General features: G+C 34.8%; 1 protein-coding gene and 1 pseudogene across 1 annotated transcript; both read left to right on the top strand.

Annotated features, from left to right (window-relative positions):
• Positions 1–19,561: 19,561 nt before the first annotated feature.
• On the top strand, positions 19,562–29,337 carry LOC120280406 (annotated as a pseudogene).
• A 19,649-nt stretch (positions 29,338–48,986) lies between these two features.
• LOC120280575 (protein NO VEIN-like) lies at positions 48,987–64,977 on the top strand. The gene is made up of 13 exons (XM_039287447.1): positions 48,987–49,442; positions 49,512–49,849; positions 49,936–50,404; positions 51,649–51,753; positions 53,288–53,456; positions 53,844–55,588; positions 56,464–56,676; positions 58,009–60,273; positions 60,449–60,558; positions 62,282–62,684; positions 62,775–63,092; positions 63,211–63,468; positions 63,787–64,977. The coding sequence occupies exons 1-13, from the start codon at positions 49,074–49,076 to the stop codon at positions 64,750–64,752; spliced, it is 7,728 nt and encodes a 2,575-aa protein (XP_039143381.1). The 5' UTR covers positions 48,987–49,073; the 3' UTR covers positions 64,753–64,977.
• The last annotated feature ends 7,112 nt before the right edge of the window (positions 64,978–72,089 follow it).

The raw sequence follows: 72,089 nt of genomic DNA, 5'->3' as shown, positions 1-72,089 counted from the left end.
GAACATTTTGTGATCCCGATATTTTTAGTGGTTATTTACTGGGCTCCCAAACTCATAATCTTCTTGTTAATTTTTTTCTAATATTTGTCACGCCCCGAACCCAGCTCTATGTACCTAGGACGCCGATAAACGGCCGTACACCTACAAGGCCGAAACCAAGTAGGGATACAAGGCCTCAAAACCTGAAAAAAAATTAACAAGAAGATTATGAGCTTGGGAGCCCGATGAAATAACCACTAAAAATATCGGGATCACAAAATGTTCAATAATCTTTAAAACATACAAAATGTAATATAATGAAATAAATATCAAAATGAACCCATAAATCAGAAATGGTTCAAAACAGATTTAATTTACCAAAATAACGAGCATATAAGTCCCCCAAACAACTAATGCCAAAACAAAATATCATAACTCATTTATTTAAACTCGGTGACCCGAGTCGGATTTCAGAACTCATAGGTTTACCCTCGATGACCCGAGCCAGAATATCAGAAGCCGTTATTCTTCACCGACGGAACGGTGCAAAACTATAGTTTCTATGTCATAAGTACGTGTCGACACAGTCAGTGTTTAACCCCCAGTGACAGGGTTATTGTATTGTTAATTGGGGACTACGAATTTCTATACAAAAATATATATCTGTACATCAAAAATTATTGTCAACGCAGAAACAGTGAAATTATGTGATCCCATTTTCTATCAAAAAAGTATTCCAATTATATCAAATAATCTATTATTAACTAACAGAATAATCCACACAAATAATAAAAAAATAATTAAATATGAAAAATAACCCACTAAAACAAAAAAATATCATTTCCCGATGAATTCAAATAAATTCAATTAATCATGAATTAAACAAATAAACTAATTAAACAAATATACTAATTCAAAATATATATATATACACACACCATGAATCCGTATTTTCCTAAAGTAAAAAAAATAATAATAAAAAATAACTAAAATAATATAGAAATGTTTATTTTCTAAACAATAAAATCCAAATTAACAAAATGATTATATAAACCATTATCGAAAATCAGAATTTGCATATACATATATTTATAGATTTATATGTGGTTTACTTACCCGTCGATCGCTCAAAAAAACCCCCAAAATCCCTACGATATTTCTTCGAGACAAAAACTCTTGACGGAGAGACCTATCTCCGTCCTCACCACGCACACACACACCAAATCAAAAAAAAAAAAATAGGAGAAGAGGGGGAAAAAACTAATCTCTCCCTCTTCTTAATCCAAACAAAGATTCATAACGAGAGAAACAAAGAGACGACGACTAGGGTTTTGAAACCTAATTAAAAGATAAGTAAATAAAATTCCGTAACTGCCATCCATGCACAATAAATAAAATAATTATAAAAAAATGTGGGGCCCACAAATACAATTGGCATCCCATCAATAGGTTCAATATTTTAAAATAGGGATGGAACCCATAGTATTAGGTTTTCAAATTACCAAAATTAGGCAACAACAAGATTCAGAAGATGAATAGATATAAAGAAGGAACAAAAATATTCGGAGTAGATATAGATTTGGATTATTATACTATTTTAAGGTTAGAAAATACTTTAATAAATCAAGGAAAATTACTAGAATAAAATAAATTAGAATATGTCTTTAATAAAGATTTGATAGTTGTATATGAATCAACTAATGGCACAAAGAATAATCTAGTTTTCAAAAGAATTACCATACCTAAATTTAATCGATACAAGTAATGGTAGTAATACAACCCCAAGTAACAATAACCCAACTCCTATATAAAAACATCAAACAATAGTGTAGGACAACCTAGTAGACCTTCTTATAATGAATATTGAGATGAAAAAGATTATGAAAGACTGAAGAGAAAAAGGTTACCATTAGAAACAATAGATAAAAAATTACTTGTAGATGATGGTAGAATATTGAATTTAGCAGCACATGACCCACAAAAATGGCCCATGATAATCAAAGTATGGTCACAAATAGTTTGTGGAAAATTTGAAGAATTAGGAGTAGAAAAGACAGCTATAGAAATGTATGCATATTTAAATAAATTCTTAGAAGAAACAGCTCGAGCTCCTTGGGAAACTTATAAGAAAAAATTTCCTATAGTTTTCCAGACAGACATAAGATTAGGACCTAATCCTTATAATTATACAAATAGAATACAAGCTTTAATATTAGGACAATAGCCTAATGCTTGGGTAGGGGCACAATAAGTAGAAGCCATTAGAAAATTAGAACAATTGCAAATTAAGAAATTGATATATATTAAGCCATTCTTATTAGATTTTATATACTATAGTACAATAATTGGATGTTTCTATGATGACAATATAGGGGATACACTATTTATGAAACTTACCAGAACCACAATTCATAAAAAATTTAGAAAAACATTCATACCAAATATAGTATGTCAATTAATAAATATGGCAACAAGGTTAAAATTTGTAGTAGATCAATTAGTAGAAAAATGTACTGAATTACATATAGGGAAACAACTTAAAGCAGAATCTAGCTATCGTAGGAATATGTATGTTGCACAAAGGTATGATAATAGAATAAAAAATAAACCTAAGAAAGAAAAGAAATAAGAGGAAGAAGATATTTTCTCAAAAGAAGTAGTTCTAGAAAACCATATCTTAATAAGGATTAACATGGTAGAAAATTTGATAGAAATAGAGTATAAAAATAAATTAAGTTGATTTGCATGTGGAAGTTCTGATCATTTAGTTAGAAATTGTACCAGAAGACAAAATTATCATAGTAAGGAATCAATTTTAGTGGATTGTGTTAATGAAGATTTATTACATATAGACAAATATGTTAGTGACTGACAACGACCCTTGCGTGTGACCTGCAAATGCACGGGTTTGTTGAAGTAATAAATCCCAGGTGAGTGGGTATCGTGTCCACAGGGAATAGTGAGTAGAAACACAACAATTGCTATCTAACTATGATGAAAATGAATCAATGGTAGTGTGAATAAAATCGTTATGAAAAGAACTAAAAGAAATAAGAAAGAGAGGCACGATAAAGTGAAAGGAAAGGTAATCGATAGAAAGTGGGGCACTCGGACATTGCTCCCCCTAGGGTTAATGCTTCAAGTGCAAGACCAACTATTATGTCTCCTAACTAATTCTTAATGAGTCTTGAAAATCCTAAAATACATGGTCACAAACCTAAGGTCAACCGTGAATAACTCTACACTATGCCCCGGCAGAGAAATCGCTCAGTCTCAACACCTCACACTATGTATAATTGCAAGAAGCTCTTTGGGATTCCAAGTGATAAACCCTATTCCTATACGTAGATCTAACCCTTTGGTCCAGGCGAAAGACCCCTAGTCACAATTAAGCCCCAAATACTAAGGATTATTTCAACGCTTCACTCTGTTGCTTGTGCAACTAAGCCCCAGCGGACTTCCTCTCTTAGCACTTCACTTTATTGTGACCGCAAAGAACTCTAGGAACATGGAGGTAGGATAAATCACACCGGAGGAGAAAGGGAATGCTCCGCTACCTCTCGACTCACCCTCTCAACCCTCTCCAATCTAGCATTGTCTAACCCTCATGGTGTGTCACTCATCCACAAGGGCTACCAAGATGGACTCTCAACCCTAGTGTCACTCTAAGGGAGAAATCATTCAACAAGCATTCAAGATTGGAACTCAATTAAAGGCATCAATTAAGGAAAGCATAATAAAAAGTCAATTAAACAATAACATCCTAGGATTTACAAGTCCAAGCACCCACTAGGGGTTTATCTCTCCATGGAGCGAGATACAATCAATAATGAAATTGAAAGTAAAAACATGTAATCCATAAGAAAACCCCCTTGGTATTAGTGTCGATGGTCATGTGGAATAGCCTCGTCCTCTACAAAGGTCCCCTTGTCAAGCCTAGGGCACACCTCGCCGGATCGGTGCCGATGAAAGCTCCCCCAATAACTATCTTCCAAGAGAAATGCAGTGTCGAAGCCGTAGACCCACTCCAAAAGCCTTGCCAAAGCCTCTCTAAACCCTAGCCGCTGGCCTCCCAAAAGATGGAGAAAAGATAGAAGAAAGGATGAAAGATGGATCCCCAAATCGGTACAAGTCACGGCTTTATAAAGGGCTGGAATCGGGCATCCACACTGGCGTGTAGAATTTCCACACACCCGTATGAATTTTTGGAAATCTGATTTTCTGCAGGCTGTGAACAGTAACTTATACAATGATTTGCTACAGTAACCTACTATGGTACTCAGCCAAGATACTCCCGAATCCACACTTTTCATCGAGGCAACATAAACGGGCACACGTCTATGCTGCAGATCGCATCGCTTCTTCAATAAAATGCCATATTGGTGAAAATCTTGCTAACATTGCACAAGTCGGAATACGCAAATGTGACTGCCTTTGTACCCCTCCAAACCATGTAATTGCTTGAGCGCATGGAGGTTGGCACACATTCACGTATCTATGATCACAACTTGTGTCTTCACATTTGTTCACTCCAAGACTTCATCAACAAAGTACAATCGCAATCTACTTTAGCTTCTTTCTTTCATATTTGGCTTCACAACCCTTCATGTACGAAAGTTCACAAATACACATGTATTAGCACTAAAATCTGATAAAACTAATGCTCATCGTAAGAAAAGAATACTTGGTATTACTAATACACAAGCACTTATCAGTGACACTGAGAGTATATATAGTATAATTAGTGTAAATGAAATTTCTGAAGAGGCAAATTCAGATATAGAAGATAGTGATTTCTCGAGTAACCTTATAGAATAAAATAGTAGGCTAAGAGAGGGACATCTAGCAACTATAGAAAAATTAGAACAATTCCAACAAATACTAGAAGAATTGTAATGAGGAAATATATACCTAAATATAAGAGAGGAACATATATAAGAAAAAAGGCCAAATCCCAGGTATTAAAAAAAGGGACTATTTTAGTAAATATTTTTGAGAAATTTAGGAATATAATCAAACAAAATGATAAGATCAACCAACTAAAATTTGTAATAACGGAAAGACTAACTAATGACATAGACTATATTAGAAAATATATAAACAGATAGCAAAATGCTAGTCCAATTCATATAAGTAGTGATACTGAACTAGAAACCAATTAGTAGATACATAATTAGATAATTTATAAATAGAAGAGTTTAATGAAATTGAACACCTTTTCTAATAATAATGGTGTGTGAACATAAGTGGAAGAATAATAGTGGAAACCTTGCTAAGCCATGTATATTTTGTAGTAGGTATCCTTGCTTAAAGGTTAGATATTAGTGTTCTAAATGACTAATAGAAAATTGTAAGTTTTGCCTAGAAAAACTAATAGATACTCCCATTAATCTTGAACCCGAAACAACTAGACCAAAAAATAGGAATGAAATAATAGAATTAAGGATATTGTCTTTAGAAAATAAAATAAATCAGTTAGAAAAATTTATAGAACAAATTTCCTCCACAATAACCCGATTAGACAATTTGATTAGAGAAAAACTAAAATAAAAATGGAAGCCATCTATAGAAATCTAGTTAAAATAGATGACATATTAGATAGGTTACTAGTAGAAATTAGACTTCAAAAATAAAAAATAAAAATTGCAACAAAAATTATACAAAAAAGATTTAGAGAATATCAAACCAGAAAAAAAAAACCAAATAGCAATGGTAAACACATATGAGTCAGTAGGATTTGGTTTATTACAAGTAGATAATATTATATTGAATCAATTCCCTACTAAAAAACCCACCAATACCTTTGTATGGAACATATATAAAATGTAAAATCACAATCCAACAATGGCACTTTGAAGTAGTAGGATTAGTTGATATACCATTTTAGATTCAAAATTAGTTTCTTCCCAATACTATAAACCAATTCCATTAGAATTTCAATTCCTTGCAAAATAAATGGTGGGAAATTGTTAAAGGTATGATACAAAACTTAGTAAGTATAAATTTCAATTTTACACTACAGATAATTCTTTAACAAATTCCATATGACCCTCTGTTAGAATTTGTCTTAGAGATTTAAAAATAAAACTATAGTATTTATTATAGGGCTTAATTTTATTTTTGGCACATTTCATGGTTGCCACTTCCTTCCTACTATATTATAGTTCGTTGTCTCCCCTTTTTTACCTTATATATCAGAGTTTATTAAGAAGCGTGGTGGGGTTTCTTCCTTACCTTCTCCTGCAGAATAATCACACTCCAGTAATTGTGATGATCTAGACAAATGTAACTACTTGGCTTTAAAAAATGATAACATAGACATAGATCTATAGACGAAGTTTTTTTTTCCTATTTATTAATAGATCAAGATTTAATTTTATCAAATACTCTGACTATAGACCCATGTAAAGGTTATAATTTATTAAGTAGTGGCAATTTAGAAATTGATGATATAATCAGCAAACTAGAAAAAGAAGATATCATAGGAGAAAATCCTCAACTACATTGGTCAAAAAATAAGATAGAATGTAAACTAGAATTAAAAGACCCTAACTATATGATAGTATCTAAGAAGATAGAGGCCACCAATGAAAATTATAAAGAATTTGAAATGCATATCAATAATTTAATAATTTTAATTAGTGTCATTCAATTGTGTATATATATATATATATATATATATGTAAACATACCTTTGTATGTTTATATATATATATATGTGTGTGTGTGTGTGTGTGTGTGTATTAGTATATGTATGTGTGTATATATGGAGTAATTTTTTCAAAGGTCACTCAACTTTGCATTTGTTTCATTTCGGTAACCCAACTTCAATTTGCATCAAAAAGGTTACTCATCTTTAATTTTGTTTCTCCGGCAGGTCACCCGCGAGTAACCTGATTCATCTATCTGACGTGGCTGCTGGAAAAACACAGTCAGCCAATATTGAACACCTCATCATCTTATGTTTAGAGTCCAACTCAGCCGATTTTGCCACATAGATTAAGTGATGCCATGTCAGCATAGTTGGATTCTTATACGTCTTCTTCTTCCTCACCGTTAGCCGAATGCGGAGAAGCTCTTGAGGCCAATAATGCTATGGGAGCATGCCAATATATATGGATCAGTGTCTTCTTCCTCCTCAGCATTACCCTAATGTGGAGAAAGTCTCGAGGCTGGAGAAGCTATGGGAGCACATCAGCTAGTGTTGCCCTAATTTTATTTTATTTTTGTTTTTTATTAGCGTTTGATATGAATTATCTCACTTATAACTTATAAGTTTAACAAATTGTGAATTTTCTGATGAAATTTTTCTGACTTGTATTTGCCTTTGATTTTCAAGTGATTATCCATAAATCAATGATTTTCTTATTCGAAATATTGATCTTTGATCCATTCATATCTTTAATGCTATTATTTAATCCATTCAGAATTCCCACTATTAAATTATGTAATACAAAATTAGGTAAAAAATATATTTACATGAAAAAATTAATTTGGTAAAAACAAAGGTTAATATAGAGAATTGCTCATTGACTCTGAATGTTCTATCTTTCTTTTATTGCATTTATCGACATTGAGCACCGATCTCAAGGGATTTGACTGGATCCTTGCCTTGCTCACTGTAAAAACTAAGACAGAAAGACCATTACTTTCAAATAGGAAGAAAAAGTTGAAGAAGACGAGGATGAGGGAAGAAATAAAAGAGTTCTGGATCGACCACCGAATGGAAACCCTAAATCTCAGTGAAGAAAAAGAGTTCCGGATTCTGTTTGAGGACGATCCAGATCTAAACCGTCTGATCGTTGCCTTACCAAGAGCCAAAGGGACGGGAGAAGCTTTCAAATGGGAAGAAAAAGTTGGAGAAGAAAAGGATGAGTGAAGAAAGATCGTTGCCTTACCAAGCGCCGACGGGAAAAGAGAAGAAGAGAAAAGGAATTTGAGGAATTAGGGTTCTGAAATGCGGGTTAGTAAAAGGGGAAAGGAGGAAAACCTAATTATAATAATACACTGATGTGGCATCACTTAATCTATGTGGCAAAATCGGCTGAGTTGGACTCTAAACATAAGATGATGAGGTGTCCAATATTGGCTGACTGTGTTTTTCCAGCAGCCACGTCAGATAGATGAATCAGGTTACTCGCGGGTGACCTGCCGGAGAAACAAAATTAAAGATGAGTAACCTTTTTGATGCAAATGAAACAAATTCAAAGTTGAGTGACCTTTGAAAAAATTAACCCGTGTATATATATATGCATATGTGTATGTGTATATATATACCTTTGTATATGTGTATTAATGTATATGGATATACATTAATATATACAAATACATACATATATATATATATATATTTGTATATGTATTTGTATATATAAATGTATATCCATATACATTAATATGTATATGCATATGTATATATACACATATATATATGTACATCACCAAAGGATTTTCAATTCCCGGGATTCAACATACACCCAATTTGGACGTAAGTCCAAATACATCCATGGCAGTAATTAGTTTTACCTTGGTGTTTTAATATCTCTCAAACTAAACAAAGGATTTTTGAATGTGTTATTTGAAGTTACATTGTAACTTCAAATACTGTTTGTCTTGAGTAATAAGTTTTGTGCTCATGTTAATTCCTACTCCTTGATTTTGCTATTTTCTTTTTTCTAGAAGAGAGTGCATGTGCTTCTTATCTTACTATATGCCTATTTGTCAGTTGTCATCTATTGTACACTGAGGCTATTATGTCTTGAGTTATGAAAATTTTACTTTTGAGTATGTGGCATTGGATTTGGTTTGATTTCGTCATGGATTTAAGCTTTTTTTTTTTAATGGAAAATTGATGAGCATATTTAGAGGTGAAAGAAAATAATTATGAGTTGATTTTAGGAGTTCTAGTTTAATTTTTGGTTAGAGGAAACAAATGTTCCCAACAAGGACAAAAAAACCTTGTGAGGACTTTTGTGAAAATAAATTTAAATTGGAGGGGAATATAAGAAAACTCACTCCTTGATCAGCTCCTCTCTTTTTCCACTCGCTTGCGAACCACTCCTTGAGATGATGGTGGTCTGGATTGGAGCTTCGCTACCGTGGCACCCGGCCTTGTACTATGCTTGGTTATCTTCGGCTGCCAGAGGGGGCATGAAGACAGCCAGGAATCATTGTCTCTCTAAGATCTCAAAACCTTCATTGAGGATTATGACCTGCGTAGCCTTCAGTCTATTCTCATCGGTTTCTCAAGCCTCTTCCATTTTTTGGTTTGTTGGAACTTAAATTTCGCTATTCTATACAAAAATATTAGTTTTTTTCATTATTATTATTTTTTAGATTGATATTGTGAATACTGACTATATATTGTTTCACTGGATTATTTTTTTGATGAATTTTGCTCTCGACTATGCGTAGATTGTAGAATTATAGTGTTTGTTAAGAGCATGTTTTCAATGTTTAATTTATTTTTTAGCGGCACCAAGTGAAGTTTGGATTTTTTTTGTTTTTTTTTGTTTTTGAAAGACTGGATGCATTGTGTGATTGGTGTATCCTTAATAATTGGGAATGCTTTGCTTCCTTCTTGTCTCCTGTTGTTAGCTCAACATTTGAATGAGTTTCATCTTCTACTATTGTTCTCTTATTGATTTGATGTTTCTTTTAGCATCCTTAGTGGTAACTTAGGTGGAGTTTAGTTGGATATAAGTTTAAATGCAGTGGATTTCCAGTTATAATATAACTTAAAGTACTTGGTTTTTAAAATACAATGTAGCCAAATTTAGTGTTTGATTATATACACTTAGAGATGTTGTATTATAAAATTTTATATTTTGTTGAAGAGTTCGCTATATATATATATTTTTATATATGTATATTTATATATGTATGTATGTATGTATACATATACATGTGTATAAGTGTATGTATATGTGTGTATATATGCATAGATGAATATATATACATATACATATATGTATACGAGCATAAATATATATATATAAGTATGTGTATATGTGTGTAGATATGCATATATACATATATATACATACAATTATATGAGTATATGTATATATAAAAATATTATGTATAGGTATATGTATATGTGTGTAAATATGTATATATGTAAAGGTGTATGTATATATATCCATATATATTGTTATGTATATGCATATGTCTATATACATATATATATATACATCACCTAAGGATTTTCTACTCCTGAGATTTTCACATACACCCAATTTGGATGTAAGTCCAAATACATCAGTGGGAATAATTGGTTTTACCTTGGTGTTTTAAAATCTCTCAAACTAAACAAAGGATTTTTTTAATGTGGTATTTGAAGTTACATTATAACTTCAATTACAACAAAATAAACACTACCTTAGTGTTTGTCTTGAGTAATAATTTTGTGCTCATGTTAATTCCTACTCCTTTATTTTGCTATTTTCTTTTTTTTTTAGAAGATAGTGCCAGTGCTTCTTAGCTTCCTATCTGCCTATTTTTTAGTTGTCATCTATTGTACACTACGCCCATTATGTCTTAAGTTATGAAAATTTTTCTTTTGAGTTGATAGCATTGGTTTTGGTTTGTTTTGTCTTGGATTTTGATTTTAATGAAAAAATGATGGGTATATTTATAGATGAAAGAAAATAATTATGAGTTAATTTTTGCAAACTAAAGATAATAATTATGATTATTATATTGGGGGGGGAGTTAGCTGCTTATTTTGTAGGCTTTTGAATTTGATGGTAAATTGAAGTTAATGTGGTTGAAAATCTAGCTTCATTTTAACTTTTTTTTTAATTTCTTTCTGCTTCACCTGAGGGGGACACTGCTACTTAGATGGTTTCACTATTTCTTTAATCATATGTGGAGATATGATTGTTGATATTTTGGTGCATGGATTTATTTAGCTCAAGATATACTCTTCATAAATGAACACTTATTCTGTGATCTCAGGCTTTCAGTTGTATGCATGGATAGATCACAAGATTTGATTAAACTAAGTCATTTTTCATATCTTGTAGGTACAATTTAAATGGCTTAGTTTCTACAAGAAAAGAGAATTTCATCTTGCAAAACATTGGATGAGACTGTCAACTCCTCTAGAAGAATTTTGGCCAACCAAGCCCCAACTCTACTATAAGATGTGAACCATTTTAGTGTTGATTAATGTCCTTTAGGCGAACTTGCTTTGAGGGTATCAAAATTGGCTATTGATGAGAAATTAAAATTAAGTGCCTTTGCCTTATTCACCACTAGAAAAGTTGCTTCCCCTATCATTCCCAGGAAATGGAACAAAGTAAAGCTGTCAACCTCTCCTCTCTTCCTCTTTTGCAGAAGATCATCATTTTGCTCCCACCATCTCCAAGAAGAACACAGTTACCCTTACTCCTATGCTAAAGTTTCATTCCTTTCGTCCCTTCTCTTTTGTGACCAGAGTTTTACAAAGAACCACTTGGATTTTCTCCATAAAGAATTGTGCCATACCTCAAAATCCCATAGTCAGTGTTGGAGCTGTGGAAAGACTTCAGCTTTATGGCCCTTCCTAGTATGCAATACTTACCGAAGTGTTTAACCCATGGACCCTTTTGTGGACTACTTCCAAATATTTGGTCTGTAACTATACTAATAAGTGCTTGAGTAGACATATTTTTCTATATGTTTTACATGCTTTGAGCATCATTTTTACCATGGTTTATGTCTCATATTGTGTATTTGGTGTTCTTTTGTGTAATTAGGTTGTGAATGCCTTGAAGAGTCAAAAGGATGCAAAGATAGGCTATAAAGACACGTTGTTGGGAGTTTTTGTTCAATTCAAGAACCAAGATATGAGAGGAGTTCATGAACATGGAGATGTGTGCCAACTTCCAAGGAGATCCAAGATAGTTTGCTAGTTGGAAGGGCACAAAGGCAGTCATATCTTCATGCTCCTTCTCTTTGTGAAGAATGCAAGACCTTTCAATTGTTGATCAACGAAGAAAAGTCTTATATCCTACCACATGGCCTGTACCTGACCATGTTGCCTTAAGAGAAGAGTGTTTGGACTTCGTTTGTGAAGAGAGACTGTAGCTAAGTGCTGTAGCAAAAATATTGTAGCAATACTGTAGTAGAATTATTGTCCACGCGACCGCGTGAAAATTCTTACAACCCACTCGGGCGCGTGGAAAATCCACACGGGCTCATGAAGGCAGGTGACAGCCGTAATTTGTGACTATAAATAGGTTGTTTGCCCTATTCTTTGGAGACTTTTTGTGAGCACTCTAAGGGCAAAGAGGCTAGGGTTCTAAAGGAGGTCTTTGGCGATATCGGGGGCCATTCTGCACTAACTTTTATCGATCTTTTCTCCATTATAGCATCGAAGGGGTCTTCGACAACCTAGCTTCGGAGGAGGATTCTTCAAGACGTTGAGTGACCCATCAAGGCCATCATCACGAATTCAAGGGGGTTTTTCTCTATGGTTTACATTGCTATTCATTGTATTAATCTTGGTTTTGTAACTTGCCCCATGGAAGGCTAAACCTTAGTAGGTATTTGGGCATGTGAACCCTAGGATCTTGTTTTTTGTATTGATTTGCTTTATGTTTTCTATTAAATCCAAGTTGATTTGAGTTTTAATCTTGTGCTCCCATTGCTTGCATGTTTTTATTGATCCTTGTGGTTGATTATCTATACATGATTTGTTACTTTGATGAGAGAGGTCTCCATTAGAGTTAGAATATCCAAGGTTAAAAAGGGTTGAGAGGGTGAGTCATGAGATAGTAGAGTGTCCCATTTCCCTTCCGATGAGTGTTTTCTATCTCCGTATTCCTTAGACTCTATGCAACCTTATTTGTTGTGAGGCGTGAGATTGAGAGATTTCTCCGCCGGAACTTTATAGGGGGTTAGAGATCTTTCGCCTAGAAATAGGGTTGGATCTATCTTTAGGAATCGGTTTCACTCTTAGGTATCCCTGGAGCTTATTGCACTCATATGGGTTGTGAGGTGTTGAGATTGAGCGATTTCTCTACCGAGACCTTGTAGGTGACCAGTGCCAGTTGCTTCGAGGTAAGGACCGGTTGTTCTTAGATTACCTCGACTTATTAGACTCAGTTTAGATACATTGAGCAAGTCTTGAGCTTCATGTTAGATCCTAGGGAGAGCATTGACCAGGTACCTCACCTTTATTGATTGAGATTTCCTTTACTTTCTATCTTGCCTTTTTGCTTGCTTATTAATACTCTTGCAATTAGTCCATTTCATTATAATCATTGATTCTGACTAGATAACTAAGAATTGGTTACTACTAATACTTCTGTTTCCTGTGGATTCAACTACCCACTCACTGGGGTATTTTATTACTTCAACACCCGTGCACTTGAGGTTCGCACACGCAATTCGAACGTGTCATATACCCCTGGAAATAGTTATAATATTTTCCTTTCATTTCCTTGTACTCATTTAATGTCCTTTGATTCCTAGTTCATTACATGGTATAATGTGAGAATAGTTCATTATTGAAAGTTTTGGAAGCCTTTTAGTTCGTATAATCACATCACATGCCTTCATGCATATATATGAAATGCTTTTTTATGTTAGACGCATCTCTATTGAATTCCAATGGTCAATTATGGAAGCCTAATCTTTGTGGAACAAATGCAAATGTGTGGGTTTCCTTAGGGCCATACATCTATTTTTAAATGTAAGTTACATTGCCTTTTACTCTAGTTAATTTTATTAGAGTAACATATTGGTTGTTTGCATGGTATTTTTAATAGAATTCAAAGTTTCTATCATTCTAATCTACAAACCTCTTTTTAAAAATAGGTTAAATTGTAGAATCTCAAAATTCCTAGTGCTCCCCTTTTCATGATTTTATTATGCCCTTCTGAATTCATGGTTATCGTTGTCACCTACTTATGTTAGATAATACCATGTATTGAAAAGGGCAAGGTTCAATATAAGGAGATGAATCCTCAAAATGAAGTATACTTTATTCCAAAATAAAGCCACATTTCATCAAAAAGAAGAAGTTTGTGTAGAACAAGAAAATTTATTATGGTTTCTAATTTTTTTCCTTTTCTAATTTGCTTCTTTCTTTCTTGCCTTTTCTGTTTATCGTGCCATATGCATGGTTGCAAGTTGATAGTTAAAGTTTCTAGTAGAGACATGCGTGAGAGATGGTGACATTTTGGACTAAAAGCAGTGGAAACATTTTGGGTGGTCTGCATTTATAAAACTCACGAAGCAAAGTTGAAAATAATCTTGGTTTGATGTGAAGAGGACTTTTTACCTATTATTGCATTGGGTGCTCTAATACCATAGGACTTGCTATACCTGATTATTCTCCATTTTTCCATGATTAACAATACTAGTTACTCGAGGGCTCATTGTATTTTTGCTTTTACAGGGAGAGGACATATGAGATAAAGGACAATATTCTAGAAGGAAAATACAATGATTGGAGGAAGAAACTACATCCTGATTTAGTTAATTCAAAATATGAGGTTTTGGCGCAAAATTACTTTGCTTAGATGTAGACTTAGAATGTACTTTAATGTTCATTACTTTTTCATATACTTGTTATTTTATTCTTATGTTTAAAGCAAAAAGAATGGGATTTTGTTACAGAACAATCTGGTCATGTTGTTGATGCATATCGTACACTTAGTAAACCGCTATCAAGGGCATTGTATCTAGTAATCACTCAAATCTTTGGTTTTCATTATAAATATCCTTTTTTCCCTTTGTGGAGTGTTGGTCAACCATTTTTTGTTGTGGTATTGTATCATTAGATTTTTTTTTATTCAATTTTGACAATTTTACAACCATTCAAACATAAAAGATATAGCTTTTGTAGGATAATCAACCCTTAATAATGGTATTTCTAGTCCATAAAAAGATAATTCTACGGATTTTCCAATGTCACTAAAGTGTGAAGGACTTTTGGAGATGCTAAAGAGTGCAAGAACTAGACCTTCTTGAAGCTCATGAGTTCTTTCTTTCAGGAAAGTTTCATCAAAATCTAATATAAAGTAGCCCATAGTATAGCCTCCAATAGATTCAGTTTTGTTATTTTACATTAGCAGGCATAACATATGATGTAGCATTGTGCAAAATTATGCATCTGTTGATGGTTATGACAACATTTCAAACCGTTATAGAATGTAGCTCTAGTTATGCATCAATTAATTTCTTTTTTAGTAACCCTGCACTTTCCCTAGTTACAACTTGAGGGTTTTCATGTTGATGAAGAGAAAACATTGACTAATCCAGATCTACTTTCTAAGCTTGTGACTATTTCTGGTCCACACCCAACCGAACTAGCCCATAAATTTAGATTTAATATGATATGTGTATCATCTGGCCCAGAAATTTTGTGCTCAACTATGCTTACTAATTGGGAATGCTTTACTTCCTTCTTGTCTGCTATTGTCATCTCAATGCTTGAATGAGTTTCATCTTCTACTATTGTTCTCTTGCTGATTTGATGTTTCTTTTAGCATCCTTAGTGGTAACTTAGGTGATGTTTAGTTGGCCGTAAGTTTAAATGCAGTGGATTTTCAGTTATAATGTAACTCAAAATACTTGATTTTTAAAATACAATACAACCAAATTTAGTGTTTGGTTGGATGCACTTAGAGATGCTATATTATAAAATTTTATGTTTGGTTGGAGAGATTTGTTATACATATGTATGAATATATGTGTGTGTGTGTGTGTGTGTGTATACATATATACTTATATATGTATACTTGCATATTTGTATGTATACATAAAACATACCTATGTATGTTTATATAAATGTGTATATATATATAGTAATATGTTAATGCATATGTATATATACACATAAATACATCACCTAAGGATTTTCAACTGCCAGGATTTCGATTAACGACCAATTTGGATGTAAGTCCAAATATATCCGTGGGAGTAATTGGTTTTATCTTGGTGTTTTAAAATCCCTCAAACCAAATAAAGAATTTTTAAATGTGGTTTTTGAAGTTATCAAATACCACAGATGTAAGTTTAAATGCAGTGGATTTCCAGTTACAATGTAACTTAAAGTACTTGGTTTTTAAAATACAATGTAGCCAAATTTAATGTTTGGTTGCATGCACTTAAAGATGATGTATTATAAAATTTTATGTGTGGTTGTAGAGATTTGTTATATATATATGTATATATATATATATTTGTGTGTGTATATATGTATATACTTATATTTGTATACTTACACTTTTGATATGTCTATTTATACAAATATATGTATGTATGTTTATATATATACACTTATACACACACTTATACATGTGTGTGTGTGTGTGTGTGTGTGTTTATATGCATATATATACATACATGTGTATGAATATATATATGTCACCTAAGGATTTTCAACTTTTAGGATTTCGACTTACGCCCAAGTTGAACGTAAGTCCAAATACATCCATGGGAGTAATTGGTTTTACCTTGGTGTTTTAAAATCTCTCAAAGCAACCAAAGGATTTTTGAATGCGGTATTTAAAATTACATTGTAAATTCAAATACCACAAAACAAACACTATCTTAGTGTTTGCCTTGAGTAATAATTTTTGTGTTCATGTTAATTTTAACTCCTTTATTTTGCTATTTTCTTTTTTTAAAAAGAGAGTGCCGGTGCTTCTTATCTTTCAATCTACATATTTGTCAGTTGTTATTTGTTGTACGTTGGGGCCATTATGTGTTGATTTATGAAAATTTTTCTTTGGAGTTGGTCGCGTTGATTTTGGTTTGATTTTTTCATGAATTTATGCTTTTTTTTAATTGAAAAATTATGACCATATTTATAGGTCAAAGAAAATAATTATGAGTTGATTTTAGGAGTTCTAGTTTAATTTTTGGTGATAGGAAACAAATGTTCCCAAAAACGGCAAAAAAAAAATCTTGTGAATACTTTTGTGAAAATAAATTTAAATCGGAGGGGAATATGAGAAAACTCACTCCTCGATCAAGCTCCTCTCTTTATCCATTCGCTCGTGAACCACCCCTTATGACGGTGGTGGTTTGGATTGGAGCTCCGCCGCCATGGCACCGCACCGTCATTCTACGCCCGGTTATCTTCGGCTACTGGAGGGGACATTGGGACCTTGAGGAATCGTTGTCTCTCTAAGATCTCAAAACCTTCATCGAGGATTATGGCCTGCATAGCCTCCATTCTATTCTCATCGGTCTTCCGCAAGCCTCTCCCGTTTTTTGGTTTGTTGGAACTTGGATTTCTCTTTTCTATGTGAAAATATTAGTTTGTTTTCAATATTATTATTCTGAGTTGTTTTTGGATTGATATTGTGAATGCTGACTATATGAAGTTTTACTGAAATTTTGGATTTCTTTTTTGGGAGACTGGATGCATTGTGTGATTGGTGTATGCTTACTAATTGGGAATGCTTTACTTCTTTCTTATCTCCTATTATCAGCTCAACATTTAAATGAGTTTCATCTTCTACTACTGTTATCTTTTTGATTTGATGTTTCTTTTAGCATCCTTAATGATTGTCATTAATATTAGCTTCAAAAAATGGAATAACTTAAATCTTAAGTTGGGCTTGCCTATGAAGGATCAATATGAGATATAGAAATTATCAAATTAGTGAAAGATTTAGCCATGATCAATGTTCAGTGCTAAGGAATCAAAACATTTGAACCCATTAAATGCATTTGTAGATTTTTTTTTTTTTTGGCATAATCTTGATACAAAGGCTCAACATAACAACATCCAAATCAAGGGACCCTATAGATATAATCCAACAAATTAAATTTCCACTTCTAGCTACCTTCCATATAATTTCCCTCCCAAACTCAATAAAACCAAAATGGATGAACACCACCGCATCATCCAAACCAGGAAATCCACAAATTCAAAAAAAATTAAAAAATTAAAAAATTACACAAAATTGCTAAGAAAAAGAGGAAGCAATAGCCACCAACAAGGTGAAGAAGAAGAAGCAATACCTACCAACTGCATTTGTTGGATGCCTGGGGCTGAATAGAAAAACAAGTAGAGCCAATCAATGGTTGGAGGAGTGATCTTCTCACCTTAGCTGTATCCCCCACTTACATCTTGAATCCCATGAATCCCTCATGTGTTTATCATGTGAGGGGTTTCAACTAATGGATTTTGTTTTAGGGTTGATTTAGTCGTAAAACAAAATCCCATGTCTATCGAATTTGGAAAAATAAAGTACAATCCTTTGAAATGAACAAAAGATTTTAACAACCCCTGGTATTTGTAAATACAATGAACTCTAAATCCTGCCAAACAAACACATCCTTAATTTTCATATAGTTATCATCTAAGTTGGAGTTAATAGTCACAGCAATAGCTTTGTGCAACTCATTCAAAGTGTTATTAGCATGAACCCCAATTACTATTTTACAACCCCCAAATATGAAATTTTTTCATTTATCTCTTGTAAATATCCACCACTAATAAACAATTGTTGTTACATCAGAAGTACTCAACTTGGAAACAAGTTGATAGATGGGTTGGGGAAAAAATTAAATTAGAATGAGACAATTATTATAAACTATATATGATATGTATATCTTGTTGGGAAAATGGAAAGTTGTGTTGTGGATACCACTACCCTGAAAGCAAATTCTAGCATGACCGAGGTGCAATCGAGATCACCATTCACCCACCAAGGTTAATACAGCTACCCCTAAACACATGCACTTGTGGCAAGGAGTTGGAAAAGTCACCAATTACCCAGAAGCTGAGCCCAAAAGGAAAGCAAAAACCAAGGGAAAAAGAAGTTATATGTACTTTTTAAAAAGCCAAATCTTATCTTTTATTTTTAAAATATGCATATTCAGCCAATTCAAACACACATAATCCTAACTGAGAAAAATGTAGTTGTTATAAAAAAACATGCAACCAAAATTTGAAAACCAAAACAAATAAGCACTATCAATTTTTTGAACAATTCAAACCACAATGAGACACATTTTCTGATAAATTAAACACATCTTAAGCCAACCAACAAATTTTAAAAAAAACCTTTCTAGTAGGCATTCCCAACAATCCCCAACGAATGACTAACTAGTTAAAAACTATATTTTATGGGTAATGGAAGGAATTTTATTACCTAAGCATCAATATATTTCGATTGAATTAATGCATAGTGAAATGAGGCAGCAACTTGGCTAATGAAAGTGAAAGGATTCTTGAACTTTCAAAAGCTCAAAATGAGACCCCCGTACAACACATATTAACTCCTTAATGCAAGCTATTCTGTGATACAATTTTATCAAAGTGCTATTGAAGACCATGCGCATACACCTTGAGTTCTTATGAGTGCTCTAAAAAAACTATTTATTCTTTCATAGAAGGTGAGCCACCTTTACACTCATATAAAATAACTTCATCAAGTCCATATCACAAAAGGACCACTCAAAGAATGAGCTATGAAGGTTTAAGAGTCCATAAGACTCATACACACAAAGTCATCAATTCATTCATCAAGTCCTCACTAGGACCACCCAACACACAGGGCTATGGATGCAATCAAAATAAAGAGTAAGGATAGAGAATATAAACTCACTCTATAGGTTTTAGGCCTATTCCCCATGCTACCCCCATCCCCGCCTCTGCCTCCTCCTCCCCTCCCTTCGCCTCTTCTCCTTCGCTTCCCCTAAAGAAGCCACCACAGAACGCCACAGCCCAAGAGCTGCCTCCGCATGGAACCTCCTCTCTCCTCCCTCCGTCCCTCCACTCCCAAACCCCCTCAACAACGCATCCCCTCCAAGAAGGCCCCCAATCCCAACTTCCCCAAGCTTCCTGAGACCCTATCGGCCCTTTCCGCCAAGCGTCTTAATCTCCACAACCGCATCCTCACCCTCATCCGTGAGAACGATCTCAATGAGGCCTCTTTCCTTATCCTCTACTCCATCTACTCCAACTGTCGGCCCACGGTTTTCACCTGCAATGCTGTCCTCTACTCCCTTCTCCGCCAGAACTGCCTCGCTGATCTACTCTCCCTTTACCCATTCATCACCTAGGCCGGCATCGCCCCCACCATCATCACCCATAACCTTCTTCTTTGGGTGATGCCTAGAAGATAGACACTGCGCTCGAGCACTACCACTTCATCCTAAAAGACTCAACTTTCAACCCCTCTCCGACAACCTACCGGATCATCGTGAAGGGACTCATTAATTGGTCCAGGCTTGATCAGGCTCTAGATCTCAAGGATGATATGCTCACCAAGGACTTTTGCCCTGCTCATCCCATTGTCTACAACCTACTTATGGCTGGCACCCTTAAGAGTTCTGATCCTAATAAAGCTCTGTCCGTGTTTGAAGAGCATAAGGAAAAGCTTGGCAGTAGGATGGTGCCTGATGGCACTATTTATGGGAGTTTGATAAAGAGGTATTTCGCTAAGGGTATGGATAAGGAGGCAATGGAGTTCTATAGTGAAGTTCTTGGTGAGAATTCCAAGGTTCGCTTCAATTCGGTGAGCTATAACTCAGTGCTGGAGGCATTGACGAAGAATGGGAAGTTTGATGAGGCATTGAGACTATTTTGTCGGATGAATGCGGAGCGTGATCCTCCAAGGAGGCTTACAGTGAACCTTGGGAGCTTCAATGTGATGATGGATGGGTATTGTGCTCTAGGGAAATTTAGTGAGGCTATTGAGATGTTTGGGAAAATTGGGGAGAAGAAGTGTAGCCCGGATGTGTTGTCTTATAACAATTTGATTGATCTGCTTGGGAGGAATCAATCGGTAGCTGAGGCAGAGGAGCTATATAGAGAGATGGGCGAAAGAGGGATCAATCCAGATGAGTACACATATGTCTTGATTGTTGAGCCATGTTTTGGGGTGGATAGTGTTGATGATGCGGTTGCATACTTCAATAAGATGAGGGAAGTTGGGTTGAGACCAAATGCGAATGCTTATACTAAGGTTAGTGGGGGCTTGGTGAATGCTCGCAAGCTTGATGAGGCAAGAGGGTTCTTTGAACAGATGGTGGAAAATGAGTTGAAGCCAAATATCACAAGCTATGAGTTGTTGCTAAAGGAATTTTGTGAAGTAGGTAGGGTGGATGATGCACTTAAGACCATCAAGGGCATATTGATGGATGAAAATGTAGTTTTCAGCCCAGAGATGAAGGGGCTCGTGGAGGAGATGTCAAAGAAAAAAGGGAGGGAAGAGGATATGGAGAACTTGTATGGGGAAATAGAAAGGGAGAAAGCTGAAGCATTGGCACGGGCAGAAGAAGAGAAGGCTAGAGTTGAGGCTCTTGCCAAGGAAGAAGAAGATAGGAAGAAGGCTGAAGCTGCTGCAAAGGGAGAGGCTACTTCAAAAGCAAGTACTGTTGCTATTGAGGCAGTTTTGGGAAGGAAGAAGGAAGAGAAGAAAGAAGAGCCTTCAGCTATTGGTTCCAATGCTCCTAATGTAGGCCAATTGAAAGAACTCATTGATGGCATCACTCCTGGCAAGGATACAAAGGCTGGAGAGGGAGATGCTTTGGAACAGGTACCAACTTCATAAATTTAAGTAGCAGTAGTCCTTTAGAGTTGCTATTTGGGAGAAAAGTTATTCTCTTCTTAATTTATGACTTCAATTTATTGCATGTTCTTTACCATCCTTATGCTTCTTGTTGCAATATTGCTGGAATGAAATTCATTATGATCAAGTGAACAACTTCTGGCTTGTCAGGTGTTCTTTTTTTCTTTTCTGGTTGCTATAAAGCTTAATAATCTATAACTTTTCATACTCTTGTTAAGTATATCAACCAAGATAGTTTTCATCAATAACTTGCGGTAGTTAAAAATGATTTTAACTTCTTCCTATTTGAAGACATATTATTTTTTTTTTACTAAGTTTGAGTCATGGACACTTAGAAGATAAATAAGATGCACACATGCAAGCATGTAAGCAATGCATTTTATAATTGTAAATAAATATGGTTATTAATTGATTTTGGATAATGGAAGGGTTTGGATTGGGATGAATGTTCATATGAGTCTGGAGAAGTGGTTGAAATCAGTCTATGTAAATTATTCAAATCTTTTGGTAAGATCAGATCATAGCTTTCAAACTGATGTTGTGGTGTAGGATTTCTATGAGGCTCGTAGAACTCCACGCTTTTGTGATTATCTGTCTCATCCAGTGAGCTGCAAATAATGAAATAAGGAGCCAGTGTACAAGTGTTTTACTAACCATTGAAATGTATAAAAGTAGACTTTGTTTAGGAGATGCACAACCCTTATATGAGAAATTAGTCGTTAATTACTATAAGTCAAATCTTTTACTATTTGGTGGTTTGCTGTATTTCCATTGGGCAATGGATTCTTACAAGTTTTCCGAAGTCTTGCCATGTCTTTGAGGATAAATTTATTCTCTTGCTTATACTTCTGATGTCTTTGTATAACTTCCTAGATAAAAGTTTATATAAGTTTCTTTTTAACTATGGGCAAAAGGGTTTGATTTTGTAAAATTATCTGTCAAGCTTGTAAAAATTGATTGGAGTGAATGGTTGTTTTTGTATAAATAAGAATTTGATGTTAAAAAGGCATGTTCTTGGAAGAATGGAAATTCACATGATGATCTAATTTCACCTGTAATACACATTAACCTTCTACTAGTAAGCAATCCTAAGAAGTGAATCTAATTAGTTAAACTAGAGTTAAATCCAAGAAAATGCGATATTTTTAGTGATTTATGAGACCTTGTAAAAAACTTGTCTTTAATGTAAGGCCCTTGCCAATATCAATCCTTGACAATAATTCTTCCCGTAGACTTCTCTTTCCCTTTTTGGAGAAGGAATTAAGCTATCATAAGCCTATTTTATGCAAAAGATTACAGAAAATAAACTACTTATCTATTCTACAAATATTTAAAAAAACTAATTTTTATTGAGAAGATTGGCTGGATAATTTTACTCAAAGACTTAAGAGAATTTCTTAGGTTTTAGCTCGATATCTCAGCTCTTTCCAGAACTGACTCTTATATAGACAAGCAAGCTCTTTTTAGATGACACAAATACTCTTACTTTATTTCACACTGAGGGGTATTTTTTAGAAAATTTGTAAAGGTACAAGTAGTAGGCATCTTAGCTCACTTTAAACTTCAACTTATCTCTTCTTTTCTAAATTCAAAATAAGAACGAATCCTAAAAAGTCAGGACACGTTTACATACTTCTAGACTGACACGACCCTTTGTGTGTTAACCATAAGTGCACAGGTATGTTTAAGTAATAATACCCCGGTGAGAGAGTAGTCGAATCCTCAGGGAATAGTGCTTAGAAACACAAAGATTGCTATTTAACTAGATGAAAATGAGTCGATGGTGATGTGAAAACAAATCAATGCAAGTAAAGATAAGAAAAGAAGAAGGGGGCGCAAATAAAAGATAGGAGAGGCAATCGACGATAAATGGGGCACCCGGACATTGCTCACCCTAGGACTATTGCTTCAAGTGCAAAACCAATCATTAAACTTCCTAACTGATGTCTAACGAGTTGTGGAGATCCTTAAACATATGGTCCCAAAACTTAAGGTCAACCGTGACTAACCCTACACTATATCCTGATGGAGAAATCTCTCAGTCTCGATACCTCACATTGTGCTAGGTTGCTTTAGGCTCTAGGGATTCAAAGTGATAAACCTTGTTCCCTAACGTAGATCTAACCCTTTAGTCCAAGCGAAAGACCCCTAGTCACAATGAAGCCCTAGATACTAAGGATTACTTCAATGCTTCATTCTGTTGTTTGCGCAACTAAGCCCCAGCGGAGTTTGTCTCTTAGTACTTCATTCTATTGTGACCGCAAAGAACTCTTGGAATGTGGAGGTAGGATAAATCACACCGGAGAGGAAAGAGAACATTCCGCTACCTCTCGACTCACCCTCTCAACCCTCTCCAATCTAGCATTATCAAACCATCATGGTGTGTCACTCATCCATAAGGATTACCAACATGGATTCTCAACCCTAGTGTCACTCTAAGGGAAAATCAACTCAACAAGCATTCAAGATTGGAACTCAATTAAAAAAAGCATAATAAAAGTTCAAAGAAACAATATCATTCTAGGGTTTACAAGTCCAAGTACCCACTAAGGGTTTAGCTCTCTGTGGAGCAAAATACAATCAACAATGAAGTCAAAAGTAAAGAGATGCAATCCATGAATAAAACCCCCTTGATGTTCGTGTCGCTGGTCTTGAGGAGTGGCCGTGTCTTATTCAAAGGTCCCCTTATCAAGCCTAGGGCACACCTCACTGGATCGATGTCGACGAAAGCTCCCCCAATAACTCTTTTCCAAAGGAAACGCTGTGTCAAAGACCATGAACCTCTCTAAAAGCCTAGCCAAAGCCTCTCCAAACCCTAGCCACAGGCGCCTCCAAAGGTGGAGAAAGATAGGCCAAAAGATGGAAAAAAGATTCTGAAATTGGGCTAAAATCACGACTTAAATAGGTCTGGAATCGGGCATCCACACGGGCATATGAAATTTCCACACGCCAGAGTGAATTTGCATAAATTCGGTTTTCAGTGGCCTGTGAACAATAACTGTTACAGTGATTTGCTACAGTTCCTTCTATAGTACCCTGCCAAAAATACTCCCAAATCCACACTCTTCATTGAGGCAATATAAACGGGCACACGTCTATGCCGTAGATCATGTTGCATCTTCAAATAAAGCACATTTGACATGAATCTTGCTAGCCTTGCACAAGTCAGAACACATGAGTGTGACTACCTTTGTGCCCCTCCAATTTTCATATTCCATCGAGCATAATGGAGGTTGGCACAAACTCATATGTCTTTGGGCACAACTTGTGTCTTCTCTTGTGTTCACTTCAAAATTCCATCAACATAATGCATTCGCAATCTATGTTGGCTTCTTTCTTCTCTATTTGGCTCCACAACCCTATATGCGCAAAAGAACACAAAAACACATGTATTAGTGATAAAATATGAGAAAAGTAATGCTCATCATAAGAAAAGAATACTTCGTATTACTAATACACAAGCACATATCATAGACTCAAGATAAGAATGAATCTTAAAAAGCCAAGACACGTTTACACACTAGGTTCTAGATATTGTACTTTAAAGTTCTTGCTTCAAGCTTCCATTGCATTCTCAATATTTTCTTGCCCAATTTCATCAAAATCTTCAAGACCATCAGTTTCTATGGCTCCAATAGCATATTCTAGGAAATCGTCATCTAGTTCTCTGACATGCTCCAACTGTAGTCTCATACCATGCTGCTTTACAAATTTTCAAGTGTTCAATTAAGTCTGGTTCAGTAATAAGAGTTCCATGCATAGGAGATTTATAATATCTGGCACAAAATGCTGAATAGATCTTTAAATTAAGCTGCTCTCCTATGAGATAACAAGTTTGGAATCTATTTGGTGTAGTTCCTAGAAAATAAGCTTTCCACTTTTTAAGCCTTTCATCTATTGTAATATCAATATGGTGGGTAGTTATTAGTCTTCATCCCATTTGTATACTCTAGGTCTTCCATGATGAACAAGATCAATCCTGATATAATGTTGAGTTTGGACAAGATAACCTTGATAACTTGGAGGAACACTTAGAATTTCGAGTACCACAAAATGTTTGGGATGACTCTCCATCATGGAATTGATGATATGTTTTAATTTCCTCTGGAATTATATCATGAATCGCAATTGCTTTGCGTCAGAAATGACCAATTTTTTATTAGTCCATATTTAAATTAAAATAATATGTTTGGAATGACAGTAATGCTTATGACCTGGAATTCTCCTTTCCATTATAAGAGATTGATAGTTGCTTGTATTATAGAGAATCCTTCAGAACATATATAGGCCTGAGTTCCTAAATGAGCTTTGCCTTTGCACTTGGTTAGGCAAAAACTGAGTCCTTCTTGCCTAAGAAGTGTTGATGATGTCATGTCTAGCAATAATTCTACTAAGTTAATACAATTGACATGCTTTTCAGAATAAACTATCTTCATTATGACTGTTTTTATTGGACTTAAAACCTTTGGGAATTTCTTATATTTTTCTTCTTTTTAAATAATTTCCTTTTCCCATTCTTTTTTCAACACTTCCATTTCAATTTTCTCTTCTTCCCATTCTTTTTCTATTTTTCCAAATTTTTACTTAAGATCACTTACCTCTCTAGCAAATATCTTATTGATATGTTGGAGCTCGAGAAATGCATCAAGTGATTTTGTCTTCAAGTTTGGATCATTCAATTGTGTTTTGAGATTTTTAGAATGGAGGTAATCATAGAACTAGGTGAGAATTTTTGGGAAAGAGGGGTTACAATTGTTTACCTATAGGTTATTAATGTAATTTCTCTCTTGGTAATCTAACATGAGATTCAGGGGCAAATTAAATGACAAAGGAGAGCCGAATGGGTACATAGCTAAGCTAGCATTTTGGTTTTTTGGGAATTGGGTTTCGGTGCTCGAGAAAGTTGAACTTTTCTTTAGAGACTGCTCCATCATGTAATAATACAGATTTATTAGTATCTTTCTTTTATATTAATTTTCTAGGGTAAGGTTTCTTAGTTTTCACATTAACCCATAACTCAGAGAAACTTAAGGGCTTTATAATCCCCGTTATGGCTAAGCATATAACTCAAAGGAACTCAGTGTGAAATAAAGTATGGGTATTTGTGTCATGTAAAAAGAGTTTGCTTGTCTAAATAAGAGTCAGTTCTAGAAAAAGCTAAGATATCGAACAAATACCCAAGAAGTTCTCTTGAGTCTTTCAGTGTGATTATCCAACCGATCTTCTCAATAATAATTAGTTTTCTTTAAATATTTGCAGAATAGATAAGTAGTTTATTTTCTGTAATCTTCTGCAAAAAATATGCTTATGATAGCTTAATTCTTTCTCAAGAAAGGGAAAGGGAAGTCTTTGAGAAGAATTATTGTCAAGGATTGATGGTAAGCAATTAAGGGTGACCTCTAACCATTGGGTTGGTAAAGATGCCAAGCTATCGCGGTGAAAAGTGATAGATGAAGTAAGTCTTGGCAGTTGTGAGGTAAAGTATTCTGGCTAACTAGCGATGAACAATTGATTAATAAATAATCCATGTTAAATTAAAATTAAACATTTTAAAGTGTCTTTGTTTAAATTAATAATCAACGATTCAACATTGATTATTTTGGACTAATTCTTTTTTAATTATTTTTTTAAAATTAATTATTAAATATATTTAGTTAAATACTTAAATATCTTTAAAAACATGGTTTATAATGTGTTTTATTGGAAAATAATGCTTATCCCATACCACGCAAACCCTAACCCTAATTGTGCCACTTGCCTTGTTTTCCCTCAATTTCTCACTCTGGCTTCTCTTTGGCTTTCTCTTTATCTCAATCTCACAGCCCATGACCTCATCAAGCATCCATCTCTCCGAGATCGAGCCATACTGTAAGAAAAAGAAGGGAAAATCTGGCAATTTTCATGCTTGAATTGCTTCTAAGAAGACCTAGATTTACTTATTTTGTTGGGAAACGATTTTCAATAACAATGTCTTTGATCATACTGTTGCTGAGCTAAATAAGGTATATATTTTTGCTTTTGTTTAGTTATTTTGAATATGCTGGATCAATGTGATTACATCATTGTTATATCTGCTTGATTTGTTTGTTTGATTATCTCTTTTTTTTTATTTAACAAGCAACTGCTATAGTTTTTTTAAAAAAAAAAAAATTCTGTGTACTTACAGCATTCAAATTAAAGATGAAATCATTTGGAAGGAGATACTAGATTTTCTGTTATAGATGTGATTTTTTTTTCTAAGCAAAATTTATCTTATATTAATTGTTTAAGGAATCAGCCTTGACTAAATGCAAACTTGCCTTTTTTCCCCCATTTTAACATGTAAATTTACAAATTTGGCTGATGTTGGAGCTACTGTTTCTGATAGAATTTAGATAAATCTGTGTGACTGCTATGAATTTTTTTAAAAAAATTTTAATATCTATTAATTAAGATACGTGTATGTTTTGTAGTGGAAAAATTAATTTGCCCCTAGAGACACTTTTGTGTGTTAAAATTATAGGGCTCACCTATTTGATGCTAAAAGACGGTAATCTTCCCTGAAACTGTGTAACTCCTAAATGGTTGTTAGAGTTTATAAATGCAATAACCAAATAATAAGATTTGAAGGTTAACTAAGAAAACTAGAAGAACTAGAATTGTTGAAATAAATTGAGATGATACAAACCAAAAGAGAGAAATAGTGGATAAGACTACTTTTAAAATCCCATGTATCCCTACCAAAGATGCTTCTATGCTCTGGGAGTCTAGTAGTCTTATAATCCCCTATTTCAAAGTTGGAGATTTCCAATTATTCTAATTTGTAACTAGATATATCATACTTCATTGAAAACATTCATGTTGGATTATTGGCAATATGTATAAGATTCTGCTTGGTGGCTCATAGCTTAGTTATCTTGATTATTGATCCTTTCTTGTCCCCCAAAATGGATGCCACATGTCGGATTTGAACCGGAAACTTCTCCATTTGCAGAGGGGTGCACCCTTTATACAGCTAATTAGAGATATGGTAACACGTATGCTGATGAGAGAAATTTAAAATAATTATCTGTTTGAAGTTTGAACATCATACAAACTAAACCTGTTATTTCTAGGTTATTTACAGTTTGCTATTTATTTACTATAGAACTTAAGCACACAATTTTATCTCATGCCACACGAAATCAATATTGCAGGAGATGGAATTAATCTTCGGTGAAACTCCTCTGTCCAGTGTCATGGACTCAACATCACGAACCCAAGAATCTCAAGTTATTACTTCTAGATTAGATGAAAGCCAACAAAGCCTATCCCTTGTTGATGTCTGTGGGCAAGCCAGTATGGTCGACATCTCTTCCAAAGCTAACAGCAAAAGAGTAGCTGTGGCTGGTTGCAGAGTTCTCTTGGGAAGAAAGCATTTAATCTGGTTGCAGCTAATCAGATTGCCAAAGGAGATGTTCTCACTGTTGCAAAGATAGCTGGAATTAGTGGAGCAAAGCAAACTAGCAATCTCATCCCACTCTGTCATAATATCGGCCTCACTCATGTTCAACTTGATCTAACTCTGAATGAGAAAGACTACAATATGGATATAGAAGGGGAAGCTGCAACAATAAGAAAAACCGGTGTGGAGATGGAAGCAATGACTGCAGTCACGGTAGCTGGTCTTACAAAAGTGGAGGGAAAAGCGGTCACTGATCCAAAAATTCATGAGATTTGTTTCCGGGATAGTTGAAGCTCCCCTTTGAATTGTTAGGCATTTGTCCTGCCACCATTGTGGATTTTTGTTTCTTCATGCATGAAGCTTTTGTTCTCTTAGATAATGACTTATATAGCCTTTGTTTCTTCATTTGTAGCCACTATGCTTGCCTTTTATTATGTCATGACAAAAGGGTGTTTTCATCTTCTTACAAAGATGAGACAAAATCCTGACTTGGTTCAGAGAATTGGAGAGAAAAATATAGAAGAATGGAAAGAAGAAATTAGGGAGCTGGAGAGAACGGTACAGAAGAAGATAGCAAATCAAGTTCGCTTTTGAGGTTGGTTTGTTGGCTTTTAACGAGATATAATTTTATATTTTTATTCCAATTTGCTAGATCTTAAGCTTTGAACAAGATTTTAAGTGATTTAAAACACTGCATTTGTTTATTGCTCAAAGTAGATCTATTATCCAGTTTATCCCGTAGTTTTTCCTTTCACATCAAAGAGTTTTTCCACGTGATTGCCTGCTTTGATTATTTTTTATTGTTTAGGAGTATTGGCATGTCATTTGCTGCTAGTTGATTGTCTGTGGGTATTATGTTGTTTCACTATAGTATGTTTTCGCTATAGGACCCTAACAACCTGTATCAAGAGAGAAAATCTCCATTACTCGTTCTTCATTCTCTCTAGTTATCTGAACTAAATCAGGATTTTGTGTCATTGCTTTTGTTATAACATAATATAAGTCAAGTATGGTGGTTGCGTATGAAGAAACAAAAGTCACAAGTAATTTTCCCTTGTTCCTCAATTACCATGAGTAATCAATGCTAGTTCGAAGATGAATTTGGGTTCTGGGACTTCACAGCCAGTTTTTGAAGGGTTCACAGATGCAAGCATGGCAGGTGATCTTGATTTTAGGTGATCTACATGGGGATACACATTCAGGTTTGTTAGGAGAGCTCTTTTTTGGCAATCGAAGTTGCAGAAGCATGTTGCTTGTACGATGATGGTTGAATATATTGCAAAACCTGAAGCGGGAATGCTTTTGATGACAAGATTTCTTCATGAATTGGGGTTGAGTAAGAGAGAGTGTATGTTTTGTTGCAACCAAAGTAGTTTGGATTTGAGTAAGAGGACCGTGTATAATATTAGGATAAAACACATCGATGTTTGGTACCATTGGTTATGTATAGCAATTGAGAGGAAGATTAATAAGCATGTTGTGTGATAGATCTCCTAATGTGGTTGGAGAGGAAGATTATTAGGTATTTGTCTAGCCACCATTGTGGATTTTTTATTCTTCATTTGTAAGGCTTTTGTTCGCTTAGATAGTGATTTTGGCCTTTGTCTCCTCATGTGTAACCATTAAACTTGACTTTTATTATGTCAGAACAAAAGGGATTTTTCATCTTCTAACAACTGTGAGGCAAAATCTTGGTTTGATTCAAATCTCCAGAAAAAAACAGTGCAAAGCAAGACTAAGAAGAAGAGGATGAAGAAGAGCAATGGAATTCTTTTTTTTTTTTTATAGTTCTTGCAGTGGTGACCAATTCTTGCAAGATTGAGAGATAAGCTTCTTGCTAATCGGGTTCCTATTGAGGTTGGTCTGTTGGTACTCAAAGTAGTATAAACTTTGTATTTTATTCCAATTTGTTAGATCTTAAGCTCTGAACAAAAGCTTGAGTGGTTAAAAACAGTGTTCTATTTATTTCTTAAAGTTGACCTATTATCCAGTTTGTCCCTTGGTTTTCTCTTCACATGCAAAGGTTTTTTTTCCATTTGATTGCATGCTATGATTATTTTTTCCATTTGATACTGGATGGTTATCTGTGGATAGTGTTGTGTCGCTGCAGTATTATTTTTATTGCAAGGCCCTAACATGATTACTCTATTGTATTTATTCATTTACTATTGATTATATTTTTAATGTTTGTTACAAACCTCAATGGAATTAGAGGAAGGTTAATGATTTGCTTGACTACTTTCTTGAATTGGAGTCTGGAATTCAAGAAGCTAGTTGATTGAATTATGACCATTCAGAGACTGTTTCGCTTATATGGAAGAGCCGATACAATTTTATATTCAGAGAGCAACCTGATTTATTATGGATTGCTCACAGAGCAGTTAATCATATGGAAGAATATTACACTGCTGCCAGACAGAATATTTGGAAGTATTTGGCTAACTCTTTTATTTGGTTGCTGATGATCTGCCTTTGCTTACTGATGCATCATGGATTCCTAACGCCTTTGTCAGAGGTGCAAGATTTCTATTCATTGACTCTCAACTCTCAGTGTTTCCTAGCTGCAGGTTATTGTAGGATGGAAGCCAATTCTATCTTGGAAGCAGAAATAGAAGGAATGGTGACAGGAAACAGATGGGCTTGGGGGATGAAGTTGAGCATAGGGAATGCTTTTATTGATCGGGGATATGTTTTGCAGGTGCTGAATCAGAGCAATGGTGAAGTTGATTTGACATTATCCCAAAGGATCATGAATCTTAAGCAAGCTCGTCAGTGATCAAGACAACCTGAATGTTCAAATCATCCCAAGGGAATGGAATGATGCTGCTGATAAACTTGCTAGACATGGCAGATGTTCGCGTAATCTCTGTGTACCACAGGGGAATGGAATTGCGTGGTTGGTTAATGAAATCTTTGGAGAGTGATGGGTTTAAGTTATAGGAATTATGTGATTAGTCGTTGTTGTTGTAGGGACTTTGGTTTTCATGTTTTCTGGTTGTATCTTTTATTAGTTGACCTCTTGTACATCAGCTTGTTTATTTTTAATAAAACAGCTTTTTGAGCTCCTTTTATTTTAAAAAAAAATGAATAAAGTGCTCATTTGAACAGAAAACGGTTAGATGACAAGGTTTTTGTTTTCCATCAATGTTTGACTAAATGCTACTGTAGGATTATAAAGATTCTCAACACAGGTGTATCAGTATGTGTGTGTATTAAACTGTAAATTAGTTGGTTTACAAATGATTGCGCTATTTAACGATTATGTAAAATTGGATTTGGTAAGAGTTACCAGCGCAAATATAATCTTTGGTTAACTCCTAGTGTGTTGCATGTTATCGTTTGCTTACTTATATTTTGCAAGGTTTTATTGATTGCGGTATTTGACCTATTTTTCCTTTGTTTTTTAATTACTCTAGAGGAAAGGCAAATGGTTGGGAACAAGGAATTACATTAAAATTTAGTCTCCTCAATTTGACAAAATCAATATAAAGAGATCACAAAAAGAGAATTGATAGATTCAAAAACTAAGTACTAAATTATTTCCGACCTCCATCCTTGCAACAATAGAGATAGTATGTGATTAGAGAGGATTACAATCCATATTTTATTCACAGTTTTTTTTTTTTAAAGTATTTCCAATCAAAAATGATGATATTATGAATTATATATAAAAATCATGCTACAAATGATAAGATCTTGTTAGGACCCCTATAGAGGATAGGAGAATAAAAAAAACAAAAAGTTGAAAAAAAAATCAAGTAAAGAACAAGGAATCGAAAAAAGAAAAGATGGGCAAAATAATTTATAAAAATAGAATAAGTAAGAAGTACAACATTTTTATTTCTGCAAGACAATTAATGAGGTAATTGTGTGATTACCATCCGTTTATAACTCATAATACACCAAAAGAAGGATTTGGTTTTTTTGGCCGTAAACCAAATCTCCTAGTTGGTGTATTATGAGTTGTATTGGATTTAGAAATCTAATGAACTAGACATTGGATTTCTACGGACCCAGTACTTTGAGTTGCATATAACTCTAAGTTCAACAAAACAAGCGTCCCCCAACAAAGTTCATGGCTTTACATAATGCCCTTTGCATAAACACCAGTTGTTATGTGCATTTTTTTATCAAAAGAATGCTAAAAACCTTCAATCTTTCTACATTTCATGGAAGTCCAAGATCAAGCTCTAATAACCTATTAAACAAGGGGTCATTCTCAATTTCTCCACTCAATTAGGTAAACATATTCTAACAAGAAGTTTATAGTAGCTTGGATCAAGCACGTCATGTTTTTGGTTTTAGATAAATAGCATTAAATGTTTTTGAAATCTAATGAACTAGACATTGGATTTCTACGGACCCAGATACTTTGAGTTGCATATAACTCTAAGTTCAACAAAACAAGCGTCCCCCAACAAAGTTCATGGCTTTACATAATGCCCTTTGCATAAACACCAGTTGTTATGTGCATTTTTTTAGCAAAAGAATGCTAAAAACCTTCAATCTTTTTACATTTCATGGAAGTCCAAGATCAAGCTCTAATAACCTATTAAACAAGGGGTCATTCTCAATTTCTCCACTCAATTAGGTAAACATATTCTAACAAGAAGTTTATGGTAGCTTGGATCAAGCACGTCATGTTTTGGTTTTAGATAAATAGCATTAAATGTTTTGAAATCTAATGAACTAGACATTGGATTTCTACGGACCCAGTACTTTGAGTTGCATATAACTCTAAGTTCAACATAACAAGCGTCCCCCAACAAAGTTCATGGCTTTACATAATGCCCTTTGCATAAACACCAGTTGTTATGTGCATTTTTTTAGCAAAAGAATGCTAAAAACCTTCAATCTTTTTACATTTCATGGAAGTCCAAGATCAAGCTCTAATAACCTATTAAACAAGGGGTCATTCTCAATTTCTCCACTCAATTAGGTAAACATATTCTAACAAGAAGTTTATGGTAGCTTGGATCAAGCACGTCATGTTTTTGGTTTTTAGATAAATAGCATTAAATGTTTTGAAATCTAATGAACTAGACATTGGATTTCTACGGACCCAGATACTTTTGAGTTGCATATAACTCTAAGTTCAACAAAACAAGCGTCCCCCAACAAAGTTCATGGCTTTACATAATGCCCTTTGCATAAACACCAGTTGTTATGTGCATTTTTAGCAAAAAGAATGCTAAAAACCTTCAATCTTTTTACATTTCATGGAAGTCCAAGATCAAGCTCTAATAACCTATTAAACAAGGGGTCATTCTCAATTTCTCCACTCAATTAGGTAAACATATTCTAACAAGAAGTTTATGGTAGCTTGGATCAAGCACGTCATGTTTTTGGTTTTTAGATAAATAGCATTAAATGTTTTTGAAATCTAATGAACTAGACATTGGATTTCTACGGACCCAGATACTTTTGAGTTGCATATAACTCTAAGTTCAACAAAAACAAGCGTCCCCCAACAAAGTTCATGGCTTTACATAATGCCCTTTGCATAAACACCAGTTGTTATGTGCATTTTTTTAGCAAAAGTATGCTAAAAACCTTCAATCTTTTTACATTTCATGGAAGTCCAAGATCAAGCTCTAATAACCTATTAAACAAGGGGTCATTCTCAATTTCTCCACTCAATTAGGTAAACATATTCTAACAAGAAGTTTATGGTAGCTTGGATCAAGCACGTCATGTTTTGGTTTTAGATAAATAACATTAAATGTTTTGAAAATCATGCACTCTGCATCCAAAACTTAGCCATTATTTTTCTGCATAAGTATTAGAAGCTATGCTTCAGATTTGTCCTGTTAGAAATAAGCAGTCACTTGTAGGTGCATTTATTTGCCATGTTGTATAGCACAAGTGATGGTTTTAGAATGCTGAAATCTAGGTGCATTTATTTGAAAATCATTTTGGGAAGTTCAATTAATGAGAGAAAGTGCAAATCAATTTGTACTTAGATATCGATGGCTCCCTCCCATTTAGGGGTGTTTTTTTTTCTGACAAAATTGAAATCACTGAATTCAGAAAAATGATCACTTTTATTTTGCGAAGGTTACTGAAATTCTACTTCAAAACAAATTGAAACACTTTTTCTAATTATTTTATTTAAAAAAATTACGTGTATTCCTATAAAAAGGTTAAGAGTTATATACATAATATTTTGTGTAGTACATATTTTAGATATTTCATTTTTGAATGTGACAAAAATAGTTTTACTAATAATAACTGTATAATCAAGGGGATCATAATCTAGGGGCATCGACTCTACTGCATAAGGAGGCGTTAGTATGGAGATTTACAAGCCTCTAGTTCAAGTCTCGCTGTTGTTCCCAGTTGTGGGTATGGGGTTGCAATCCAAATTTTGTATCACCAAGTGAGGGCACAAGCTAAACGATGAAATTTTTGTTTCGTGCATACTTCTTGACTGTATATATGGTCACATATCCTATTATGTGTGTTTGCTTTGTAGTTCTTCGGACTTGTCCCAAGCAATGATAAAGAGAATGTACTCCTTGGCCGTGTCAAGCGTGACACCCAAAAACAATCTTTTGAGAGGTCGTCTAAAAGGGCCAGCACCAAAAAAAGGCCTTGTGAGAGTCCACAGCCTATCAGGGTAGTTAAAAAAAATAATGTTGCACAAAAAGATGTTATCAAACCATCACAGTAGCCGGCAAGGAAGCGGAGCATTCCCCCTATCCAATGTTAAGAAAATCATGCATCTTCGGTCATCCGTTGCTAGCCTGGATGATGTACCGCATGATGCCGATGGCATGCATCGATTAATGCAATAGCTACTGATCGAGTTCCGTCAACTGTGGGCTCGCATAGATTCTCACGACGCCCCGGATGCAAGGAGACAGAGTCACAACTCATAGTCAACACCCCAACATTCTGACGCTCGATAGGAACAAACATACCTCGTTCCCCCTCCTACCTCTTGTTCTTCTCCTCCTTTAAGCAAGAGGTTTAAACGAGTAGTTCGGTCTTGGAACGACAGCTCTGGCTGACATAAGGCAGATATGAGTATAAGTGGCGAATTTTCTGCATAAGAAATGGCCACTAAAATTAATGTACCTTCAAAAGAGACTGAATTTCCACCTACAAAGGTTACTTTTACAAATCCAGAGGACCCAACGCTCCCTGGTGGCAATGAATTACTAGATGAGATTATTGCACTTGCACCTGCACTTGCACCAACACTTGCCCCAAAGCCTACACCTGCACTTGCTCTGGTTCTTAAAGCCGAGAAAAATGAGACCCCCCCCTAAGGGGACAACGCGACGAACTGCAAAGAGGTATCCACCAAAAAAACCCCAATGAGGAGACCCCCTTCAAAAAAAGCTCCACCAAAGCAATCTCCAACGAAGCGAGCCACAGCGAAGTAAGCCCCAGTGAAGAGTGCCCCATTATAAAAGAGGACACTGTAGAAGACTGCCCCACCCCGAAGACTGTGGCCCCAATTTTTTCTCGCTCATCTGATGATTCAGAGGCCGACAAGGAGGCCTTATGCGTTGTTGATATACTACTCGAAACCCTTATAGGGTTGAAGGCCGTGAAAGAGAAGGACCAATCACTCGCTCTTGTGCCATACCAACCTATTGGCAAGGGCCCAGTGTATCATGAGACCCAGGTAAAGGTTTTAACATATTTCTTGCCGATGAAGAAGAAATATGTGGTTTTGGTAGACTAAAACAGATCGAACGGGCAGCCATTACAATCTATCTGAACAGACTTGTTGACAAGTAATTCTTTCTCCCTTTGTAGTATGAATATATATATATATATATATATTGCTCAGAGTACTTTCATGTGTAACATATTTGCGTTACTAGATAACATAATTGTTTTTATGTGTATCATATTTAATTATATTCTTGTGTAAGCATTTGTATTCATGTGTAACATAGTTATCTTCCTGTTTAACAAAAATACTTCCTGCCATGTAGCCCCGTCATCTGGAGGGGTGATTGCGGAAAAAGAACAAGTGCCTGATGATGTCGTCGACGTGTTGGTTCTTATTCTCCGTGAGGAATTATTGTCAAATCCGTTGGAGTACAAATGGTGGGAAGTTCTCATGTGACCTCTTGCACTCACAATGCAGAAGCTGCAATTCTATGTATATCAGGTACCTTACATAACACAAGATGTTGTATACAGGCACAAGGATGCTGAAATTATTCAGACAAAAATACATTCACTATTCATCCATCATCTCAAACACATATGACGATAATGCAGTAGCTATGGTAAACGACTATCACACAGTTATGATGCATGTAATCTCCATTTAACTACTCTTTACTATCAAATGTATGCTATTTTTCAGCAAATCTATTTGAATTGTTCGTCGAAATCAACACATGGTAACCCAAGTTCAAAGACATACCTTTGGAGCATAACCGACCTCAATAAGAACCTGACACCAATGACTGTCTAATTTTCTACGTCTGTTATATGGAACAACTGTTGAATGGGGTAGGGGTGGACATACCGCTGTTAGAGGTCGCTTTCATATGGCTACACTATGTCGCGCGGATATTAGTTGACGTGATGCTTAGGAAAGTTATACTGCAATAAAAGCAAGTCAATGACGCTGGGTTAGATGATGCAGCCGGGGAACAAGATACCGCCAAAGAGGACGTACCAACCAGGGACATAGAGGATGCTTCCAAGGAGGACATACCAACCAAGGACATAGAGGATGCCGATACTGTGCCATCTATTGAGAAGAAAGACAACATTTCCATGTGATTTACTTAAAAATTGTATGTGAACAAGCAACACTGAACTTGAAAATATTTTACTAACTTTCATTGTTGCAAATTTTGTATTAAAAAATATTAATACATAGGAACTGTAAAATTATAAACATATATTGCCGATAATACATAATAATATCAATTAATACACCGCTCACTCAAGTCATACACAAAAAAGACCAAATAATAAACAGGAAACACACATAATACATAGAAACGAATTGTGTCAAATAAAACACCAGCCAACTCGCCTTAACTATACATTTAATGTTCAGTCCACTATTACCGTATTACATGATCTTCAATAATGGCCAAGTTGGAGGTATCGATTGTAGTGCAAATCACAAACATTGAAAGCCTATAACTCTATTCGCTTCCTACTTGGACGGTGGAGGCATTTCTTTGATATTGGCGGATGCATTCGAAGTTCATGATGGTCATCACATAGCTTGTCATTGTTAGTGATCGGGTATATAGGTTCAGCATACGCATGACGATAACAATCGGCTGTGAAATAATCATCTATGTAACAATGCACACTAGTGTCCGTTTGTATGATTGGCGTACATGCATGCTTGTAAGGAAGGCCATGTACCTTTGATCTTCTGCATGAACACTTTTGTGAGCGAAGGTTGATAGCATTGTTGTGTTCATCAACAACTTCATACGTGTTAAGGTCAGATCACCCCACTCTCAGACAGCGGCTATCTTCGATGATTTCTTCAACCTTCTTGTGAATCTTAGGGTAAAGATATATATCCCACCTATTTGATACTTCACGTCGCTCTGACAGGATATTCATAAGTTTAAACCTGTTGATTAACATAAGATATACACACTAAGTAAAAATAATACACATGAAACAAAAACAATAAACTTAAACATGATTTAGTATATGAGAACGTTGCATAATACAAAACAACGAAACATATTACACAGAAATAAGAATACATACGTACACATCAATGTGCCGTAATACACAGGTAGTGTAGCTAATATACAGGAAATTATATTTTCATGTAAACCTGATTGCATCAACCATGCTCGTAGCCGGTAGATGGCGCGCTTCTTTAATCTAGGCATTGAAAGACTCCATGACATTAGAGTACATCTCGCACCATCTCACAACCTTAAATAGAAAATTGGACCAATGGTTAACGCCAGACTTGTGTAGCATCCAATCATGCACAATGGCCGATACTGACACAAATTCATTGCATGCATCATCAACCTCCTTCAAGGTGTAAGCGTACGTGATTTTCACAACTACTGCCCAACACTGATCTCTAAGTGTTTTCCCGAGTCTAGCATTAGTCTTCATAAAGTTAGCCTCCAAATGTCGCAAAAAATACCCATACGATGATGAGGGAAACACTCTGGCAATGCCGTTGACAAAACCCTTGCACCGATAGGAGATGAATGTGATAATTTTGTCGTAGTCCTCTTAACCATACAATGCATTCCCAAGAGTAGCGAATAACCAAGTCTAATTTTCATCAGCTTCATTATCAACGATAGCGAATGCTACATGGAAAAGACCCTCATTGTCATCTTTGCCTGTTGCTCACAACAAAACCCCACCATACCTTCCCAGCAAGTGAGTTCACCCAAGAAAAAGTAACGGCCCACAGGACTTCTTGAACCCCAACAAACAGGCCCCAAAAAAAGAAGAAGGCGCACTTAAATCGCTCATTGTCATTCTCAATAGCAATGACGCTATCGAGATTCATCTCCGCCACTTTATCTGCATACCATAAAAGGAAATCATAGCTACTTATCTCACTAACATGGATGGCGATCCTAACAAATTCCTTCCCCATCCAAGCACGTTTGTATGGAAGGCGAACACTATATTCTCGCAATATGTCCTTCAGTATATCGACAACTCTATATAGTGGTCGCTCCTTCAGTTTCTGAATGACACAGTCACAGACCCACTTCTTACTAGCTTTCGGGTGAGCTATTTTACCAATTCCCCCACCGTAATTATGCGTTGCTTGAATTATCTTCACTTGGAATGTGTCTATGTTCCCTTCTTTTGATGCATGCACATGCCACGAGCAATTTGAAACAGCACACTTGTTTGTTACTTGGATTTTATCATTTTTTATGAAGATTAAGTCAAAGTTTTGTTTTATGGTGTTGCTGTGCAGGGCATTTTTCAACTGGCCTACATTCTCAAAACGTTAACCCAATTTTAATGTTGATCCATCTAATGGTTGAGAACAGCCTACAATATTGAGCACCCTAATGAGAGAATGTAGGGACAGAAAAGTTCCAACCTAGAGCGTTCTTGCTTTTGGAGAAGGGCTCCCTGTGTGACAATGCATGACACAAACAAAAGAACAAGTCATAAACAATGCACAATACACAGGAAAGTTTGAAGTTTGCACTTAAACGAGTTATACTACACATAAAACATTAATAATAGACACAAACGTAAAATAATACACATGAACCTAAAATAATACACAATAACAAAATGTAATACAGAAGAACACAAAAACAACCAGTCCAACATTGTTGGTGAATTACAGTGGTAATAAGGAGGCCGACTTTCCATCTATAGACCCATTCACTTTCTCAACGATGATGTCCACTACATGCTTCTTGAAGGTATGATATATATGGCACATGCGTTGAAAGTCGGCATCTGTCTTAATTGGCCCCCAGAAGTTAAAATCAAGAATAATATGGAGAGGGAAAGAGAAGAGAACAAAAAGATTAGGTGAGAGTTTCATCTCCATAGAAGAGTAAAAAGAGAAAAACGGGCCTTCCCACTAAAACTCCAGCAAGGAGAAGAAGACGGAGATGAAGAAGATGGAGAAGAACAAGATGAAGAAATGATGGGGAAAAAGCAAACAACTCTGAGCAAGAAGCTTCTTCGGATTTGACCGTGCACATCCCATAAAAGAGATGTGACTTGGCGAGAAGAAAAGCTAATTTTTTCTCCCTTGTCTCACAAGGTTATTTGTGGAATTTCATATCAAAAAACCTGCTGGAGGTAATGCCAAGGAACAAAAAGTAAATCATAGGAAGATGAGGGCCTAAATGGTATGTTAAAAACGTCAGAGTGACTACAATGAAAGTTTGAAAATTTCTAGGGACTTATAAGTAATTTATTCAAACAAAAATTCTAGTTATATATTTTTTTGGGCAATTTTACAAAACAACGATTTGGTTTATTGGCATCTATTACATAAGTAAGGTATTTGTGTCCCATTATGAAAGCGAGTTAGAGCCTCAGCCTACCAATCGCGATTGAGATCCACACATATGTTCACCCTTGACACGTGGTTTGTAAACATTAATAAAAAAAAATGCCCCGACCTTTTAAAAAAAATTGTCTAAATTGCCCAATCAATATTTCAATCAACACCCAACAACTCAGTTAAGATGGGATGCTGACAGAAAAATCTATGGCTTTTTTGCATTTTGAATGCAGTTTTTTTTTTTGTAATTACTAAATGATTTATTTATGCTTTTTTAATCCAATTTTTTTATAAAATTGTTATTTTCTTAACAAATTATTTTCTTAAGAAAATCGATCTATTTTTAAATAATCTATTATTATAATAATAAATTATTTAAAAATAAATGATTTTAAAAAATAAATTTTAGAAAATAAATAATAATATTTAAAAAAAAATATTAAAAAACCACCAATAAATTACTTTGGTAACTATAGAAGAAAAACAGTAAATATGCAGTCACAATATTTGCATATTAATTACCTAATCAGCCATCTAGTTATTACTTAAGAGCTGAATCAGTATTGATGTGATGATCTTAGGGTTGTTTAAACAATTAAAAACAATACGACCATCCTAAGAAATTGCCTATGCAAGTGGAGTAGGAATCCCCTCTCCTCACAGGACCCCACATCATATTTTTATATATGGGGTATAAATGTGTACAACTTTAAATGTAAGCCCATATCAGATTTTTTTTTTTTTTAATTTGTATTTGAATATAACTATTGTTATTATTTTTTTAAAAAAAGTATTTTACATTTTTAAATATTTCAAGGGATTGAAATTAATTATTTTAACTCATTTGACAAATATAATGGATGTAATGCCAAATAAATTAATAAAAATCAAAGTAGTCAAACCCCGTCAAGTCTAACGGTTAGAGGTTGATGGGTTTGACTAGGTCGAATTGAGGTTGAACCGAAGTTAATTATATAATATTAAAAAAATATTATCATAATTAATAATGATAAAAAATAATATAACTTATATTTTAATAAATAAAAAGCACAATTAATTAAATATGATATTTATAATTTTTACTTTATATATTTTCTTTAATTATAAAAATATTTAAAATACAATTAAATTTAATATTTAAAGTTTTAGTTTTATATACAATATTTTAAAGAAAAACTAAAATATTTTAAAAAAAAAAACCTAATTATCTTCTCACCCTCCTCTCTCGGGATCACCAGAAAAGAGAAAAAACAAAACTCTTCTCTCTCGGGACTCACCAATGAAGAAAAAAAAAATATATATCAAAGTGCTCTCTCTCTCTCTCTCTCTCTCTCTCTCTCTCTCTCATTTCTTATGGTTCTTCTCCGATTTTCCCTCATTTCTTGCTCACGTTGCCCCTCACTGTTGCTCGAAGCCACTCGCCAAAGCTCTCTTGCTTCTTCCTCACTTCCCATCGCCATGGCAATTTATTATATTATTTGAAAATTTTAATATTTTAAATTGGCAGATCCTGTTAGGTCACCGATTTTTGCCCACGTTTTTTCAACACCGAGTCAAAAGGGGTAGCCGGATCGGTCTCATGGCCGGTACCCAATTTTTCCAGTCAAACGGGCCGGGCCGGGCCGGTCCGGGTTTGACAACTTTGATAAAAAATAGCTTTTGAAATGGATAATGTTCTTGATACAAGTTGTTATGCGCCAACAACCTCTTAATCTATTAACATTGAGTTTTTTACATAAAACATTCGTGTGAATTTTAGGCTATCTCCAACCCGCAACCTAAAACTTTTACTCCAAATCTCAAATTTGATTATGCTACCATATAAAAATGGATTGAGATATTAACTCCTCACTTGTGCATGGCATATGACATGACCTGTCCATATAAATTAATAAAAAACCAATATAAAATTGGTCAGATCAAACACTATGTTGGATCATAAAATAATTCGAAGTAAATCACAACATATTTATGTCGATACAGATATTAAGGACCCGTTTGGTATGAGTGAAAGTAACAACTTTCCTTGCAAAATAACGGGAGTGAATCACTTTCACTCGTTTGGTTTCTTAAAAATAGTTAGTCTCTTTGCAATCACTTTCCTTTTGACCATAGAAAGTGATTCACATGGGGTGTGATGTGAAAGTGATTACAAGGTTGAGTGGAAAATTTTGATTATTGTTAAATTACTATATTACCCTCTTATTAAATAAAAATTCTTCCTTGTTTCTTTTTTTTTTTTTAAAAAAAACTCTAACGCATTGTTGGATAATATCAATCATGACAATATTAAAATACACAAAATTGTATAATGAACAAAAGTTGAGGAACCCATGGTGATTTAAAGCTATATATTATTTTTAGTGTATTAAAAAAATAAAAAAACTATATTTAAAAAAATCTAAAAATACTTTATGAAGAAAAGGTTAATTATTATATGGATTAAGTTAGTATGTCATTAGAGTTTATTAAAAATCCATTTTTTATAACTAAAATAACTTAGGGTAATATTGAGAATAAACATAACTTTACATAGCAAATGGCTTCATACCAAATGGAGAAATTAAGTTTGCATGCAATTTAATTACAATTTTCATTGCATACACCAAACACTGTAATGTTACTTTGCAGGGAGAGTAATTGCATGCAAAATCTTTCCCTGCAAAAGCTTTACATGTAATTACTTTCCCTACAAACTACCAAACTGGCCCTAAAGGTATTTCCTTTTAAGACTTGTGCGATTTTGACAAATATGATGACTTTAGTCATATAGCTTAATAATAAAAAAAGACTATGATAGTATGATTTGATAAATCTAATCCTACTTTGTCAATAATAATGACATCAACTATATAGATTAATAAAAAATTGTTTGAAAAAAATATTGACTTGATGCCTAGAGCATAATTTTGATTAATATAAGTGCTTCATGGCAATATTGATTAATTTTAAAAATTATAAAAAGAATGCTATTTTTTTTTTTTTACAAAAACGATAAGTGCAATCTTATAAGAGAGCACCAAGGGACAGATAAATACAATGATGCACTAGTTATAATAACTTAACAATCTTTTAGAAATTTTTTAACTCAGCCAGCGTCGCATAGGTCGATTAGAGTCGTACTATATACATGCCTGGAAAATATTTTAGGAACTAAAGCGAGTTAATAAATCACCTTCCATACAGTTCTGAAAAAAGAGAAATAACATCCTCTCATAACAAATCCGTAAACAGTAAATGAACAGTACTCTTTAAGTATTACAATAAAACTGTCGATTCAATAATTTGACTCTGAATATAACAAATCCGTAAACACTAAATGAACAATATTCTTAAAGCATTACAATAAACCTGTCGACTCAATAATTTGACTCTAAATATGCCTGTTCACCATTCTAATATCATTCCATTTTCATGTATAATTTGGTGGGTAAATTTTTCAGTAAGGCACTCAACTTTGCTCTATTTTCAAATTAGTCACCAAACTTAAAAAGCGCATCAAAATGGTCACCCAAATTACTTTTGTTTTCACAGGGCAGTCACCGGATGCTTTCCGGCAACAAATGTCTTACGTGGCAGTCGGAATTTCTGACTCAACTCTAAATGGCCATGTCAGCAAGCCTCCTTGGCATGGACACATCACCTATAGATGCCATGTCAGCAAGAAGTTTCCAAGTCAGCTCGTCTTCATCCTTTGGTTAGGAGCAACATGTAGAATTAGGGCAGGGGAAAAACTCAGCGAAGTTTTAATTGGTTAGTTTGCAGAGTAAGAAGCTTCTTTTCAGATTAGATAATGTTGAATGAAAATGTTAGCAATTGGTGCTTTAAAACTTCAATACATCTCCACTTGATTAGTTTGCAGAGTAAGAAGCTTCTTTTCAGATTATTTCAACTCATTTGACAAATATAATGGATGCAATACTAAATAAATTAATAAAAATCAAAGTAGTCAGACCCGATTCGGGTATTGATCCAACCAAATGTAGGGGTCAGGGTCGATGGATTTGACCGGGTCGAACCGGAGTCAATAATAAAATATTTTAAAAAAAATATTATAATAATTAATAATGATAAAAAATAATACAACTTATATTTTGATAATTAAAAAGCTCAATTAATTAAATATGATATTTATAATTGTTATTTTAAAATATTTGAAATACAATTAAATTTAATATTTAAAGTTTTAGTTTTATATACAGTATTTTTTTTAAAAAAATAAAATATTAAAAAACACCTGATTATCTTCTCACCCTCCTCTCTCGGGACAACCAAAGAAGAAGAAAAAAAAAACCTCTTCTCTCAAGACTCACAAAAGAAAAATAATAATAATAATCTAAGGGGCCGTTTGGATTGCGGAATAGGAATGGAAATAGGGGGAATAGAAAAAGGGGAGGAATGTGAATGGGAATAAGGGGAATAAGAATAATGTGTTTGGATTGAGGGAATAAGGATTGGGAATAGAAAGAGTAAAAAGGTGGGATGTAGTAAAATTACATCAATACCCTTGTAGTTAAATACTAAAATATTATATAAAATAACGGATTATGTTTAATGATAAATATTTAACATTATTTATTATTAAATATTTATAATATAAATATATATATATATTTCAATATATTATAATTATATAATTAATCTTAAATATTTATTTAACTATTATATATATTTTCTTGTTTCTGCCAAGGTATATGCAGGTTTCTTGAATAAGGATGAATTACATGTTGAAATTTCAGCTTTTTTGTTGAACTAGGATGAAGTAAAAGGCTCATGTAGACATTGCTTTGTTAATGTACGATGTTGCAGTAACAACTTTGTTCAGGGTATTAGTTAGCATATGTGGGTGTCAACTCTAGTCAAATAGTATGAACTTCAAACTATTATACTGAATAGATGTGACTTTATATATATATATATATATATATATATATATATATATAAGCATATCTTTGTTTTAACTATTAAAAAGATATAGGGACTTAATATCATATTTATTATGTAGTTTGCACCAAACAAAAAAAATCTAAAAACATGATAATGGTATTAATTAAATCAAAATTAATAAATTAAAATTTATGGAGTTATCTAATTAGTTGTAAGTTGGATTTTTATAAGGATAATATATATATTTAAAAATTTTAAAAATAATTTTTAATAATTTTTTTAAAGAAGATCCGTTTAAAAATATGTCAATTAATTAAGATTATTGTTAATACATGAATATGTGATAATTTTTAAAAAAATAAATATCATCCTAAAACTGGTCATTTAAGTCAGCACAAAATTATACAATTTATATTCTTTATTTATCCATTATCCTTTTCAATTATGGTTGAGAATTTTAAACCGTTTTAAATTTTTAAAATCTAATAGTACTTGTACTAAGATTTGATTTTTTTATTTTGTTTTATTAACACTTAAGATAAAAAAATAATAATTTGTTAAAAACATATCATATCAATTGGTGTCTCGGTTATCACGTCAGTCTGACACACTGGTTAGGGTTTTCTCTCATCCATACTTCAAGGGTTACCAACACTGCCCCATTATATACTAAATTATCCACTAGTACTATGCTAATAATCCTAGCCATAAAAAGAAAAGTTTTCATATGCTAGTATGAGAATCTTGTACACCTTGTTAAAGCTAATTCATAATATCATACTCATCACTCTGATAAATTCCAAATATATAAAATTCAAGTAAAATGTTATAAGAATAAAAACCAACATTTTCATCAATTATATAACCAAAGAATCAAATGTTGAAGACCCATTTAATTTCAAATACTATGGAAACTTTCTACACTAGATCCAGCCATCAAAGCAAACCGTGTGAACCTTATCTTCAATAAACAAACATATTTCAAAAACAAAAAAAAAAAGAATTTTTAATTATAATACACAATCACAAGATCCTCACAGACATACGCATAGATAAATAATAAAAAATTTGATATAATACTAGATCTATACCTTGTGCCTGGAAAAGAGATTGTACGACAATAGGACCGACGAGATCCAGTCGATTGGCAATGCCCCAAGCCTCCGTGATCTGCTATGCCGGCCATTATCAATCACAAAATCCATTGACTATGATAAAATGAAATCAAAGAAGCTTGAAATGAAGGAAGGAAAAGTACCTCGTGGACGCGCAGGAGGGTGCGAGATAGCAAAACCGGGATTAGGCAGGGGTTCGGCTGCCGGAGAATGGGAAAGAAAAAAGCGTGAAAGTGAGAAAAGAGGCTTTATATATGCTAAGGGTAAATTAGTACTTTCATAACTAAGGCATACTTCTCCTCTCATTTTTGGGTGGAATAGGATGCCTCTCCTGGGAGTAATCTTCTTCCCATGCATGGAGGCAACCTATGCCTCTCCTGGTTACCAAACAAGGGCTTGGGAATAAGATTCCCATTCCCAAGCCCTCAATTCATGATCCAAACGCCCCCTAAGTCCTCTCTCTAATTTCTTCTCGTCTCCATTGACCCTCCACACACTCTCTCTCACTCTCTCTCTTCTTCTTGGTCTTCTCCGGTTTTCCTTCATTTCTCGAGCTCATCGCCGCTTTTTGTTGCTTGAAGCCACTCGCCAAAGCTCTTTTGCTTTCTCCTCACTTCTCCTCGCCATGACAATTTATTATTTTTTTTTTGGAAATTTAAATTGTTTTAAACTTGTAGATCCGGTCATAGATTTTTGGCAAAGTTTTTTCAACACCGAGTCAAAAGGAGTAGCTGGACCGGTCTTATGGTCGGTTCCCAATTTTTCGGTCAAACTGGTCAGGCCGGGTCTGACAACATTGATAAAAATAGCTTTTGAAATGCATAATGTGCTTGATGCAAGTTGTAAAGTGCCGACAACCACTTAATCTATTAACATCGAGTTTTTTACATAAAATATTCGTGTGCTTGCTGAGAAGACATATTCGAATCCTAGGCCATCTCCAATCCATAACCTAAAAATTTTACCCCAAATCTCAAATTTGGTTATGCTACCGTATAAAAATGAATTGAGATATTAACTTCTCAGTTGTACATGGCATAACATGACTTGTCCATATAAATTAATAAAAAGACAGTATAAAAACGGGTTTGATCAATCATTGGATCACAAAATAATTCCAAGTAAATCACAAAATATTAATGTCGATACAGATACTAGTATTTTCTTTTGATGACTAGTGTGATTCTGACAAATTTGATGACTTTTGTCACATAATGATTTGATAATGCTACTTTGTCAATAATAATGACATCAACTATATAGATTAATGAAACAAACTTGTTTGAAAAAAATATTGACTTGATGCCTGTACCATAATTTTGATTGATATAAGTGCTTCATGGCTATATTGATTAATTTAAAAAATAAAAAAAAATGTTTTTTTTACAAAAGCTATAAATGCAGTTTTATAAGAGAGTACCAAAAGACAAATAAATATAATAATGTGCTAATTATGATAGCTTAACAATTATTTAGGAATTTATTAACTCAGCTAGTGTCACATAGGCCGATTAGAGACATACAATATACATGTCTAAAAGATATTTTAAGAATTAAAATGAATTAATAAATCACTTTCCATATCATTTAAAAAAAAAACATATTTTCATAATAAGTCTGTAAACATTAAATAAATATTACTCTAAAGTATTAGAATAATACTTTTGACCCAATAATTTGACTCAATAATTTGACTCACCATTCTAACATCATTCTATTTCCATGTGTAATGTGGTTCACCAACTAATTTTGGGGGAAAAAGAATTTTAATAATTAAATTAAAATTAAATAAATATTTCCCAACTTGACAACAGTCAATGCAAAAACCCACAGCCCTAAGGAACCGCCCATCTCCACCAAAATCCATTGACGCTTGACTAACCATGGTACGACCCAATAAGGGCAGCTTACTTGAAGGGCAACTCAGTAAATTCCACACCAACACCCCAAAAGAAAAGAATAAAGATAAAAAATAAATTCCCAACTTTGCCACCAGGGCCCACATACACATTACACACCATTTCACATCCACTATTCCTCCCGGTGGACTTCGATCACTAAAATCATCGAAGAAGCACACCAGAACACTGCCTCCTTTTTTAAATTCTTGCTTTCTTCGACTCTTGCGAGCAAGCTTGCAATTCGTTCCCGCGCTCTCTCCCATGTCCTCCCCGCCGATCCGATTCCGGCCGCGAGGTGGTGGTGGCGGTCGTGGCGGCTGGTCAAGACCTCCGTTTCGTCCTCCCTTTGCCTCAAACCCAAACTACGCCTCTTCTTCCTCCAATCCCACTCAATATAGCCCCAATCCAGGCGTTCAAAATCCTCGGGCGCCCAATCCTGTGACCATTGACCAGGTTGAGGCCGCGGTGGCCAAAGCTCACCGGGAGCTCATCGCCGCCGGAGAGGGCGTTTCCGTTTGGAAGCTTTGTCAGAATGCTGCCCTTTCGCTCCAGGCTGATTCCTGGAACGCGCTGGGGTATGGGTTCTATCAGGTCCCGTTTCTTCGGAATCTCCGAGCTATTGAAGGGAAGGTGCGCTCTTGATCTTTTTGTTTGGGAGTGCTGGTGTGGGATTTGATTTGTATTTGTTTTGTAAATTAGGTGAATGTGTTCATACATTGCTTTGTTTCGGTGCGAAAGATGACTTCTTTGCATGATCTTGATTCGGAGATATGCAAGAGCGAAGGGATTGAGAAGTTTGATGAGCTTGGGTTGGGACCTTTGCTCCGCTACCCACTTGTGCAGTATTATTTTTCTGTTCCGGCTGATGCCAAGGAGGTTTGTAAGATTACGTTTGAACAACTGATCGGCAGGCTTTCAGTGTTCGTGTATAGGTATAGGAATAAGGAGATGAAGGTTGAGGAGTTCTTGGACTTCCTTGTGGAAAAGCATTCAGTGAAAACAAGGGAGGAACTTGGCGTGCGGATTCAGAGCCTTGGGTGTGTGGAAGAGAGGATTGTTTTGGTTTTGTACAGAATTTGATCTGCCTTATGTGTAACTGTTGCTGACTTGAACTTTGCAACAGGTTGTTTATCAAATTTATAAAGGGATGCAGACGGACTGAGTCGGCTGCTCTGAGTTCCATCCGGGAAAGTGGGTTGGTAAAGGCTGGGAATGAGAGGCCACCGGAGACTAATCCTGAGGCTTCCACATCTTCCATTTTTCCTTCAGATGAGCAAGATTTCTTGGTAAATGATGATAATGAGAATGATTCTTGTAACAATGTTGAGAAACAGAAGTCATCTAGTTCACTTCACCTGTCAATTATTGATGATATGAAATTGCTTGGTATGAAACTTGCGAAATTGGACACCAAGAATGATGAAAAGAAAATAACTAGAAATGAAGATCGAATTGAAATTCAATCTCCGCATATCTTTAAGGTAATACAAACAGATCAAGAGAAAGCTGGGAAGCTGATTCTGAATAAGAAGGATATTGAGACATTTGTAGCTAGTTGGAAGGAGGCTTGTCAGAAGTGTTCTGTTCCGGAGGTAAGTGTGTAGCTATAAGTAACACCTTCCCTTATGGTTTATTTTAATCATGACAAGTAAAATATCTTGTTAAATTTACTCAGACTGCAAAAAGTTCTTTATTTCTGTTTAAAGTACTACAACCAAGTTATTTCCAATTTGTGAGCCTGGCTGCTTTTTTGGCTCAGATGGCAGATTACATGAGTACTGATGTTGAATGGGAATCTCAATAAATCATGTTAACTGGCAAGAACATAAAATTCGCATTGAGTTATTCTTGTGATATGGTTGATTTGCTAATGCTTTAATTCATATTGTCCACACAATTATGAACTATTTTGCTTTTCTCCTATACTACAATTGCAATCTTTTTTAATCTGCCACTGTGGTGGATGAACTGACCCAATTCTTCTACTTGCCAGGATATGGAAATGAAAAATAATGAAAAATAATAAAAGAAAACTATGCTTTTACGCATACACCCCTACAAAATTTTGAAATTACGCATATACCCGCATCAAGTTTCCCCCTCATATTTACCCAATGAAATTTGACATTCTTCCGCACTCCAAATTCTATTGGGTTTTGTGTAACAATGCTTACAAATTAAGTCCTATATAAAAAATTTTGTTGTCCTTAATTAGGAAAAAATAATTTCCCAGGGCCCTTAAAATCAATCTCCTCTCAAACCCCTCCCACTTTCACCAGCTATATGAAAATACTTGTTCAGCCTTGATGGTTTCTTCATATACTAATTATCAGGTTTGGGGAAAATTGTAGCAATCACTTGGACATTACATTCAGAATGTTTAGTATTTCAATTTTTTAGTGAGCATTCAAAGAATTATGCCAATTTTGAAATATATGTGTTGTACTGGTATATATGATGTGTAAAAGCTTTAAAGGTGAATATAAAGGATGTTGGAGATGTTTCAATTGTTTTATCCATGATAAGTGGAAATGAAAGTTTCAGTTGACTGAAGCGTGTATGTGTAAAAATCTCAACTTTGTAGACATCTATCAGAATAAGAAACTTTAGGTAGTACATGTATAATTTAAAGATTTTACAAGTGTATATATGTTAAAAAAATCCAAAAAAAAAAAAAAGCAAAAATTTCACATAACAATAAAGCATATCATGTTCCGTATTCTGCTTCAATGTCTTTCTTGTCAAGGATGAAAAGCTGACAGTTTTCATATGATTGATAATATCTTTTCTTTTCACTGAAGTGTTGTGATATTTCTTCTAATAATTTTCTTTGTAGGTTTTTGCTTTGATGCTGAATCTCTACACGTCTTCAGATAAGAAGAAAAGGAAAATGCAAAGGACATTCATGTCTTATCCTGCTGTTGCCTTACTAAATGTTGCAGTGAGTACTATTTTTTGCCCATTTTTCCCTTAAATTTTTTTTTTTTGCATATCATTGTTTTGCAAATAGGATATGTTTTGGTGGTCAACTAAATGATCTAAATTTGTGAATTTTGGTGGTCATTACACAGTCTTTGCGTGTTTAGCTTTCCTTTAATGCTATAGTTATAATGTAAATTTATCTTGATTTTGCTTTTACAAAATTGTGTGATCAATTAATGCTCGCAAAATGCGACATAACAAATTGAAGTTGTGTGAAAATGATGCGTCACACAATATGAAGTGACTGTATGTACATAGTTCTTTGATTGCTTTAAATATTTGGATGGGTTTATTTGATTTTATGGTATCATTTTTGAGGTAAATGAGCTTGCTATGTACGTGGATTTGTATGTTAATATGCAACATTTTAAGTTATAGGTGAATGGTATACGTTCATGTTTGTTTGGATATACAGAAACTGAAATAAGAATTATGAGCCATCAGGGGGTGGAGTCATGAGTGAAGGAGACTGTGAGGAAAGAAGATATCCATATATTAAATAAATCCAATAAGTACAATACTCTTCTACGCTTATATAATACTTGAGCTATTAATTTTATAAACATGCTTATTTCTAGGTTTACCTTAATAATAATATTACTCAATATACAAAAGGTTGTAAATAATAATATTACCAAATGTACAAAGCACCCTAAATAATAATCTAATAAATATAGACACACCAAATATATCTACGTATGGAATATATTCTAATAGGATACAAGTATAAGTGGTATCTCTCCCTCACTCTCACTCTGCTTTTTTTTTTCTCGGTTGATTCCCACCTAATGAAGTAGGTTAATTGGGCTAGATTTAAATTGGGCTATTTAGGCCCACCTGAAGGCGACAAATTTGACTAAAGTGATTTTTCAGGTTTGGATCAAGTTTTATTCAGGCCTAAAATTGTGTTAGAATGTCTGAACTAATTGGGTTTGGAGGGTATCAAATCTTTGATAAATCCACAATAGACTAATTTCTATTGTTAGTGAAAATGTGGAATTTAGAATTCTTGGTGTAACATTGCTTACATCTTAAAACAAAACAGTGAAACACTAAACAGAAGACAAACTTAATATTTAAAATACATAATAAGCACCTGAAAATTTGGCTGTGATCTTGGTAATTTTCTTTTTGATTTTATTATGTTCATATCTGTGACTATTCCATCAGCGACAAGTCCATGTGTACCCAAGTCTGTACCTGGTGTGCACTTGCTGTTATTTCCTTTTCCTTTTATTTGGGTTGTTGAACCACTGAGTGGGGCGAGGTACTGCGTGTTATTTCATTGTAGAGGCATGGAACATCATGCAATTCAGTTATTTAACCAATAATTTGATTATTTGTATAGCTTCTTTAAGCTCTTCTAGATTTCTTGAACCTTATCAACTTAGTTCTGTGATATCTCGCGTGTAATGATTGCACACTATCTGCGCCTTGTCTGAAGTATATTTATTGGATATGAATTAATTGCTTGATGTTTTTGAGTGCGGCAGGTGAAATCTATTAAATTTGACATGTTGGATAAACTTTATGACACGATAAATGATATGGAATCTCTTGGCCACCTCTCTGGTCCACATGCTGACACTGCAGCAATAGAGTCTTCAAATGAAGCAATGCCTGTTACAAATGATTCTGCTTGCATTGAAGAAGCTGTGAAGAGTAAGTCGCTGCATGGGTTATCTTGTTACAAGGCAGTTGTAAATCATGTGTTCTCAAGAAAATTACCTATCATGCTCTTCTAAATACCCTGCTTTACCAAGTGGATTATCATGTGCAATTTCAATGAAAACTAAATCTTAATTTTTATATTCTATTTGATATATGTTTGTTTACTTTATAGATGTTAGGTTTCATGGATTAATTTTGTTTTTTAACAGTTCTAATGAAGCACATGGATTATGTTTTCAGACACCTGGCTGGAAGAGTATTCTTCCCCTTATTTGTTTAAACTTTTTTAATGTTCCCTTCGTGGTTGGACACTCTTAATAATTTTTCTCATGCATATGTGTGCTATACTGTTTGTTGATACTGTTATTTGCTATTTAGGTGCTACTGTGGAGGGTATTATTAAGCAAATCTCCAATTATTTTGAACTAGATCATCTTTCACCGAGAAGAGGAGACCTATTGCTCAAGCATTTTGTACTTCATGGTTGTGAAATGTGGTTGAAATCGAATTTTTCAGTCAAAGAATTTAAATCTCTTGGTTATGGAACTTTCCTTGAGTTTTTAGAAAAGCATTCTCCTCTGCTTCATCCTGAGGTATTTAACTTGGTGAGAAATTTTTGCAGCAGCTCTACTTTTGAAGTCTCAATGATCCAAAAACAATTAATATCTATGTTATCACAAGCTGAGAAGAACTATGGGAATGGAATTGGTTTGACTGGGCAATGTATTTCCACTATCCTAAAGAGGCAATTTCCGTCTATCTGTTTTCAGATAATGTCCAATGAACCTGAAAGAGTCTTTGCAGATCTTACCAAGGGCCAAAAGCATTTTGATGCTTCCAGCTGTATTCATTTTTCTGCATCGCTTTTGGAAAGTTCCTTAAACAAAAACTCATCGTCTCACTCGAAGAATAACTCAAGTCTTGCTTCTCAGATTACTACTGAAGCAGACCAACTGGCCGGCCCACTTGGTTCTGTCACTTCAAAAGATGCAATGGAATGCTTACTTAAAGCTCCGATTTTGTCAGATCTAAGAATGTGGTCACACTGGGATCTTTTATTTGCTCCATCACTGGGTCCTCTTTTAGAATGGTTGCTAAATGTAGGTTCTGCCAAGGAACTATCATGTTTAGTGGCTAGTGATGGAAGAATAATCAGAATTGAAGAATCAACCAGTTTTGATGACTTCTTTGAGGCAGCAATTGAAGGTTCATCTTTCAAAACTGCAGCAAAGTTATTATCTCTGATCTGTGACTATGGAGGATCTAATAATATTCCGTTGCCTCTTCTAAAATGCTATGCCCGTAGAGCAATTGAAGTCATCATACATAAGTATGTTGATCATGAGGATGCAAATAGTAGTTGCAGAGCTCCTGGACAAAGTAACTCTGGGGAATTTTTTTTTAATGAAGCTGAACATGGCAAGATACCTTTTCCTGGTAAAAACGAGAATAATAAAGTACTTGAAGATCTCTGTAGAGTAAATCAAGCTTACTCCATTGTGTCTAAGTTCATTCTTGATTGTGTTGGTCAACTACCTTCTGAATTCCGCAGTTTTGCTACAGATATATTCATTTCTGGTTTACAATCATTCACTAAAGATGCTGCTTATATCATTATATCCGAGTGTATGCAAATTAATGAGCGCATCATGATACATGAAATTGGACTGTCGCTTGGAATAGTGGAATGGATCAAAGATTACCAGGCCTTCGGTGCGTCCTCATCTGAACCTATGCATACTGAAACAGATGTCTGGCATAGGCAGAGCACATATCAAAATTTCCCCACAGATGATGGCAAAACAACATCAAACAGCATTGCAGATTCCGGAGTGCTGGATAAGCATAACAAAACTTTTAGAGTTGTAAATGCAGCAATATCTACTTCTGAAGAAAAAACTAAAAAGCTTGAAGTTCTTAGTTCAACCATTTCTGAAAACAATAAAATTCAAGATGCTAACCTTCTTATTGAAAGCATTCGAAAGGAGGAGTTTGGTCTTGATCCAGATACTAAGAATGCTGAGAGTATATTGCTGAAGAAGCAGCATGCTCGTCTTGGTAGAGCACTCCATTGTCTTTCACAGGAGTTATATTCACAAGATTCTCACTTTCTGCTTGAACTGGTGAGTAATGATTTTCTGTAATAGATAGCTATCAAGGTTCTAGTAATATACTTTTCAGTTAATCTAATGTGTGTTTATGTAATTAAAAGCCTATTTTTTTGTTTCTTTTGATTTTATGGGATGTTTCTCCTTATACCTCTTCTGGACTGTTTGTTCAACTCACAACTCAGTGTTAGTATTTATGTATTTATGAACCATGCGTATGTAGTATCACACTTACCCTTGTTTTATACATACAAACATAAGCAAAGAGATACACACCCATTAATGTATGCTTTCAGCTTATGTAGATAAATACTACACTAGAGCCCAAATGACTTCTTCAATAGTGAAGTAGGTATTATAACCACAAAATTGGTGCAGAAAATGGCCGTTCTCTGATGATTTCTTATCGATTGATTTACCATATAATGTGTTGGTATCACATCCGCAACAGACTTTGAGGTTCCTTGCCACTTTATGGATATTGCAAATATTCTTCCCCCCATGCTGCTTGATGATTGAATAGCATCTCTTTCTCTTACGTTTCCAACTATAAGTTTGATTACTAATAGGCCTTGCTGTCTTAGATGCATATTTGGTAGAATCATCGTTCTTCTCTGCATTACCCGATGGTGGAATAACACATATACAATGGTTATGAAATCTCCCATGTACTTCAATGATAACACTTCTCCTCTAAGAGATCCCTTCTGATTGTAACTCAACAAGACTTAGTGTTATTTGGATGGGTAACCAAAAGGTCTTAAAAGTACTATTTCTACTTCCATTTCTTAATTCTGATAAACTATCTTCAATATCACTATCTTTTTGTTGTGCTATCTTGTATTCAGTTTGGCTCACATTGCTAATTGCTGGTGCTTATAAATATTCAGGTGCAAAATGCAGATGATAATAGTTATCCGGCACTTGTGGAACCAACACTGGTTTTCATCCTTCAGGATACTGGGGTTATTGTACTGAACAATGAGCAAGGATTTTCAGACAAAAACATTAGAGCACTCTGTGATGTTGGTAGTTCAACAAAAAAGGGATCAAATGGTGGCTACATAGGGCAAAAAGGCATTGGATTCAAATCTGTCTTTCGGGTATGCTTGAAACATTCTGAATTATTATGGAAACAAATCCATTTCTGGAAATTGCATAATTGTCCTAGAACTTTTGTATTTCATTTTCTCCCTGATATGAATTAGTCTCTTACACATTATCTTTTATGATTTTGTTTTGCATATCATTAATTTCATAAATTATATAGAACATGTGAATATTAAAGCTTGGCAAGGTAATTGGCAACATTTTCTCCCAAGTTTTGTTTTTTAAAACAAAACAAACTTAATACTTGGGATATATTTGATATTGGAGGCTGTATTTAGAGGAAAAATCTGGTGCTTCTTAGCACCTCTAGGTATTTTCCTGCTTTAAATATGTATCAATTATTCTTATGGGAATCAGTTTATTATGTCTTCCCCTTCTACTTCTATTTTGTGAACCTTTTGAGCATGACTTCGATTTTCCTCGGGACTGATTATATTAGAGAAGGTTATTCTTCCTAGGAAACTTTGCTTACTTTGTTTAAAACTGGCCAATATTACCTCCAGAGTTCAATTTTTCTACTAAGAATGGTGATGGATTAAAATTTTTTTCTTTAGGAATTGCAAGAGGGCCCTTTTAGAGTTTGTCCTTTTTTGTCTTCTGGCATACTAATATTTTTGATCTTTCATAAAATGGATAACAAGGGCTTTCAAACTGTCATGGGAAAAACTGGAAACAAATTTTTAACTTTCTGCTATCATTAAAAAAAGTAAAACCATCATCTCTAAGTTTTAGGACTATGAATATTCTAAATTTGTAATTCATGTTTATGCTTTTCAAGAAATGTAAAGTGATGGTCTTATCCAATCCAACATTCTTAAATGTTTCCAATCAGATCACAGTTTTTGACTAAATAGGTAATAATGTGAAAGGAACATGAGACACAATCTCCTCAAATTAAGTAGCTTATGCCTATCTGTTGTGTGCTGGTACAGATTTTTAATTCCTTGGATATGAAGTTTTGAAGATTTATCAAATCTCTCTAAATTGGTCTCTATTAAAAATTTGATCTTTGTCTCTAATAAAAAGCAAGATCATTTAGTCAAATGATTAATGCTTATGGTGTAAGAGATGCGAGTAAAGCAACTGTTGAGGCTATGTTGGCAACACAATTTTTTGTAATGTATTGTAGTACTGGCATGATATTCTGATTTTTAAAGGCATGAAAATTTTCAACATTCCTTTTGCTTGTTTTTTGGCAGATACAATTATCACCTGATGTTTTCTCCATACAATTTTTTTTTTTGTATGAATATTACCCTGTTTTCTGTGAAAACTAAGTGGTGGCATTGTATTAAAGTTTTAATGGATTTTTTTTTTAATTTCAGATTACAGATGCTCCTGAAATTCATTCCAACGGCTTCCATGTGAAATTTGATATTACTGAGGGCCAGATTGGTTTCATTTTGCCAACTATAGTTCCTCCATGTGATCTCAGCTCTTTTAAGAAGCATTTAGGTAACTTCGATAATGCTGATTCCCACTCTTGGAACACTTGTATTATTCTTCCCTTCAGGTCAGAACTTAGAGGTGGGGTGGCTATGGGTTCCATCATTAACTTGTTTTTAGACCTCCATCCATCATTGCTACTCTTTCTTCATCGGCTTCAGTGTATAGTATTTAAGAATGTCATTGATGACAAACTTTATATTATGAAAAGGGAGATCCTAGGGGATGGCCTTATCACTGTCACGCATGGAAAAGATAAAATGAACTGGTTGGTAGTCTCTCAAAATCTGCCAGCATCTCACATACGTCCAGATGTCCAAACGACAATGATATCCCTAGCGTTTACACTCCAGGAGTCTGATAGTGGAAATTATAAAGCCTACCTTGATCAGCAGCCTGTTTTTGCTTTTCTTCCTTTGAGGAAATATGGGATGAAGTTTATTCTCCAAGGTGATTTTGTTTTACCTTCCTCTAGAGAAGAAGTTGATGGAGATAGTGCTTGGAACCAGTGGTTGATGTCAGAGTTCCCAAATTTGTTTATCAATGCTGAGAGATCATTTTGTGCACTTCCTTGTTTTCAAGAGTGTCCTGGAAAAGGTGTTACAGCATATATGGGTTTTGTTCCTCTTGTTGGAGAAGTGCAAGGATTCTTTTCTCATCTTCCACGTATGATTATATCTAAATTACGCTTGTCCAATTGTTTGCTTTTGGAAGGTCCGGGTGAGGAATGGGTTCCTCCGTTCAAGGTGGTTAGAGGTTGGGATGAACAGGCTCGTAACTTCTTGACAGATAATTTACTTAAGCAGAATCTTGGGCTTGGTTATTTGAGTCAGGAAATCATCTTGCCAGATCCCTTGGCAAAAGCCTTGGGAGTTCAAGAATATGGTCCAAGATTGTTGATTGACATTCTATCATCCATATGTCATGTTAATGCTAACATTAGGTCATTGGGCATTGAATGGATTTCTAAGTGGCTCAATGCTTTCAATAATTCCTTGTCTGCTCTTTCAACCACATACTTGACCTCTACTCATGTTGAGGCAGAGTCCGATCTTTTTGCCATGATTAGAGATCTTCCATTTATTCCACTTTCAGATGGTTCATATGGCTCAGTGGCTGAAGGCCCAATTTGGCTGCCCTGTGATGCTTCCAGTTTCAAATTTGAAGCTGAGGATGGTCTTCATCATTTCTCAGACTTGTATTCTAAGCTTCGGACTGTCACTCCACACTTATTCTCTTCAAATACGGGTACCTTCTCTGGGGATGAGACAGGAGTTGATGACCTCATCCGCATACTAACTAAAATTGGTGTTCAGAAGTTATCTGCTCATGACGTGATAACAAATCTCATCTTGCCTTCAGTTTGCAATGAAAAGCTTACAGATTCTGATGTAAACTTGATTGTAGAGTATCTTTCTTTCATAATGATTCACCTTCAGTCTGCATGCTCTAGTTGTCATACTGAAAGAGCCGAAATTATCTCCATGTTGCAAAAGAAACCAATTTTATTAACCAGCCATGGTTTCAAGAGCCCGTTTGAGGAACCTGTACATTTTGGCAAAGAGTATGGCAATTTTGTCAATATAAACAGATTGCTTGGTAGTACAGAGATCAAATGGATTGAAGTTGATTCAATATATTTGAAATATCACAGCACTCATCAGCTATCATTCAGGATCTCAAAATGGAGAGAGTTTCTCTTGGAGTTAGGTGTTACTGATTTTGTTAAAGTAAACCTTGTTGAGAAAAATGTTGCAGACATTCTCTGTACAGATGTTACGAGTCTACCATGCTTTGCTGATCAAAGTGGAACTAGGTTATTTGTGAAGGATTGGGAGTCACCTGAGCTGGTCCAAATATTATCTGCACTGTCAATTGATGAATACATTGACAAGTGTAAATATCTTATGGAAATTCTAGATATTATGTGGGATGAGAATTTTTGTACCAAAGTAGAAACAGACTGTGTGTTTCTTGATGGGCAGAAGAAACTTTTGCAATCCTCATTTCTAAATTGTATTCGCAACACTAAATGGGCAGCATGTAGCTTGGATGACAAACTTCACTACCCTAAAGATCTTTTTTATGATTGTGAGTCAGTTCGTTCCATCTTGGGTGCTGTTGCTCCATATGCTGTTCCCAAGGTTAGAGGAATTTTTTCTAAACTAGAATTCACTGTTTAAGAAAATGATCTTCTTGTTATGTAAAAATAACCTTGTCCTTGTGCCTATAGCATGAGACAGTGACTTTGATCAACTGCTGCTAGCTTTTATTGTTGTTCAATTGTTTCAGTTTGATCACACTACATTTTCTTAACAGGTGACTAGTAAAAAGCTTTTGGAGGATATTGGGTTGAAGGTTCAAATAACACTAGATGATTCTTTGAGAGTGATTCAGTCCCTCAAAAATTCTGATCCTCCATTGGCCAGGTATTATGATGAGTTCCTCTTAGATTTTTGGATTTTAAGAGTTAGATAGGATTCCATTGTTTTGCTTTTCTGTTTTGGCTTCTGTCTCATGTAGCATTTTCCATGATTTATCGGCACTGAACTTCAATAGCCTGTTGTTAGTTGACTTGTGAGGCTTTGATTTCATAAATATTGGTAATTATGTATGTATGCTAAAGTATTATTATGTAATAATTTATAGTTATTTCTGTTTTATTGGTTATTAGATATTTACCCTAGTTTAGTTTAAAAGGTTAGCAATGTCTTTTGGGTTATGTTGATATATAACCCTAGTTTTTCTTTTGTCTTTATGAGAGTTTTGTGGGCTCCATTTTAATTCTAAAACTGCTTTTTGAGTTTTTAGATTTATCATTGGATTCTAAGTTCTCTCTGATTGGTCGCTGGGTTTTCTTTGTATCTAACAGTACACCCTGATTTTCAACTTCTTTTGTTGTTGCCTTTCTCTCTTAGATACCTTTTTCCTTATCGAATTGTAATCACTGTATTCAGTCTCGTGTCTTTTCGTTGACCTAATGCCCATTTCTGTCTTTCCGTAGAAAGTATGTGTCTCAGGAGAACAAAACACAAAATTTCTAGAGTATAGAAGAGTTCATTGCTTCAAATTAAAGACCTATATGCATTTTATTAGAGAGTAGACTGGGTTGACAACTCTGTTTCTGTGACACTATGATGCTGCATGATTTCAACTTCTCACATAAAAAATTCACTGGTTAAAATTCTGCATGGCACATAGGCTGTAATGTTTAAAATGAAATAGAGACTTGATCATCATTTACTTTATTGGTTAAATTTTTACCTAAGGTCACGTAAGTATGCGCACAAGGTAGCAGGAAAGTTTACCCAGATGCTCTAACAAATGTTAAAGCGAGTAAGATATTTTTTCCTTGTGTGATGATTTTCAAGTCGATCACAAATTCACTAACACATTTTGAGGATGATACAGAACTTTCAGATGATCATCAGTGGCATAATACTTGAGTAGTAAAGACTTTCGATGAAGTTAATTCTTGCAATTTTCTCATAGTTCTTTTGGTAGCATGTGCAGGCCGGATATCAGCAGAATGTTATCAACTAAAAAAGAAAAGGCAAGTGGGTTCAGTTATAAATAGTGAGTGTACAATAATTAGATAATAAATATGTCAGATGAAGTATTATGGTTTTTCTATGAAGTTGATTCCAGCATCTGTTTGTTGTCCAGCAGTTCTTCCAAATGCAGGTGTAAGGTAGACATCATAGGATGTTCCTGACATATAAAATCAGGAAGGTAATTCATAATTTTCTAGAATCAGGTAAGCCTAGCAATGGTGCAGCCTTAAGCAACTTGTGACATTCATATCAAGATTTTTGATGTTATGTCTGTATCATGATTGATGATTTCAACAAAATTAAGAAACAAGCTCAAGAATGAATAGTAATATGCCTAATCAATGTAGATGCAGTTGGCCAGTATGTAATGGAACATGTTGTCAGCCCATTTGTTTAATATGCATTTGAAATCTTTTAGAGAAGCACTTATTCTTTTTGTCTATTTATTTTTATGCTTGACTTCGGCATTTTTGTCTTTTCCTTGTTTGGAGTACAAGAATGATGTGGTTTCATTGAACACTTTTTGAATATCTAGAGGGATGCATTCCTTTTCATAATACCAATTATGGTTAAACAACATTTTCTTTATGTTTTTCAGTGTTTCCCAAATGTCAAAATTGTACACCTTCATTTGGGATGAAGTGGTTGCAACAAAAGGCAAAATTGAAGACATCAGATCGAGTCTCCTTGTTTTCATCCCAAGTGTTCTTAACTCAAGACACCTTGATGTTGTACCAGGTCTTTTTATGACTCTGGATGAAGTGCATTGGCATGACCCCACTGGTTGCATTGACTTGCTGATGAAGAAAAAGCGTAAAAATATATCAAAAAGTGAAGTTAAACATTCTTCATGCGTCACATTGGCCACTTTCTATCCTGGTCTTCATGATTTTTTTGTCCTGGATTGTGGTGTGCTAGAATCTCCTTCTTTCGGTAGATATCTACAAATATTACTCCAGTTGTCAAGTAGTGTCTTGCCTTCAGAAGATGTTGCTCACAAAGTGAGTAATGCCTCTTGAACGCTTTGCTTCTAATAAATATTTATTGCATTCCATTTCAATTATAAGTTATTTTCTCTTTTTGTTTCTTAGGTCTTTCAGGTTTTTGTGAGGTGGGCTGATGATTTCAAATCTGGCTTAGTTAAGCATGAAGAAATAGTTGATTTGAAAGATGCTCTTCTCAAACCAGAAATTGCAATCCTTCCGACTTTGAAAGAAAAATGGGTTTCCCTCCATCCTTCTTTTGGACTTGTATGCTGGTCTGGTGATGAGGAATTAGTAGAGCAATATGGACACTTAGATGATGTATTCTTGATATATTTTGGTGAACTTGATAGCGCTGAAAAAGAAATGCTCGAGGGCAAAGTTGCTACATTGATGCAACACATAGGCATTCCTTCTTTATCAGAGGTATAGTTGTCCTAAAATTGGGATACTATAGTTTTTGCTGGAGTTTTTTAATTAGTATTATTATTTTTTAATGTTTCTTTACTTGTGAACAAACTCACAATTTTGGTGACTTTTCCAGGTTGTATGTCGTGAAGCTATAACTTATGGCAAAGCAGACAACACCGAGAAGGCTTCTTTGGTTAAGTGGATTCTTCCTTATGCACAACGCTATCTTTACAAGAAGCATCCTGATGTATATTCCCACCTCAAGGAAAAGGGATTAGAAAACATTAGCCAACTACAGGTCATTGTTGTTGAAAAGCTATTTTATAAGAATAGTTTGAAGGGGCATCATTCTGCCAAAAATAGAAGATTTGAGAGCAGCTCTCTTTTGCAGGTATATCACTCCACCCATAGTACTTCCTATGAGCTAGAATATTACTGCAGGCACTAAGCTAGTTTTAACAGGTTGATAATTTAAAACATTCCCAAGAAGTAGATTGAATGCTCTCATATCTCCAGCCATCTCTTGGATCAGTTTTTCTAATGAAAATTTGTGTTTGCATGTGGATAATTTTGATCTATCAATTGCTGAAATTTCAGTTAATTTGATGATATGATGATTTACTATTTCACTACTATATCATTTTATATTCTCCTAAGATTAAAAATTTTATCAATATAGTATGCTATATAATGTGCTTATTTCTTTCAGGGAAATATCTTGTACGCAACTGACACAACAGACGCTCATTCTGTGTTTCTGGAACTTTCTCGGCTTTTCTTCAATGGGATTACTGATCTGCATATAGCAAATTTTCTTCACATGATAACAACCATGTTTGAGATGGGGTCTTCGAATCAGCAAATAGAATCCTTTATTATTAGTAATCAGAAAGTACCTGAAATTCCTGATGGGGAACCCATCTGGTCACTTTCAAGTTCATTTCAAGTTGGAGAGGATGAAATTTCAGTCCCCCTTTATGTTCCACCAATGATCTCCAGACAATGGTATCCAAGTAATGCAAGGAACCAAAACATTCAACCATGCTGGCCTCCTCCAAACTGGCAAACTACTGCTCCAAACGTAAATGTGGCTTTAGATAATTGTCCCAGGGAAGCACCCGCAGAAATCTCAGACAAACTCCCTGTCACAACTACAGCTTCAAACTTCCCAGAACCTGAGCTTTTCAAAGCAACAGAACAACAAAATATACCTGAAGATTCCATTGCTGAGCAAACCATCACTGAGACGGAAACTGAAAGGCTATTTTGGGAAATTCAAGGAATGGACCAAGCATGGGAAACTGGAAGGCAGGGGGAGTTTGTTGCTTACAAATATTTTACTGAGAAACTTGGTTCGACTGCTGTAAAGTGGGTTAATCAAGACATGGAAACAGGCTTGCCTTATGACCTGATTATCGATGAAGAACCAAAAAGTACATACATTGAGGTCAAGACGACAAAGTCCACCAGTAAAGATTGGTTCCTAATATCGACAAATGAGTGGCATTGTGCATGTGAGAAGGGTGATTCATTCAGAGTTGCGTGGGTTAATCTGGCAAACCCATCAAAACCAAAGATCTTGATTTTTAAGAACCCATCAAAGCTTTGCCAGCAAAATGTGTTGCAGCTTGCTATTTTGGTGCCTAGCAACAACATGAAGAACTCTGATATTTAGCATCATATACGTTTTCTTTATGGTATGGTTTTTCAGAAATGGGCATGCACTTGTTTGTACAGCAGAAGTGCAGATCTTAACTTTATGCTGAACTTTTATCATGAGACATGGGTCCAGTTATGAAAGTTCACTTGCCCCTGGGATGTAAATATGAACAAGTTATATATGTATATGTGCGTGTGCTATTTTTGCTGTTAAATTAAGTTTGGCTGCCTGTGTTTAGCATCTTTGATGTGATTTTTCTATCAATTTTTTTATTTTTTCTATTTATTTATTTATTTATTTATTTTTATTTTTATTTTTTTGAGGAAAAGGAGCTACCAGGTAGCTTTTATTGAAAGAAAAACTGAGCTAAAACAAAGAGACTAGAAACACAACAAAACTAACAAGAAGAAAGAGAAAAACAAAAAAAGACCAAACAAAAGACTAGGAAAACAGCACAACAGTTACATGTTAAAACCCATCAACTCAAGGCTTCTCATTAATCATCTCGGCTTCACAAGTCCCCTGTGGAAGAGAGAGATAGGATTCTCATGATTGCAATGAGTGGCAAGAGATACAGCTAGCAAATTCCATCTCCGAGGTATGAGACAGACAGTAGGATTGCCCAAAATATTAAGCAGGTGAAGAACATCATCAATCAGACTATGAGCCCTCCAAGTCCAAGCACAGACGGAAATATTATTGTCCAGAATTTTGAGAATGTCAGCATTCTCAATCAGACTATGAGCCCTCCAAACAACTAGGAAAAATCTTTTGAATGTTGAAGCCCCTCGATCTGGCTGCCAGCAAAGCAGATGATAGAGCAAAGAGTTCCATCTCTAGGCAAGAGTCCCAGCGTTTGTATCTATTACCTGCAAGCGAAACATGAGCATAAGAATCCACCAAACTGAAACCAGCACCTCCCATACCTGAACCAGCAGAGTAGTTAGCAAATGAATAGATGCAATGAAAATCGGGGTCAGGTTTATTGATGATAAAGAAGCTTTTCCCACAGGGAGAGCAAGATGCCCTGGAAAATTCCTGGGCGTGATCAACAGCCATCCTGGCAATTCTCACAAAACAAGGTCTTTTGTTTTTGAAGATGAAATCACACCCAGCCTTCCAAATGAACCAAATTCCAGCAGCAATCACAGAGGCATAGAAATTGGATAAGTTCCTGTGAACATGTGAAAGCCAAATGCCACTAGCAAGGTTATCCAAGTGAGGAATCAGTTTACCGATCAAGCTACCAATATTAATCCAAACATTGTGGGTTCTGATACAATTGTTAAAGATATGTTCAGCAGTCTCATCCTCCATGAACCATAAGTTCAAGGCATTTAAAAAAGTGTATGTCTTGACCTTACCATGAACCATAAGCCAGATGAAAAACTTGACCCGAGGAGCTACCCCAAAATGCCAAAGATTATTCCAACCAATCCAAGTTTCCTTAGAGAGATGTCTGCTATGCAAAAAGTTATGAGTAATGCTATATGGGGCGAAGCAGTCACACGACCCAGCCACACGAATGACGTGGCTGGGTCACGTGGCTGCTTCTCTCTCTAAATCCACTTTTAATTTTTTTATTTTAAAAGTATTAAAATTGAAGATAAAATGAAATCTTGATTTTAAAAAATTTAAAGGTAAAGATAAAATAAAATCTTGTGTAGTTATCAGATTTTTCACCTCCCGCCGCCGTCGCTCCCTCTATACCTGATTTCAAGGCGAGCAGTCACCCTGCGACTCCCTCCCCTCTCTCTCTCCTGCATCACCGAGACCGGCCACTGCTCCCCTCTCTCAGCTCAGTTCCCATCTCTGGTCGCCAGCTATCCCGGCCACCAATTTTCTCTCTGCTGTGCCCCCGATCCCGGTAGCCGCTCCCCTCTAAGTTCCCAGCTCCCGTCCACTGCTCCCCTCTCGATGCCCTTGTCCGAGAGGCTCGGCTCGCCTTGAAATCAGGTACAAGGCAATGATGATGCCCAAAAAACCTCTCGTGCCTTCATCTCTCTACAACGACGGCGTAGTAGCTTGGATGGCCTACTAGGCAACCGCTATTCCTATTGTTGTAGAGGGAGAGGGAAGGGTGGGAGAAAATTTCCAATCTGAGCCTCTTTTTTCATTCGCATGAATCCTTTCGATGTGGCTGGTTTGTGTATTTGGTTCACTATATATAGCATTACTCTTGTAGATGTTCTTGTGGCCAAGATGATTTGCCCTATAAAAGAGTATGGAGATTGGGTGGCGTGGCAACTTCAGTTGCAGCCCTTGATTTATCACTGTGAATGGATAGAGGGCAAGATCTGAGCCTATGATATTCATTGTCTGAATTTTTTTCTTTTGAGTGAGTTTCGTGTCAAGTGGTTATTGCCTGGACGGAAGCTTGCTTACAAGTGGCTAGAAGCTATCCCTGATCCCTCAATGGCTGAAGAGGCTAACACTTTTTATATAGTTAGGAAAAGGGACATTTTTGGTGTTTATCAAAGTTTAAGTGATGTTCTAGCTCACATTAGTTCTTCGGTAATATTAATGTTCAGCAATCCTGAATTATCTTTACTTCAAATTTTGCTTCTGTGCGTCTTCTTCTATCTTTCTTTCTAGTTTTGAAATGAGTTTGATTCACTGGTTTTCTAATGTTTATGATCTAAAGCATTTGTTTACTTGTTTGAATTGTGTTAACCATTGTCATCTTCTCTGTGTGTGTGAGTGTTTAGAATTAGTAGGCTGAAATTGAGTGATTTCTAATGTTTATGATCACGGAGATAACAAAAAATTGATTTTTAATCGATTTATTTGATGTAATTGTATTGTCTTTATCATCATTCTATTTTCTATTTTGGTTTTTGGAATGATCAGTTTGAATTTGATTGATTTCTGATTTGTTTGTTTGTTTGTTTGTTTCTTAATTCTTGCTTTTATTCTTAATTTTTTGGTTTTGAAATTATTGCCCTGAATTGGATGGATTGCTAATGTATATGCTCATGTGGACCACACATTTGATGTCTGATTGATATGTTTCTTTCATAATTCATGTTCTTACTCTAATTTTTCTGGTTCCAATAATGGAGTTGTGCTATAATTATAATTTTTTTCTCCTTTTGCTTTTGGAGTTGTTATTACCTTGAATTTGATTGATTTGTGATGTATAGATCATGCAAGCTGCATGCTTTTGATTTCTAATTTCTTAGTTTCTTTCTTAATTCTTGTTTTTGATGCACTTGTGTGATTCTTATCATATCCCTTGTTTTTCTCTCAGTTTTGGAATTATAACCCTGAATTAGATTCATTTCTAATGTATATGATCATTCTCAAAAATTTGATTTCTGATTGATATTTTTCTTTCTTAATCTATGTTGGATGGAGTGAGATTGAATGACAATTTTGTTGGACATGTGCAAACTTTGATTGGATTGAAGGTTAGAGCAGGAGTTGAGATGGCACTGATTGATGCTGTTGCTAAAAGCATTGGTGTACCTCTTTGGAGATTGTTTGGAGGTGCATTGGATACAATAACAACCAATATTACAGTCAATACATGTCTTCTTTTGAATGCTTAGCTCCATTCTGTTTTTTCAAAGAATTTTGTTTTGACATTTGAGTTTTTATTGTAATGTATAGATTCCGATTGTTTCTCCGAGTGAAGCTGCAGAATTAGCTGAAAAATATTATAAGCAGGGATTTAGCACATTGAAATTTAAGGTGGCCAAGAACCTTGAGTCAGATATAGAAGTTTTGAAGGCTATCAGAGTGGCTCATCCAACTTGCTCATTTATCTTAGATGCAAATGAGGGATATACAGCGAATGAAGCTGTTGAAGTTCTTGAAAAGCTTCATCGTTAGTGCAACTGTTCCTAAATAAAAGTTCGTTACAATTTGCATTTCTAAATTAAAAAATTGAATATTTCTGTTTTATTGTGTGTAATTTCAATATGGTGTATCTGTGGCTGCAGATGAAAGTTGTAGAAGTTTTGCCACCATGAAAAGTTGATTTTTTCTTTAATGATGATTGATGAGGAATTTTCCCTCATTCTTTGTGCATTACCATGAATATGGCAGTGTTGTTTCTTTGTTTCCATATTGCACTCCAATTATAGAACATTCCTGGAAAACAAGGGCCATGCATTCTTGGAAATCCTGGAAAATCTGGTGCTGGTGCTGGATAGAACATAAAAGTGTTTTTCAAAGCATAAAAATGCTAGAAAATCTGGTGCTGGACAAAACATAAAAGTGTTGGGTAGAAAAATCTGGTACTAGACTGAACATAAAAGTGCTGGATAGAAAATCTGGTGCTGAATAGAACATAAAAGGGAAATCCTGGAAAATCTGGGGCATGCATTATCTGTACCACTCATCATCCTTCAAACATAAACATGTTTTCAAATCCAATATAGAACATGAGAACCAAGGAAAAGACCTTCAAAATTAACACAACAAAATTAAGTGTTTTCATTGCCAACATAATAACAAAATCAAAACCACAACAAAATAACTCTAATCATTAACATTAAGAAGAATGCAACAGATATAAAAAGAGTACAACAATCAAATATGTTTTCATCCCAAAACCTTGTGATCAATTTGCTCTTATAATGAGTTCTCCTTCCACATTGTCAATTGTCAATTCCAAAACCTTGCGAACACAAACACGAACAAAAAAATTCAGTTTTTTCTTATCAACAACAATCATAATCACAAAGTGTTGTATGCAAAAATAAATACGTACGTCTTACAACTCACCTCAATCAGGGATCATTGCATTGGCTTGTAAAACCTAGAGAAGAATTATGATGCATATCCAGATTGATCAATATAGAATTTGAATTCACCTAAGAGAAGATATTATAGTCCAACAAATCATTACAAAAAATTAAATGATTGAAATACGTAACTTGGACATTAATGACAATTACAAGGGAATTACCACGCTCTCTTGTGTGCAATGATCATCTTGTGCAAAATCTCCCTTTGTTTGTGCCTTCTGCCAATAATAACATAGATGTTATATACACACACAAAAAATGCATTGAAAAATAAAATCAAAAGAAGTAATGAATACACTACATAAAAATACCTTCTTCTTGTTTTTGATTATTATTTCTTCAACTTTTGACTTCTTCCTTTTTGATGGTGGCCGACCCTTACTCCGCACCTTCAAAGGAGTCAAAAATTTTTGGTGTGGCACATCAGTTGCCTCCAACGACATAGGTGTAAACTTTTCCGTGCAAATTCTGTTGCCCATCAACTTCTCAATTGCCTCATCCACATATTTCATCAAGAAGATGTATTTGTCATTTGACTCTGCTCCAAGTTCTGCGGCTTTAGTAAAATAAGAGCACAATTTATTGTACCTTTGTTTCTCCTCACTTGTTTCTGGATCATCATAACAATTTAGTACATATGTGTGCATGCGTTTGATATCCTTCCTCCATCGTGGTAAAATATACCTAGAAGGAATGTCTTTCACATTCTTCTCAAGAAGCACCTTGCAAATGTGCCTACATATAATCCCCTTGAACTCGAACAACTTACAAGCACATTTAATTTAAAATTCTTCTTCATTATAGTAAACATTATATACCACTTGCTTTCTAAATGCCCCTTCTTTCCCTTTGACAATGTCAGACACCTGAATTGAGCAGACTGCCCCGTGTGAACCAGTGAGAGTAAGATTGCAATATATCATTCCTCGCAACTCATCTTGAAATAATTTAAAATTTTCATTTGTGTATGCTTCTTGTAGTTGCTTCTCAAAATAGCAATTAGTGATCAATGGAAAGCACGAGTTAAATGAAGCAAAATCAGCTTTGTTCTCCTTCTCAATCTTGCTTTTCAAGGCATTATCATATTGCTCAACAAACTGCTTCAGTGAAGTCGTTGGACCAACATAGCCATCAAAAAATGCATTTACTCTTTCACTTCTTTGAGTAGTAGACATTCCAGCCTAAAATATACCTTTAACATATACAGGAGCCTAACGATCCCGAATTTTGAACAAAGAATTCAACCATTCATTTTTTTCAATGTTATAGTCCGCCAAAATCTTCAAATATGTCTCTTCAAACTCTTGAATATCCCTTGCTTCATACGTGATGCGTTTCAAAATCTTCTTGATTGCTTTGTATTCATTTAAACCTCCAAGATTCTCAGGAACCTTCTTCATGATATGCCAAAGGCAAAGGCGGTGATGAGAATTTGGAAAACCCAATCTAACAGCACCTTGAATAGCCATACACTGGTCTGTAATAATTGCTTTAGGAGTCTTGCCTGACATACACTTCAGCCAAGTTTTAAAAAGAAAAACATATGTTTCTGTATCTTCCTTTGACAATAAGCCGCACCCAAACAATACCGTCTGCCCATGATGATTTACATCGACAAACGGAGCAAATGGCATATCATACTTATTCGTCAAGTATGTTGTGTCAAAGGAAATTACATCACCAAAAGCTTCATAAGCAGCTATAGACCTCGCATCCGCCCAAAAGACATTTCTCAAACGACCTTCCTCATCCATGTCAATCAAATGAAAAAACTTTGTGTTTCTTTGTTGCATGCGAGAGAAATATTTTCCAAGTGCCGCGGCATCTCCAACGCCAAGCCTTAATAGTCTTGCTTTCGCAATATAATTTCTTCAATCTTTCTCAGAGTATGTTAAATTTTCATAACCCCCACTCTCAACCGCTAGGGAATGGAAATTTTTACTTAGACTTATCCCTGCTTGGTCGTTTAATTCAAGCCTTCTTTTCACATATGCATCAATTTTTTTATTGCACTTTTGGAAACGAGCTTTTTGTGGGCTAAGTGCATGATTATGCTCCAAATTAACACTTGAAATGGTAAATCATCCATCATTGCTAACAATGACATTAATTTTTGCCGGACAATTTACTTTGGTGGATAGCCTTGGGTTAAAGGAGTTTTTTGAAGTGGATATTCGTTTGCCGCTTCTTGCACATGCTAGTGTGTAATATTTCAATTTTCCATCATTACCTAATCTCGTGCTTTTTTTGTTGATACCAAACCCTTCATGCCGAGCATATTGGACATACAATTTATAAACTTCTTCTTCAGAATCAAACATCATACCGGCCTCTGGCACAATTTTTTCAATTAAATCTAAATCTACCAGTTTTTCTGTGGCATGTATTTCATGACTTGAACATCCAACTTCAGCATTATTTTTTTCTTGCTCAGAATACCCAAGTACCACTTCTTCCATGTTCTTGCTTTAGGTATATGTCTAAACACAAATTAGACAAAGAATAAATTCATAAATAATTTGATTTTATTTACTGATTTCAGAATTTACATTAAAATAAATTTCACTCATTCTTTGGTGAAAAAGGCTGTGAAAGAAA

This window comes from Dioscorea cayenensis, chromosome 17 (assembly GCF_009730915.1).
Source record: "Dioscorea cayenensis subsp. rotundata cultivar TDr96_F1 chromosome 17, TDr96_F1_v2_PseudoChromosome.rev07_lg8_w22 25.fasta, whole genome shotgun sequence".
Classification (NCBI taxonomy): Eukaryota; Viridiplantae; Streptophyta; class Magnoliopsida; order Dioscoreales; family Dioscoreaceae; genus Dioscorea; species Dioscorea cayenensis.
Note: the sequence above shows the minus strand (reverse complement) of the source record. Positions and strands in the feature narration are given on the sequence as shown.

What these genes read in the sequence shown, in the direction of transcription:
- LOC120280575 (XM_039287447.1), top strand. Translation starts at nt 49,074, where the DNA reads ATGTCCTCCCCGCCGATCCGATTCCGGCCGCGAGGTGGTGGTGGCGGT. An exon ending in TTGCCTTACTAAATGTTGCA is followed by an intron (nt 51,754 to 53,287) that starts GTGAGTACTATT and finishes TGAGTGCGGCAG; the next exon opens with GTGAAATCTATTAAATTTGA. An exon ending in CTCACTTTCTGCTTGAACTG is followed by an intron (nt 55,589 to 56,463) that starts GTGAGTAATGAT and finishes ATAAATATTCAG; the next exon opens with GTGCAAAATGCAGATGATAA.